The following is a 72,089-nucleotide window of genomic DNA, read 5'->3' as shown; positions in this document are numbered from 1 at the left end:
CGGACTAATTTTATTCCTATAATGTCTAATGTCCCGAACTTTGCGATATACTTTTTGCACATAGTATACTCATCACTGAATGCCGCTCGCATGTAAACTGTCAAACTGTAAAATGTCATATGTAATCTCATTTGCCAGCGCTTGCCGCTAATATTGTTGAGCATCACTATAAGCAGATGCATAAAAAAAAAGAGGAAAAATACCCAGCTTCCTTTTAGCATCCAACAACTTAAAGTTTGTATTTTTTTAGAACTATTGTGAGAAAAATAATGTCTACTATGTATTTGGCAAACCATTTTTTTGTTGTCTCTAAACTATTGATTCGCACTTTCACAGAGCTCGGTGCGAGCATAGAAAAAAACAACATATGCTAATTGTTGATTACTGGATCCAAAGCATTTTCAAAAACAAAAGCTGCAGTAAAGATACGTTACCAGCTCAGAGCATCATCATGATCATTGTCATCAGCCTGACTATACCTTCTGTGGGGCGAATGCCTCTCCCGTATTCTTCCAAATCCCGGTTTTGTGTAAGCTGCATCTAGTTGAACCCTCCGAAATACTTTCCCTCATCTGCCCACTTAACTTTCTGCCGCCACCTGCTACGCATTCATACCCTTGGGAGGCAGATTATTTCGCTGTGGAAAGGCGAGGTCGGGTGGAGTCTAGCAGGCTTTGGAACAGACGGGCGATACGCACCAAGAAGTTGACGATTGATGCCCACGTTGGGGGCCGAAGTTCCCACACCAGAAGGATGATGGGTGACGGTACTCTACACCTGCAAGTGAACACTGGAACACTGGCCATGAACAGCCAGTGAACACTGCAAACTAGAATATGATTGGCGGCGATATGATCAGTTCAACGCACGTCAGCAGGTCTAGCGCGAGCTCTCCTTCTTCCGCCACAGCCCGATCTTTCCTCGTTCGTAAGATATGTCGAATGGTAGCCTTCGCTATCGCATCATACCCTTAAACGTGGAGCTCAAGTGTCCCTGATATTTTTTCTTGCTAAATCTCTCCCCATATTTCAACCGATCCGCAGTTACCTGACCTTCCTATTTGGCGGTTATTTTTGCGTTGTTTCATTTGCTTTCATTACGGCGTACCTCGTTACAGGCGGAACTTTTGATTACTCTTTGCTACGGTTCTCATTGCCGCCCTGGTAACACAAGCTACTGTAAACATCAGTATAAAGCTCCTCGGCTACATCTTCTATCCTATTCATATTGGTGATGACATTGCCGGCTTTGTCGTTAGCGGTTACTTTTGATTTTTTCTAGTGCTTAGTTTCTATTTGACCTCTTTCAAGCTACCGCCGTTCCTTAGCGCATTCTCTATTCTCTCTGTATTGTACTGTCTTATGTTGGGAACTGTCAGCTCTATTAGTTCTATCCTGTCTGCTGGTTTGGAAGCTGTCATAATTTGGCGCTTCTTAATCACAATTTGTGACCGCACATATTTTACCGGTATCCTGCCAAACTATTCTATCGCCTACTTCAGCTGTGCACTTACCACTGTAACCTCTGAAATAACTTTATTCTTTCTACACTAAGCTAACGTTTCTCGGTTGAAGAATAATATCTATTCTGTAGTGAGATCCTGAATTTCTTTATTTTCCTCTTACCGCTAATTCGTTAATGGTCGTCTCTCTGACTAGTCCTTTTTTATTTGTTTCCTTTTTCATTCTTTCCTAATTTGACATTTTAGCATCCCGTGGTCGCTGCATCGCACCTTTCCAATGAACTCGACATCGTGCACAATGCCTCGGAAAGAGAACATTATGAAATCTGTTTCATTTTTTGTCTCCCCATTCGGAGTTTCCATGTCCACTTTTTGGTTTTCGCGTTTGTTGAAGAATGTTTCCAGGAATCTTAAATTATTGAGTTCAGCGAACTCTATTTATAATGATTCCCTGCTATTGTTGGAGCCTATACCGTAGACACGCACTGCCTGGCCCACAGACTGCTTCATGCTTACCTTGGCCTTGAAGTAGCCCATAAGTATTGTATACTGCGTTCTTATTTTGCAATCGCTGGTTTCAGGAACATCCAAATAGAAACTTTCGACTACATGGCCTTCATAACCAGATGTAGGTACGTACACCTTAACAGTCTGCTGTTTATACCGCTTAATAAGCTTAATTACCATACCCGCCACCCTCTCGTTAAAGCAATTGAATGGTTCAATGTTTCAAGTCGTAAGACTATTCACCAGGGATCCTGCACATGCAGATCTTGTCTCCCTGCTAAGCGACAATAGCATATTACGTAGTCGCATTTCAGTACAGTGTTTGTCTTATCTCTCCATCTAACATCCCTAAGCACTCTGACATGCCATTTGATATCTGCCAGTTCTTCGAAGAGCACAGCTAGATAGCCTCACTTGATAGGCTTCTAGCGCTAAGCGTTGCCAGGTTCAATTTTCAATGGCGACCATTCCTGAAGTCAGAGATTTTCAGCACCCTCCGCTGCACCACAGGTCTGGCCACCGCCGTGATGAGTTAATTCGCAGCTACTGCGGACTAAGGACTTAGGTAAGTTCGCACATTAATGTAAGAGATACAGGGAAATTGCTACACCAGGGTGGGTCAAAGCCTGTTCTGGTAAGAGCGTGCATTTCCAGCGCTGTTCTCCAGGATTAGGCCGCACGCCGGACCTGCTTTGTGCATGCAATTCCATCTACACGTGTAGGTTTTTGATCTGGTGGGGAATTGCGTGGCACCGGAATCCGAACGGTGGTACCCTTTTCTCGCAAAGCAGATATTCTATCCCTATACCATGGCTCTTCCGTTTGAGCAATCAAAATTTCAATAACATAGTTAGAACTGGAGCAGAGAGAAAGTCACTGCACAAGGGCGAATTTGCTATGTTAGACATATCGTCGGCCATGTGGGGTCAATCACTTTTGATAAAGAAAAACGAGGAATATGACAACAAACAAACAGCTACTCTTTGTGCTGTGTGGCCCAACTTCTAGAGGGCGCAAAGTCTTGTGAAGCACCCGACATGTCAAGCAGGACCTAAAATATAAGATTGAAGTTCCGCTCCTTCGCATCTGGGCCTCGATTCAACGACTATATGGCTGCTATCTATTCGAGAAGGCAAACGTGATGTGAGGTTTTGATCTATTACTGGTTTATATATATTACGCTGTTTGCAACATAAAAAAAAATGGTATACTATCAATGTATTTCCTTTTATAGCAACTTCTCATCATCTTGAGTGCTCCTAAATATCAAGCAGAAAACAACGGCTTTTCTATAGCCTTCCAAGAACCCATGTCCTGCCTTAGCTGCGACCACTTCATCCGTATACCGATACCTCAACTTCCTTCTTTCAACTGAGTTTTATCCACCTCCTGCTAACCTGGCTTCTCTTGAAACTCGCTCTGTAGCCGCAATACACTATAGGTTATCCGTGCACTTCATGTCTTGCCACATTCACATTTCCTATTCTGAATATCCTTCGTTTGTTAAGAATTCGAATATCCTAAACCCATTTTTAATCTTGGAACTTAACTTTACCTTTTTTGCCGAAAAATTATCGTTTACGTTTTATTGTGACAATTGATGTTTGTGCCTGGTGGACGACCACTCTCAATATATCTAATGTATGTTTACAAGCTGCATTCTTAACCGAACGCTCAGTCTCCTAATTACTTCCCTTCACGTGGTCTTCATATGCAACCGGTCACTACTTTTCTGGGTCCTTCCGCAGCTTGCGTTGCTATTAGAAACTGTAAATATATTGGTAGTCCTTCAGCATTACTTTACTTTCCTGCGAAAGTATGTTTGAGTCCCACTAACGCGGTTTTCATGTCTTTGTCATCAACCATGCAATGCAATAAATATCTTCCTTTAGTCACTGAGCCTCAATCAAGCCACCCGCAATAAGGCGATGTACATGCGTAGTTGTGTTGAACGTACAGCACGATTCTCGTCGCTAAGCCTTGCTTACATAAGAAAAATGCAGTCACTAGTGATCAATGCTGAGACCACTGCTACCCTCGACTAGTACACATTGTGTTGTATTATCAGCCCCGTTTTCCATGATGCTATGAAGTGAATTCCATTGCAGGGCATCTCTTTGGAACACATAACTATGAGGGCCATTGTATTGGAGGGCTTCACATTAAGAAACATGTGTGCGCCTCTCAAGGCTCTCTTCAGCACAGCCAAGGCCGTAGAGTCCCTTTTTGTGTTTGTGAATACACGATGGTCTCCAAACAAAATAGCTACCTCCTTGCCGGTCTACGAATTCTGCTCGTGACTCCAAAAAACATTTACTCGAATGTTTTGCTTATATTGCGCGACACAATCACGTCTCATCATCCCGGATTAACTCGTTCACTAAGCCATACGCAAGAAATGTTTTCCTGATAAAAAATGCGAACTACGACTTAGCGGAACGTGAGGAGCTGTATACGTTGTTGCACACCGTAAGGAGGGATTCAACGGGGTCTACTGCACTCTGAGAATTAGGAGCGGTGGATTGAGCGGTGGATTGGGCGCTTTAGTGGCGCGTTGTTGTTGTTTTGCAAAGAAAGCGCCACAACAAGCCGAGGGCTTATGCCGCCCGCGCGGCCATATCCAGCGTTCTTAGCTTAGTCTCTAGGATAGACGGTGCTACCAACAGCTAATTTGCAGGCTTAGGCAGCCCCACACACCATGATTTATCACTGCTGTCTGCTACAAGCAGGCGAAGCAGCTAAACAGTGCTGATTATTAAGAAAGAGCTGCGCTGTCGTATTCTGCGTGCCAGGTTGGTGTCACCCAAGACAACGCCTGCGGGTGACGACGGCATCGCGTATCACTATTGTGCCGGGTTGAAGGACACTTGAACATTTGATTTGGTTTGGTTTGCCTTGTGGGGTTTAACGTCCCAAAGCAACTCAGGCTATGAGAGACGCCGTAGTGGAGGACTCCGGACATTTTGACCACCTTGGGTGCTTTCACGTGCACTGACATCGCACAGGAAGGGGGGGGGGGGGGGGGGATAAATTGTATTTGGAAGTCCTGGAAAGAAGTTAGCAGCGTCTGGTTGGCTGCTCCATCGCAGGTATTCACCAGGCTCTTAAGGGAGTGTGATCGGCGCCGTTTTGTTCCCACTCTAGTAACGGTGTAGATAATCCTGGCTCGCTAGCTCGCCTGTTCGCAGCCTAGATGCCACTTATATTCCGCCATACAGCGAATTGTTACAATACTTCCGGAGTATGTTTTTGTAGACCGGCAGAACATCTTTTTATGCCGTGCGTGGCGCTGTGTCTGCTTTATGCGCCGATAAGGCACCTTAGATATTTGGTGCAATATGTGCATTGTAGCAACATTGTTCATGATTGGCGTCTTTTACTTGTATTGTAAATGACTACACAAGTAGTCGCCGCCCATTAACAATGCTGTTACTGAAGAGCTGACATATTGGCAGACTGTACCAAACCGATCCGGTGCTTCAGAACAAAAAATGAAAACGAAAAGCCGCGCACGGCATCAAACAGACATGTGCCTCTCTCCAAAGGTACATTTCGAAGTCACCGCCGCAAAACGTTACGGTGACTTCGTATCATTTTCCCTTATCATTTCCCCGAGATAAGAGAGGCATCAGGGCAACGAAAGGCCACACGATCTGCGGAACAAGGCTTCATTTCAACGGCCCCGTTTCGGGAGCCCGACCTCGGAGATTTTCATTTCATTTATTTTACCCTCAGGGTACGGGGCACATCAGAGAGGGGAGGGGTCAATATAATCAAAATATCAGAAATAACTCACAAGAATAAACAATCTAAAGAAAAAAAGAGTGCAATAGATGGAGCTACAACTGATGAATATAAGCAAGGGAAATCACGATACAGAGTGCACGATGGTATGCTTACATATGTGGTGAATAAGTAGTTCAACAGTTTTCTTTTTAACTTCTTGCTAACATGATAAGAATGCTAACAAAAGTGGGGAATAAAAACGGGAATAAAAACAAATACTTTAATACATCAATGCAAAGCATTTTCAAGCGCCCTTCTACACTTATCAGGATTAGCTATTACTATAGGCTCTATAAAGACCGTAATGATGTGCGATGACAGAGCAGCCAATACTAAAAAGTCTCTAAAATATTTAAATGTGATAATTTTAACCGCGCCTCCTTAAAAGAAGCATGCATGTCATACAAAGACGACGACATCTAAATATGACCATAAACTTGCATGGTATTGTCTACTGCATGCATAATTTGTCACGCTGTACCATCTGAAGAACCTTTACAAAGAAGCACGATGTTCATAGCCCCATAGGTCATTCCTTTGCTGCCTGAATAAACAAACTGTCGGGATCGCTTTCGTGTCCGGCGGTCTTAGCTGCAGGTTTTAGCGTCTACGTAGGGAGTCTGAGACTGGCATAAAAAAAAAAAAAAGAAAAAGCAGCGGTTGGACTCCGTGAGCAAAAACAAACCAACGCGATTTAGGATTGAGAGCCTGGCACAGAGTTTGGCAAAGTGTAAATGCCTTTATTGCACAAGTTAAGCTTTAAAATTACGGAGATGGTCTTATGCTAAGTGTTGTAGTTCAAACCTGCGCAGGTTTCGGCTGCACAGCATGCGTTCATCAACCATTGCAAGGTTAGGTTTAGCTCAGGCGTCACATTTGCTATGGCATACTTCGCGGCACAACTATTTCTTTCTTTTTTTTCTGAGGATCGTATGAATGCTTTGGCTCTATTTCTTTTTGTGTGTGTGATGCTTCTCTTTTCTGCATATAGCATGTTGCAGCAAATGAGCCCGAAGTTGAGCAAGACAATTCCCAGATGGCAACACGTTTTGACAGTCTGCACTCGCGTTGGCACCTCAATTGTAACCGTGCTTGAAAAAATCATGTATCCCTGCCGATCGCGATTACCCCTTTGGCGGTACGAGCCGCGCTACCCGATTCTTCTGCAACGCCGGGTTGCTTCTGAAGGCGTGCGCACCCGGAGGCGGCACGCAAGCCATTGATGCGTACAGAAGAGATGTTCGCTTTCTCAATCGCGTATCTGTAGTTCCCGAGCTCCACTTAACAAACGGGGATGCCTACGAGTCACGTGATGTCACCCTCAGAAAATGCGCAACGTGGGTAAGAAGTGAGCTCGAAATCATTTGTGCTAGCTCTCCTTAACTCTGAACTTGGTGGGCTGTGAAATGTTGCTAAGTTTACAGTGTGTAGTGTAGAAATTACAGAGTGCTTTGATTTTCTCTCGCTGGCGAGCTTGCCGCGCAAACGAAGGGAGCAGAGGTTTCCGTCCCTTTCCATAGGAAAGTAACTAACAGGATTCAATGAGAACCCTAGCTCCGCTCCCTTTTTTTTTGCTCTTCCCCAAACTAATCGCAAGTTCTCACATCTAGACGCCGCAAAAGCATTCGCTTATTGACCTGTAGGAACAACCGATAAATTTCTCGTTATAGGCGAAGATTGATTCTGATTGATTTATATGAAGGGAAAGGCATGGTAACTGTCTCACTTGTTTTGTGTGGACACCTCAACCGCGCCGTAAGGGAAGGGATGAAGGGGGGAGTGAAAGCAGAAAGAGAAAAAGAGGAGCCGTAGTGGAGGGCTGTGGAGTAATTTCGACCACCTGGGGATCTTTAACATGCGCTGACATCGCACAGCACACGGACGCCTCTTCGTTTCGCCTCCATCGAAACGCAGCCGCCGGAGGCGAAACGAACAGGCGTCCGTGTGCTGTGCGATGTCGCCTCTGCCTCTCCTCTTCTGTACCGCCATCTTGCCCCTGTCAACCACGTGACCAAGCGAAAAGGTTAAGACCGTCGATCATCTGAGTAGCCAGCAGCTTTCAGGAAAGCCCAAAAACATCTAGCAGTGGGAAAAGCGTTTTATTGTGTGTTGCGTTCTACTTCACACGACCGAGGCGCCGCATAAGAATTGCATCGCGTGGTAGGCGCTATACCGGTAACTCAGATCTCGTGGTGAAGATTTCTGAGAGGGTTGAATGCAAACTAAGCCTTTATAGTAATGGCTTATTTCTCCATAATTTTTTTTAAATCTGTTGCTGTCCCCTAAATATTTTGACTTTGTATGCAGACAATCTTAAGACAAACATCTGTAGTGCTCTCGTCAATATATATATATATATATATATATATATATATATATATATATATATATATATATATATATATATATATATATATATATATATATATATATATATATATATATACTCAGATGGATCCAGCTGCTCAGAAGGGACTCGCAGCGGAGTGTCAGGCGTGGCGAAAGAGCAAGGCAGCGAACAACTTCTTCGTCCTTGAGAGCGGCAGCACGCGATGCATGTCAGTGGCAATAACGATGAAGATTACCACACTACAGTTTCCCCCCGGGCAGAGAAGGAGCCATCCTGGCGACTCATGGAGCCGAAAGGACAGACGGATCGTAGTATGGCTTGATTCGGTCCACGTGAACTATTTCGCGTCCACGGCGACGCAAGTCCGCAGAGGTCGTAACGGGCTCAACTACGTAGTTGACAGGAGATGTTTTTTGAAGGACTCGGTATGCACTGTGATACCGAGCAAGAAGCTTCTTTGAAAGGCCGGGGGTTGTGGCAGGAACCCAGAGCCACACCAAGGAGTTGGGTGCATAAGAAGGAGCCTCGCCAGTGTCACGATAGTGTTTTTGTTGCCACTGGTTCTCCTTTGTAAGCGAGCGAACTAGCTGGCGGCCTTCTTCTGCGTACTGGGCGGCGTCCGAGAGTGGCGTTGATTCAGAAACATCAGGGCGGTAGGGCAAAAGCGTGTCCATTGTGCAGGTTGGCTCGCGCCTGTAAAGAAGAAAGAAGGGAGAGAATCCAGTGGTGGTCTGTATCGCAGTGTTATATGCGTAGGTTACGAAGGGAAGAACCTGGTCCCAGTTGGAATGAGCGTTGTTAACGTACATGGCCAGCATGTCACTCAGAGTACGGTTGAAACGTTCTGTTAGGCCATTCGTCTGAGGGTGGTAAGAAGTAGCGGTGCGATGAATGATGCGGCATTCTTTCAGTAGGGCCTCAAGAGCGTCGGATAAGAAAACGCGTCCGCGGTCACTGAGCAGCTCCTTCGGAGTCCCGTGGCGAAGAATCAAGTTGTGGAGAAGGAACAAAGCAACGTCTCTTGCTGAGGCAGAGGGTAACGGTGATGTTTCAGTGTAGCGAGTAAGATGGTCTACTGCCACGATAATCCACCGGTTTCCAGTTGCAGTAGTAGGAAGAGGGCCATAGAGATCTATGCCAACGCGGTAAAACGGACGAGCAGGACAGGGTAATGGCTGCAACGAAACAGGGGACTTTTGAGGAGTTTTTCGGCGTTGACAAGATTCGCAAGCGCGCACGAAATGTCGTATGAATTCGCAGCGGAGCGTCAGGCGTACCGAATCACGAACACAACGACCAACTTCTTCGTCCTCGAGAGCGCCAGCACGCGATGCATGTTAGTGGCAATAACGATGAAGATTACCACACTACAATATATATACAATTTCAGAATTACACACAATTGTTCACAGAATTTGTTTAACCAAATTTTGTAGGTAAAAGTATAAGAGTTTGGCCAAAAATCTATAGTCTGTGGTCTTATTCATACAAGTCTAGAGACAGTGTATGGGCTGTTTATATTTTTGCAACGGAAGGTCCCCACAATTTACGCCTGGTAATTTGCTAACACCTTATATAGGCGGTACGATGAACAGCTATAGCATTGGATAGTCCGACTGGCCATAATTATCCGGGCTCAGTAAGATCGCAACTCACTGCACGTAAACTGACAAGCCGTGGTCATATTCGGAAAACTATAACTTGCCACAAGTTACCACAAGTCGGCAAAGACATAAGTGGGGAAAAATTCTCAAACGACGAGCAAATAATGAATGGGGCTAATTTTAAAACGCTAAACCATCTTTGCCAGTAACGTTACAGGTCGAGAAGTCGTCAATGTGACAACGGGTTCTATGAACAAACCTTCAAACTTTTGCTGACTCGAATGGACATATGTTCCTGAAAAAAGAAATTATAGCCGGTTTGCAGAGTTAATCAAATACGAAGTAGGTGCATAGCACTGGTTATTTCTGCTATACGTTTCCATCGGTTGCAGTCGCGCAGCCCGTTGTCCTGGAATTTCTACCGCACGTTTGTTCCTCTTCGCTTCGGCATCCGTTTCACAACGCTCAGTGTCTTCAGCAGTTTCCTGAGCACGCTCTTTTTTTTTTCTTTTCGAAAAGTTTGCCACAAGGCGTAAGTTTAGAAAAGGGGAATGGGATGCAGGAGATAGAAAGTTAAAAGAAGGAGTGAAGTCCAGTTGCGCTTATGTATTCGAGAAGGTTGACAGTGTAGCGATTGTGCATTTCTCATAATCACAATCGCGATTCCACCGCAGGCCCACCTTCATGATTATCTTTTGCCTAATGTGAGTCGTCAACCTAGCACGCTCTTTGTGCTAGGTTCTTGCACCGTTCAGTTGCAGTATCAGAATCGGTAGATTCACGACCCCGCTGCCTTCGTAACCGGTGTACTTGAGCACGTCGAGCGCGGCGAATCTCATCCATTGCGACGCGAAGCAAACGTGCGGCGCAGCCACGTCCTCAGCATTCCTTATACCATCTTCAGAAATGAACGAAAACAGACACAATGCAGCACTTCACAATGCACTGCTCAGCAGCCGAAATGTCTAGGGTGGGATTATATGGGAAGAGAAAGAGAGCGGGAAACGCACTTGAAGGCGAGAGCCAGTTAAAGCGCTAAAGTGAGCAAAAACTGCTTCACGACGCGGCGAGCGACTCGGAGCAGAGATGCAGGGAGCACCGCGCGTGAATGTCTGCTGTCCGTGAAGGCTGAGGAGTGACTGATGCGAGGGGAGAGATGCCGAAGTTAAGGACGCGCGAACGACACACAACTGCTCACAGTAACACACGCTTGTGCAACGCTGCCCAGTGACGGCCGCCACGTCCGCAACAGACGTGCCCCTCTCTCAGTGTCTTACTCTCTCACTGGGTGCATCTATGCGGCCGCCGCTCCGCCCCCTCATTGTTAAGTCGCGTGATACGGGTGTCGCCACTTTCCCTTCCTCTTCATGTCCATAGAGAAGGATGGGCAGAGAGAGAGAGAGTGCACTTCTGCTGCAGCTGTGCGCCCGCTGCGCTTCAATGCTGAGCCGCGCAACGCGCGCGTCGCGACATTCTATTTTTCCACTTCAAGTTCACGAAAAGGGAGAGAGAGTGAGCGTCTTCGGACAGACAGCGGCGAAACTCGTTAATGCGGCTAGTAGTGCTACCCACAAAAAACAGGCCTTCAGAAACACTTGTAGCAGAAGTGGCAGTGAATTCGGTGGTAAGCTTTGTGTACGTGTTCTATATGTCTTGATAATTCTACAAACAAAAATTACGGAGCTTTAAAATTTGCTCTTTCATGAGAATTTACATGGCAATGTGCAGTCAGTCAAATATATTTGTGTCTATGAAATATTTGTGTCAAACTAAAGCTGATTTCTTTTTTTTTTTTTTTATTTATGTATACCTCGATCATGAATATTCGCTCCAGGCATGTGATGCCCTACAAGCCCCATTTCGTTTTTGACACCCCCGCAGAAGTTTCTTTTTTTTGTAATTTTTTAAATGTTGTTTGTCATTATTGAAACTATTACAAATGTGGCAGTTTCTGTTGCACATCGTCACCGCTGAAATTTTACAGCCCAGAAGCAAAAGCAAAAAAAGGAGGCAGGAGTAAAAGAGAGATGTACAAACCTAGCTCGCATGAAGGCCGCGGAAAAAAAAAAAAGATTTCGGTTCAAATAACGCAAACATATTTGAAATGAAAAGCAAATACTACCCGACAGGTTAAACATGGTAAAGAGTTTCATGAAACTCTTTTCCATGTTTAACCTGTCGGGTAGTATTTGCTTTTCTGAAGTCGTGCTGCAGCACGACTTCAGAAAATAGCAGTGATGGCTCTTAATTTCCTGAGCCACCTGCTACGCGGCTTCGTCACACCCACGGTGCGCGAGATAGAACTTTTTCCTTGCCATCTTTCTAAAATTCAACGTCCAGGCGAGATAAGCGCCGGAAAAGATCGCGGGCACCGCAGAAATAATTCAAAGCCAAAGAACCGAGCACAGCAAATGCAGGTAACGAAAGCCAAGGGAGTGGTTCACCGCGGAAGCGCTGTTAATTAAGAATTCCGTGGCGCTCCCGGATACGAAGATGCCAGCCAAGCGAAACGCAGGCGCCGGGGTGGTACTCGTATCAAGACTCGAAAAGACAAGAAGAAAGCTTGAATGAGGAGCAAGCGCATACAGGCGTCGGGTTTCGTCTTCACGTATCCGAGGCACACTGCAATGAGTACCGAAGAATAACATATATACAGTCTTCAGAGCGTCGAGATCCAAGCGCGTCCGCGCATACCGGGGCCCGTAATTTGCCCACTCAAGATCAGAGGGGAGAGGGGGGGGGGTGATCCCGCTTTCACTAATTGCACCCGGTGCTAGAACGTTTATGAAGGAAGAGTGCCCAGGCACCAGAAGTCCGCTCCCTCAGGGTATCCTCCCTCTACGGACGCCGCAATCCTGAGCGCTGGGGACTTAAGGCCCTGTGATGGAACGGCCATGTGAGTGTCTCTGCTGCTGATGTTCAGGAAGCTCTTAGCATCAAAATTAGCATTCGAGGATGGACATCCACCAAGCTGCTGGCACCAGAAGAAAGCGGACGTAACGAAAAGACGTCCAAAAGAATAAATGGCCGCAATTATGAGGTCGCATAAAGGGCAAAAAACGCCGTTAAAGGTGTGTTGGAAGTACGATTCGCCAGCATTACTTGGCATCACTCCTGTTTTTCTCATTTCCGACGCTTTGACGAGACTCACGCCAGCCGTTCGATCCCATTCCACACGTGCGACTCGGCTGGAAGAAGGAATTCAAGGAGACATGTAGGGAAGGCAAACAAATGAGAGGTGTAAGGGACAAATCGGCGAAATGGGGCGCCCTGTGGAGAAAAGAGCTTTAATACGCCGTCGCGCTCTGAAAAGAAGCCTGGCCTCTGACAAAGAGTAGGTGCTGATGCGGGCTGTTTTAATTCAGAAATAAATGGAGGTAAAGCAGGGAAAAGTAAGTACCTGATTCCTTTCTAGCTGTAGGGTCGGCTGACAAAAATATTTCCATTTCTATTTCTAAAATGTTTCTTTCTATCAAATTACTGCTGATTACGTAGTTTTTCTGTTATGTTTACAGCGAATGGTGCAGTAAGAATGGTTGTTTTAGGTATACTCTTGATACTTACCTTGTTTGGCCGGCCGTCGCCGTCGCCGGCGAACTTGGAAAAGTGATGCGGCTAGGTACAAAAAATGAAGGCGTGTGACTGATGGTGCCCTAAGTTCTAAGGATTTTCGAATCCATTTATCTTGTCGAGGCAAGGAACCAGTCACTGAATTAGCTATATTGCGCATGGCTGAAGTGACATCGGCTTAAGAGATGAAAACAGTCTGTTTTAATGTAACTGACACACTTCAGAGACGTCCCTCGTCATTCGGCCAGTCAATATATGTTTTCTGAATCATTACATGTGACACGGTCAGTATTATCAGATGCGTGGTTTGGTAATGCAAGTACTATCTACTGGCCAATTTACTCATGTAAAACTCATTACACAGGGGCATTTGAAGAATAAATAAATAAACATTCAAAGGGCGTAAAATAATGCAGACACTTATATAATGCTTGATATTTATTAGCTGCGGGTATCACATGTAATAGGACGCCCGCAGTGCCAACGAAAAGCGAAACGAGATCGTGTCAAACCGCCAAGAATTAACTGCGCGCACGATTCGCCGCGCGTTCAATCGATATACGGCTGCCAGTGTCGATTTCTCGGCATGAGACTATCACTAGTTACACAGCTCTTTTTACTGCCTTTCTGCACAGCGAATGGAGGTCAGTGACCGATCGGTATGTTTAACGCCCGTCTCTGCGCTTCCCTAAAGCGCATTTCCCCATTTATTACCTTCTATTGGGGTGTGCGCTTATTACAGGGTCTGGAGTATTCCCATAATCGTCTGCACATGCTTTCTGACAGGATAAAGTTTTTACATCCATCCATCCATCCATCAATAAATAAATAAATAAATTATTTACTTTGATAATTATTAATTAATATTAATTTGATTAATTGATTGTATAGTTCTACCCATCCATCACACCAATCAATCAATATATCAGTCCCATTCCATTCCATTCCATCCATCCATCCATATATATAAGCCAAAATCGGGCGAAATTGCCCCGATAGTTTCTTCAAAATCGCGATTAATAAATCTGTTTCTCAACGTGTGCAAACTTGTTAGTTCAGTTGGCAAAATGGCTTTCGGAACTAAGGCGAGTGAAGTCATTGTATAACTGACCCAAGCTCTGTTGCAGATTAAGTGCATCTTCATTCCCTCGTGCATGATGAAAAAACACTGTGCTCTAGAATGGCAGTACGGTGCCGCGCACGCATCACTGTACTAGTTCAGTGGTGAGTAGAAATGCTTACACAGCCCTTGCATTTAGTTTCAACACATGCGACAAGACATAAAAGAAGGCTTTGAATAAAAAATCATTGCGTGTTTGCAGGCGTCAGCGCCAAATCCATATGAGAATCAAAACTTCGATCCGTCTCTTAATAACATTACTTTTCCTACAAGACTCGCGATATTTGTTTGCATGTTCATGACATTGCTTAAAATTACATACTTTTACAATAACCCTGAGTGAAGAAACTTCTGCACAGCTTGATGCAAGAGCAAGTTGCACGGCATCATAAACAATATCATTGATACATGAAAACTGCCAACAGTACATCACGAACAAGACTTTACATTGGAAGTACCGGCGCACGAGCGTGTCCACAGCGTGCGCAGCAAGAGATAGCGTGAGCAGGCACCGCTACGCACAACGTTCTCTTCTTGTCGCCAGCACACGCCCTTTAATCTACGGGCGAGGCCGGATGTTCGCTGAGCACGGGAGCGCTAATGCACGACCGCGGCCTGTACAGTTTCGCGCTGCGGCCAACGCGCCTTCTTTTCCTTTTTTTCACTGGATGGCTGCGCTCATTATTCCTTTTTCTCCCCATCGCGTGCTCCGAGTGTGCCACTGCCATCGCCGCAGCCATCACGAATCCTTTATTTATAAATGTCCACCTGCCACGGAAAGGCATCTCGCGCGGTCCGCTCTTTCCTAGACCCCGGCAGAGACCACACCCAATGGCTATGGCAGACTGTGGCGGAACACGAAATGGGGTCACCTTGAACTGTCATCGAGGCTTTGTCTGTCGGTCCGGAACAACATTTCGTAGAATTGAGGAAAAGCTCAGGGTATGAGCCAGGCCCATGGCACCTTAGAGAACGGAAAAGGCAGGCCTCAGCTCCAGCGCCAACTTTGCACTGGGTGGTGGTGGTGGTGAAACACTTTCTATAGTATGAAAGCCAAAAGTAAAGGAAGTTACATAGCAGCGAGCGCTCGTCTATATGTACATAAGTATATTCTTCAACAGACTATCTGGACTAAAATCATTCCTCTAGATGAGTGATGTAAACAAAGACAGCAATGATACAATCAGAAGTATATATGAGTAATTTATTTATACACAGCTCGAAGCTCACCCTGGCATATTAGAAGAGTTAAATATGATGCTTAGACTGATGATTATAATAAATAGATAGTAATTGAGGTTACTATCAATTTAAGTTACTATCATTTTAGTTTTAAATATTACTACGATGAAGCTCACGCCTGACTTTCTTGACAGGAATCGTACCGAGTACATGACTTGGTGTTCACGAGTGCAGAGTCAAAACTAAATGACGTCAAGTTAAGTCATTGATTGTTTAACATATTTAAACGTTGAAAACTATAGTAATGGCTGCACGTAAAAATTAGAAATAATTAAGGGATGAAAAACTACGCCCCACTTAGCTCGGGTACTAGCCCATAAACCACGTTGCTAAGGGTTACCGACTCAAACCGTCTTGTCAATGTGCCTTTCATTAAGCTCATGATGGAGCACTTGACTAAAATTTACCTTTGCCGCTGAACAATATTTTGTGTGTCCTACTGAGCTGAAAGCTTTCTGAACTTCTAGAAATAAACTAAAACTCCCATTCTCAAGGATACCTGGGGACGGAATTGTGGCCGGCGTTGCGAGCAAAAAATCACTGGTGTGCCTCTGGCAGGCTTTAGTTGGCAGCTGACACTGGCGAACATTGATTGGCCGGCGGGTAGTGTCCCGTCAACAGACCGTGATGAGATGACCGCGTTTTCTGCCTGTACCAACTCGAGTTTCTTCTTTTTGACGGGAGGAAGAGCGGTCAATTATCTCAGGATCTTTTTATTCAGATTCGGAAACGCCACCCCTTAGTCACACAGGAACGTTCCACTACCTGGTTAAGCGGTGCTTTGTTTAGGGTGGTTTTGCGCATAATGTAACAGCTTACCACTGAAGGCTGGTATTTATGTGCGAGATAACAGAGGCACAAATTAAGGCACAGAAGTTAAGAGGATAATAATGTTATTGTATGCAAAGGAGGGTTCGCAAATGAAGCAGAAAGATGGGTATGACGCTGCCGCGTCAAAAATAGGTGTCCCCCCAATGTGTTGTTTTTTTTTTACCAATAGACATTTTGATGGTATCGATAAATATGTAAAAGTAGCTATATGCCTGTCTAATGTTCCAATAGAAACATGCATTCACTAGGTCACAAAATTTGCTCCCATGAGGTAAAGCTGCAGGGAATATTAAAGGTCAACAAGTGAAGCATATAATTTTTTGTTGTTGTTACGTTGATAAATGTTAGGTAATAATGTAATGCACAAGATCGTTCCTCGGCAAGAATAAGAAGGATCAACCAATATCGCCGGTGAGATCAGAGCCTAACAAGCCCTTCATTTTTCTGTGTTAACGCGACAGCGTTAAGGAGCTCGTGTCGTAGAAAAGCCGGTGTCGTCGGCGTCGGCGGCGTTGGCCGTGAGCGATAAATCCCGGCATGCACTTCATAAATAAAAGGCAACTTCCAAGAGGGGCTGGGTGGGAATCGAACCAGGGTATCCGGAGTGTGAGACGGAGACGCTACCACTCAGTCACGAGTTTTTTTTTTTTTTTGCTTTATTGCGGACATTCAATACAAAACAATGAACATCAGCCACGAGTTCGATGCTTGAAAGCGGTACAAAAGCGCTTCTAGTGAATGCGGTGTTGCCTTAGAAACGTGCCGTAGAACGTTATACTGCGGTGTATATCGGTAATTATGAGCATGTTACTTACAGAAGTCGCAGTTACACGAGTAGCGAAGTACGTTTCCGCTACATTTCTTCTGCGCTCTGCGCACATGCAGAGCCATCTTGCGGCAAACACAGAAGAACCCCTCCTCGCAATGTGCGGCGCTGCCCCGACACGTGGCGCGCCACTCGCCCCTGACGTCCAATCTGGTGTCCACCCGTTACAAAGGGACTAGCTAATACTATCATCTATCATCATAACGTTTCGCCGTGAACCCTCGCGGGTTGTAGAATCAAGCGTCTTTCCTTTCTTTAGATCACTATCTTAGTTGTTGGTTCCACTATCTTCGTTCACCCGCTTCTCCCCTTCGGGCCGTGCGGGTACCGCTGCGAGGATGCCCCAATACCCTTGCGTTTAATAAGTTTTCTCGCTCTCTCCCTTTCCAACATCCAGCGTGCGTCACTCGAACAGTGGTGTTTAGGCGACGCGGCTCCTCTTTCCGCTCACAGCGCGATTGCTAGGTGCACCGTCTGATGCCGGACGCCTCTGACGTGATCGCTGCGCCGTAGCGCTTCTGCTGGGAAAGCGTCCCCTGCGATGTGTGCCGAGCTGCTTCCGAGGAATCATGCTTCTGCGTGGTGCTCCCAAGCGAGATAAAGGACGATCTCATCAAGGCGTAAGCCCCATGATCGCGTCCGCCTTCATGGCGCGTCGCTGCCCGGCTTTCTCCCTCCAAGACAGCGAGTTCTTTGGTTCGTTCCGCTTACTCAGATGCACGTTTCGTTGCCGCGCCGAATGCTGCGTTGCTCGGCGCTCACCGCGTGATTCGTGAGTGCAAAGTCCGACGCGGGGCGCCTCATCAGTGATTGCTGCGCCGTAGCGCATTGTCTTACACTCCTTGGCAGGTCGACGGGTGTTGTATTGCAGGGCCTTGAGCGCTCGCTCTTGAGACGCGTGTGATGGAAGCGGCGCCGTCTACCAGTGCCGATAGCGCTGGGCGGTGCGAACGAGGTGCAATAACGCTATCGCGTTCCACTCTTGAAGGCGAAGCTTAAGCGTCCTCCAAAATTTTGTTAGCTGTTTATCTTCACGAGGGCTTCGATTCTGGCATCTTTAGGGATGCAGGTTTCGTAAGAGGGTTATTTCGCAGCTCCAACCTTTCCCATTACGTCGCGTGCCACTTGACGATCGCTTTAATACAAGACGTACTGCGTCCACCGCGGTGTACGAGTGTGTTGCTGGTCGGCACTCCCAAGCAGAGATAACGCGCAAAATAAATACCTAAGAATGTAGGAGATTGAACCGCTGCTGCCATAATTCAGGACGAAAAATTCAGAAGTCATGAGTTCGTATGCCACCAGTGACATTGTTTTTTCTTTCGGGATCTTCATGAACATATACTTTTGCGTTTTTTCTACACTAGTAAAAAGCTCCCATGCTTTCTTTGATGTCGAGGACCGTTGGTTCCCACAGCACAGATAAAAGGCATTCAGAGCTTATTGTTTAAAGTTAGCATGCGCCTTCACCTCATTACGGCATCTCGAACGTCTGAATGCTTTTGCTACCGTGTTTCTATGTGTTAATCCTATGATGCCTTCGTTAAAGATCATACCGTACGTTTTTATGCCGGGAATGGTTGATGCTCAAGTATAATTATTTTCAAAAGTGGTTATGAGCATAAAATATTTTTTCTAGATCGAAACGCTCCGTTTTCATTTTTGGCTAACTAACAATTTTATTACTCTACTCTATTTTATTACGCCTTTGAAGAGTGGTGCTGCCGATATGGGCGCTGAAAAGGCGGATTCGTTGTGATCAACAGACGTCATAAAATATATAGCAAGAGTATTGCTGTACACATCGTTTATGTGCAAATCTAAAAGAAATTGTACCAGACACGCTATAGGGACTGCAACAGAAATGGGAAGAAAACATGTGCGTGCTTTCTTTAATCGTCGCACACTAGCGGTGATGTGGTTGGGGTTCGGGAGTCTAGGCTCTCCGCAGTCGAACTATGAGGAGCCGAGACGACGGAGCAGGAGCAGTCAGGGATTAGAGGCAAAGAAAAGCGTTTTATACAACGTTTGACATGATGGGATATTTACAGGCAGGAAGAAGAGAACAAAGCTCTCAGTGGAGACAATTTCCAAAATTTCCACCACTTAAATAAGGTCGGTTATCTCCACTTCCCTAGCTGGGGAAAGAAAGTTCAATCAGTGCAGTCCAATCACAGGTTCACAACAGGTCACTGGAGGTCACTGGCCGAGGGTGGTGCTCGAACCTCCTCTCACATTTTTCGGTAGCGAGGACAAACTCCTCCAGTGTCGAAGAATCGGAGTTTTACCCAAATTCCATCATCGGGTTTCGGAACAAACTCGGGACGCAAGACGCCATGATCTTACTGAAGAACGAGATCATCGACGATACGACGGGCACCAAGGACAACAGAGCCGTACTCGGGCTGGACTTGCAGAGCGCCTTTGATAAAGTGAGGCACTCGGCTATCCTGGCCCAAGTATCCAGGCTAAATATGGGCAGGAGGACATACCAGTACATCAAAAACTTCCTGACGGAACGGACCACCAAAATCTGTGCGGGAGACCTGCAGCTCGAAGAGAAGAAGCTGGGCAGCGTCGGAACTCCGCAGGGGTCGGTAATCTCCCCGCTACTCTTCAACCTCGTGATGATCGGGGTGGCCACCTGGCTAGAAAGAGTAGCGGGAGTCCGGCACACCATCTACGCCGACGACGTTACGCTGTGGGTACCGGGAGGAAGCGACGGACACATCGAGACAACGCTGCAAGAAGCGGTCAACGCCATCGAGGAGCAGCTGGACGGGTCTGGACTCGTTTGCTCTCCGGCCAAGTCAGAACTGCTGGTGATTCCCCCGAAAGGATCGGGCAGGAAAAGAAAGAATATGGAAGTCAAGTACGAGCGTCCCAAGATCACGGTCAAAACGGCGGGAGGACAAGTAATACCGGAGGTCGAGAAGATTCGAGTACTCGGGCTGCTCATCCAGCGAAACCGAGCCAACGGTGAAACGGTCAACAAGCTCGCGGGCAAAGCGGCTGCGGCAATGAGACTCATCAAGAGGGTGTCCAACAGAAAAGCGGGGATGAAGGAGGAGAGCCTGACTAGGCTCGTTCAATCCTTCGCAGTTAGCCACATAACGTACGTGGCCGCCTTCCACAACTGGAGGCCGAGTGAACGTAACAAGATAGACGCCACCATACGCAAGGCGTATCAGGCGGCACTCGGTCTCCTCGGGGGCACGAGCACCGAAAAATTCATGGCGCTGGGAGTCCACAACACGCTGGACGAAATAGCCGAAGCACAGAGAACGGCGCAACTCGAGCGTCTCTCTGAAACGAGAACCGGAAGACAGATACTGCGGGACCTTGGCCTCGAACCGAGAGAATTGACAAGCAGCAGAAAGACGTACCTATACCAGATAGCATCAACAGAAAGCTCAGGGTCTTGCCGATCCCGAAGAACGTGAACCCCGAGCACAACGGGGAGCGGAGGTTGGCGAGGGCCAGGGCTCTCGTAGACCTCCACGCCAGAGAAGAAGGCGCCGCCTACGTGGACGCGGCGGAGTATCGAGGGAACACCGACGCATACGCGGCGGTGGTTGTCGAGGCATCGACGGGTGCAACGAAGACCGCGGTGAGCGTCCGGACTCGAGAAGCGCACCGGGCGGAGGAGGTGGCCATCGCCTTGGCCGTTTCCGACCCCGGATGCACTACAGTGTTGTGTGACTCTAGAACGGCAGTGAAGAACTACGCCAAGGGTAGGGTATGTAGTGAGGCCGCACGCATACTGCGCAAGGCCGAAGACATCGGACACAAAAGTCCTGTGGTGATCAAGTGGTTTCCGGCCCACATGGGCAGTCACGTGTCGGAACGCGGAAACGTGAACCACAACGAGACGGCCAACTCGGCCGCGCGAGGACTAACCAACCGCGCGGCTGCAAGCACGGCCGACTCGGAGTCTTGGTCGCGGCGCAGTGCCAAGGACACGATGACCACCTTCAACGAAATAGTGAAATGGTACAGACTGAACAGACAGACTATGCCGCCACCTCACCCGGGGCTTACCCGGAAGGAGGCAGTGTTATACAGACAGTTACAGACGGGGTCCCTGCTCACCCCGGTGCTAGCTAAGCACATGTGTCCGAGTGTGCACGCGAGCGACATGTGTAGACTGTGTGCGAAGGAGAGAGCCACCGCGGCTCACATCCTTTGGGACTGTAGCGTAAATCCGCGCGAAGCCAGCGAGAAGACGACGATCCCGCCGCAGCTAGAGGCTGCAACGAGGAGCTATGATCAAGAGACACAACTCAAGGCCGTCCAGCAGGTCTCGGCAGCTCTAGAGAGGCAGCGACCGAGCGAAACCGAGGAGAGGGGGGGCAGCACCCCCAAGAAGGGGGCGGCGGCCCTCTCGAACCCGCGGAAGTAGCGAGGGACGTAACAAGACCTCAAGGAGCACAACGCACGAGACTGACGTAGTGGCCGCGTCGCGGTAAAAGCTTGTCCTCCCTGCTTGCAGGGAGCCTAACCTATTCTGCAGGCATTTTAAATAAAAGTTGTTCTCTCTCTCTCTCTCTCTCTCTCAGTGTCGATGACGATCTTGTGCGGGTGGTGGAGATTCTTCACCAGGGCGAAGCATCCCGCGAAGTAGCCCGCTGGCGGCGGTCATTTTCCTCGCGTAATTTTAAAGGTCCACTGAAAGGGGTCACAAAGAAGGGTAAACAACGCCATAACACTGATAGTTATTGAACCACCCATCATTCTCCCGCAAAAATTTTCGATCGAGCTTCTGCAACACCGGAGATATCGGCGATTAAAAATGACCCTTCCAATTTTCCCTCTCAACTCGTACGCCGAAGGGAGACATAAAAAAACAAAGAATACAAGCAAGTTCAAAGCTCCGCCCAAACATACGTCACTTCGACGAACTTCCGGTTGCCGCGCGCTCGCTCGCTGGCGTACTCGCGCCAACCCGTCGTCGCTTGCACACGCCTGAGGAGTTCGCCAGTTCGCGCAGCGACGGTTAGTGTAACCGCGAACCCGTGGTTTTCCTATGTTACACGGCGGACCAAACCATGGTTGCACCACTAACCGCGGTTACACAGCAAACCGAGCTTGACGACCTCGGTTTGCGTCGTTAACCGAGGTTATGACGGCGTCTGTTGACGGAAGCTACTCGTCGGCGCCCGAGTGCGCGAAACGTACGAGCGGGTCTGCTTCACAAAGTTATTCATTTGCCCACTGTATCACGTTTAAAGATCGATGTATAGATTATGGTGCCGCCCGACGTCTTCGATTACGGCCGACAGTGTGCGTACTGAAGCCTTGTCGTGCCTACAGTATCGTTTGAACGGCTTGTTGCTGAGTAGAACGCCAAACAATACGCGGCCTTAGCTATGAAAGTACATCAGTTTGCAACGCTTGCAGCACGGGATGCCGCGAGCAGGCTGAGGTACGTTACACAATTACCGCGGGGGTGGAACGCGCGAGCGCGGCGAACGCCGGCGCCGTGCGTGACCGTCCCTAGTCGTCGCTAGGCCTATTGTTTCGCCTCGAAGCCGCGGCGGTCGACGCTTTGGAACATGATCAACGCTGTCGTAAATCGTCTACTTATGAAGCTGTCTTATAGTGATTCCTATCCTGCCATAGTAAAATAATTATAGGATTAACTCTGCCGACGCATTAATTGCAGAGCTAGTACGAGCAGATCGGATCAGCCGAAATGCACCAGCGGCAGCTGGCTTGAGCAGAAACTAGCTTGTATCACGGTTATCGTTCTTACCAGCAATTTGCTGCTGGTCAGCGATCCTCACGAGGGCTTCGTACTTGATATTCGGCTCAATATTCCAGACGCCAACAAATTTTAGCAGGCTTTATTTCGGACATCGGTGCTAACGATCCGCCGTGTCGGTCGCGAACGGTATGCGGGAGGAGGGGCCACAGCGGCGGCGTTTACGGCGGTCAAGGAGGTGCTGCCATCGTGCGGTGCTTGACCGTGCTGTTGACGCCTCGTCGGACGACACTCCGATACTCCTGAAACCACGTTATATAAATAAGATATTTGTAAATGAAGCTTCGTTTTGCCGATTCCCTGCGTCGCTTCGGTTGCACTTAATGGGCAATGGCCACCTAACCGATAAGGGCGGCGAGCTGTAACAGCCCGCACAGAGTTCGAGCAGCGCACGAGCAGACGACTTTCGCAGCTACCGGAAGTGTGTTCGTGACGTCATGGTTGCAGTGACCGCAGCGAATGGCAGCTTCTAGCAAGCCTTGCCAGTCAACCGACCCGTGACGTCACGGGATTAGGAAATAGTTCCATGCGACACCGCCAAGCGACATTCCCCCTGCCCGCGAATTTCAAAAAACACTGTTTTTAAAAATTAATAATAAATCGCTGGTTTTGTTCCAAGGAGTTATACTTTGCGTTAATGCTCAAAAGGATGTGTTCTACACACTGAACACGTTTATCAGTGGTTTCTTGGGGGCCGTTTCCGTGGACCTTTCAGAAGGTCACCCGCCTTCCACAAGGACACGTTCCCTGCAGTCGCCGCCGTGAACGCCAACGGGGATTACGGCCCGACAGGCAGCCCGTCTCCTTCCCGAAGAGGGGGGGGGGGGGGGGGGGGGGGGAGGAGGCGGGGAAGGTTGGCCGCCGCCGCAGTAGACAGAAGGTCACTCCCCCGCCGGCGCCGGCGCTTCGATGCCTTTGGCAGCGGTCGCTCGCCAGCGTCCCCTAGACCCGTTTCTGTCTTTAGCTGCTGGAGACTGCGCAAACCTCGGCTTGAGCCCCATTCACAACAGCGGTGCGATCTTTGGCAGCTTCTATATATTTCCCCCGCCGGGGTGGCGGAGTGGTTACGGCGCTCGACTACTATTCCCAAGGACGCGGGATCGAATCCCGGCCTCAGCGGCCGCTTTTCGGTGGAGGAGAAAAGCAAGGCGCCCGTGTGCTGTGTGCTGTCAGTGCACGTTAAAGAACCCCAAATGGTCGAAATTTCCGGAGTCTTCTACTACGGCGTCTCTCATATCCTGATTCGCTTTGGGACGTTAAACCCCGCAAACCAACCTAATTATTTCAGGGAAGTTCTATTTTTAAAAGGCACTTCGTTCCACATTTTTAACGCTAATTCACGAATTACCCACTTTAATTAAGGTATGTCCGCCTTCTTTCCTTTTTATTTATTATTGCCTACTTTCATCAGAGCAGAACATCAGTAGAGGACCTTTGAGATTGAAGCCATTATATAGAAAAATTCACTACTTTGCACAAAAAGCTATATTTAAATTTTGTAAGCCTCTGGAGAGCACTGGCAGTACTGACGGTGGCCTGAAATTAAAAAAAAAAAAGTCGTTATAGTAACAACCGTTAAATATTGTTGATGCATTTTCTTTCTGAGGCTTTCTCAGGAACTGTCCCGAACTAAAAAAAAATACAAATATGTATTCGTGCAAGAGCATATCTATCAAATTTCCAAATGGGGGCTACTTTTGGCTGTCTCTAAACGCACTTACTCGGACTCACGAATATAAAAGGGCACGTGAACGGCTGCGGCAGCGGCGAGGAGCGACCACCTGAGCGTGTGTGACGTCATTCGGTTTCGCGCAGGCGCATAACTCACCAGTTCGGCTCACGCGAAGCTCGGCTCTGACCCGCGTAAAGAAGCCTTTCGCTTCAAAATCACCACGCTTAGCTCCACTAAGCCCATCCATGCAAGCGATTGATTTTTATGCTTGGTTATCCTGCATTTCTGAGCCAGGTTAGACTCACATAGACCTGAACCTAGTTTACAGAGTGGAATACACGATTAAGCGTGGTTAGACATGGTTTTCTCTGGTTTAATTCCTCAATGGCTGTCGGCGAACGTCAAGGAAACGCAACCGAAGCACTGATTACAGCGCACGACTACTCTATGTCTAGTTTCGAACCTCTAGGGCAACAGAGTATACTGTGGGGCCAATTGGTCAGACATAATTCAGCGAAAAACGCTGACTTAACGCTACGTTTATCGCTGAACTGCAGGGCAACCACAGGCTGGTCTAGACGAAGCGAAGATGTCGAGGTAAATTTATGGGAGAGATCCCAGGAAGTGAACCTGATGAGCAATGGTGGAGGGGGCGGGAAAGGGTATACAAGGGACTGGCAGGCTGAGGGGCCCTGTGTAAGGCAATGTAGCACATTTGTGGAGATATTTACCTGTAGGAAAGAAGTTGGCCAGGATGTAAGAACAGGCATTAGGCGAGCGAACTAGAAAAAGAAAGGAGCACCGTCGGCTCGGCGCACCGCATGTGTATGTGGGTGTGCAAGGCTGGTTTCTCGGAGCCGAATTTGCTCGCTCCCGCTAAACCAATAAACCTTTGTCTTTAAAACAGGTTTAACAGTTTGCCAAACTCTGTGCCATCGTCCCATTTAAACCTCGGCTATTTTTTTATTTCTTTGAAGCTCCCTTGAAGCCGACGAGTGCTTCCCCTTGAAGCTTGTTGGGAAAAAGGAGCCGGAATTGCTTCTTATTTACTTTGATAGACGTAGTGCCACGTATACGTTCGTTAGCACCCCTTATGAAAATCGAATTTTCCTTTTTACTTCCTTTGTTTTTCCTTTTTGCTTCCTGAACAGCCTTCCTATAGACTTTTCCTTTCTTTTGACTAAAGGAAGTTTCCTTTGAGCTCACTTTGTTGAGACTTTCCTTTCTTTTGACAGAAGGAAGCTCATTTTTAAACTGGCTCTCTTTGGCAATATCAATAATGACCTTCCTTTGTTTTTCCTCAAGTAAAGAGAAAGTTCTCTTTACTCTTTATTCATCATACCTTCTTTTTTTTGTTCTTAAGCGAAAAAATACGAAGCTCATTTTTCTTTTCAGCTATACTTCTAATTTTTTTTCTTTCATTAGTATCCCTTGCACTTTTTTAACTTCTGAACTTTTTTGAATAAACCAATTATACATTTATCAAAATATACAAAATCGCATTTGTTTCTTTGTTGTGCAAGTAAACATCATTTTAATTTTTTTTTTCATTTTATATTAAATCCATGCTTTTTTTTTTTTTTTTTCACGCGCTAGATCTTACTTTTAGCGCAAGTTTCTTCTTGGTCACTACACAAGGACCAATAATATTCACCACCTTCCTTCCTTTGTCCTTAAGTGTAAAGATAACTTTCTTTTCATTCATTTCTTGTGCTTATTTTTGTGTGTGTGGCATTGCTTGGTCTATTTTTTGCCCCTCTGAATTTTTTAAGATAAAATATAATACATTCAAGAATTTTCATACATGTTAAAGAATGCCAGGTGGTTCTAATTCATCGCTTTCGCAGCCCGCTGGTTCGATGGCGATGCATGCGCGAGACGGCATGTACATACATCCGTGACCGCTGCTTCAGCACTCTGACACGGTACGCAACAAAGCTCGGCGCAGGGCTGGCAGGGTTCGTCAGTATTTGCGTCGGCATTGCATCCTGGCTATGGTGGCTAGCCTGGCAACTCTTGGCTCGCAGCGACGCCAAGGGCGACGCTGTTAGCAAGCGCGGCCTGCTTCCATCGTGATTTAGTGCACTTCGGTACGGCGCGACGTTGACGTCGCGCAAGTACGCTTTTACCGTGGTGGCATTTTACGAATACTGCCAGTAAAACCAACGTTCTCACGGCGAGTAAAACCAATGAAGATTGACATGCAGCACAAGAATTCCGCAGCAAAAAAAAAGGGCGCTGCAGCTGCTTGTGGCAATAATTTGCTTAAATTATTTTGTGTTTTGTTACGCATCACATATTACTACTAAAAAAACAAACATTTTAGGTTGTTTATAAATTATAAGTTTTATTTTGAAAGTTTGTGAAGTTTGCAAAAATGCATTTAAAAGTTTGCAATGGCGCTTGAGACTCTAGCGCTATCGTTTTCGTGAAAACAGCCGGCGGCATGCTTCACTATGTGTTTCATGACCGTAGGAAGTTGATTGTTCGCGTTCGTTGTGCTCGTCGTGTTTTCTTGGCGTGAGTAGTGCAAATGGCCGATCATGTCTTGGTTAAATGAGCGACCGCTCAGAAGTGGGACGTATACCCTGTAAGAAACCTACAATCAAAAGAACTGCAGGCGAAACTGATGGATAATCCAAAATACTGGAAGATTATTCCAAACCAAGGAGTACTACATGCCCAGTGGAAGGAGGGGTCGTACTCTCCTACGTTCATTCTCGGAGTGGGTAAGTAGTCAAACGTCTCTTGTCTCTTTTCGTATTCGTGTCTTAATAATGTTTACCTGTGAAACACCTTCCTTTGCTACTCGCGGTGAGTCGTCTCGCGAAGTCGTTTACATGCCCGCATTACGACCGCATTGTGTTAACCGGCAGGTGACAGTAGGACAGTAGTGCACATGGTGAAAGAGGTAGACAGTTGATTCCGGGAATTGCGTGAAATTAAAACAAAAATGCATAATGAACTGAATTTGCGGAAATAAGTAGAATAAACGCGGCTGCTGTCGTTACGTGGACCTGATTCTCCCTGTTTACACAGCAAATGGCAATTCTCGGTGTTTCGTGATAACAGGAGTAGGCTTCCCAATTTGGGCTCTATAAAAAAAAAGAAAAAAAAAAAAACACCCTGCCCGCATCGTCGTCTCGGAACGGTGCGGCATGGAGAATGGCAGCTCCTTGATTATTGAAGCTGATTTAGAACAAGTTTTAAAGATGCCCAGGGTGCTCTTTCCGAGACAATTGGTAGTGTAGCAGCGAAACGGACGCTTTCACAGCTGCAGGCGACTGAAGTTTAAGCAGATAAAAGCGCCTAACGTGTTGCCGCATTCATTTACTTTCATATTCATTTGTTTGTTTCTTTTTATTGAAGCGTCAAACATGCTTCCTTTCTTCGCTACCAGCCATTCCTCAGATTTCGCGCAGAGAGAGAAAACTTTATTAAAAAAAGGGGAAAAAAAAGTGTGTGTGGTGGGGAGGCAGTGTGTGGAGTCTCCATTCTAAGACTCCAGTGGCCTGGGCTGCCGCTTTTGCCTGAGTTACCAGCCTACGCTGGGTTGCTAGGTCAGAGCATAGCAAAGCAAGCAGTGATATCAGTTACCAACAGCATAATGCTGCAATGATTTTTAGCTGCCGATATAAAAGTTGCTCCCAGTGCGTGGGGTATGGCCAACAGGTGGAAGGGCACCGCTCTCTCCACTTCATTTTCAATGCTGCCGTTGCACTTTGCCACTACTTCTGGATGAGGCTATCTGCCACGGGATCGCATGCTCCCTTTCATAAAGCTCACGACTGTGCATGGGTACAATCCCAGCATTCATGGACGCATTTCAGTGGAGGTGAAATGCAAGTTGACTGTGTACTGTATGATGTCATTTGCACATTAAAAAACCCCAGGTGAGCCCACCACTACGGCATCCCTCATCGCTATAGCTTAAGTCGCTTTGGGACATAAAACACCATGAACCTACCATAAAGCAGAGTGGCTATGTTTTACGGTATGCGTGGGAGCTCAAACTGTTTTTCTGGAAATGCATCCTTTGTTTTGTCCACTACTGCTCAAGTGGGCATTCTGCCCACTTGAGCAGTAGTGATGCTGGATGGTGTCAGCTCGCAGTTAAACATTACCATGTCCTTTTATGTGCCAAGGTTTGCTCAAGGGCTAATGTTCCTCCTTAAGAAGTGTTGCTTTGAACCCTAAACAGTGTCCATGCTACGTTTCTCTTGTCAGTGGTCATCATTTGGTCACTATTTTGCTAATCTCATGTGTGGAACCAGATATCTGCACAATGCGTTATACTGAATAATTTTTGTATGATGCATTTGAGTGCAAATACAATTTAGTGAATAGACCTTGCCACATGTCGTTTTGCAGGAAAGCTGCAGCTGTGACAAAATGTCTAAGCCAACAGATGCAAAAAAGAGAGTCCTGGAGCTTGAGGATGAAGTGGGGTCTGCAAAAAAAAAAAGAATGAAGAAATATAAGGCCGCAAGAGATGAAGCACGTCAGATGCTTGGTATGTGATCGCTTTTTTCTGAAGCCATTGGAATGCTGATCTCCATTGTCATGAAACTGAAATTATTTGCTGTGTCACCAGATGCTACGTAAAGCATAACAAATTCAAGTGCTAACTCTTAAATGAATAAGACATCTTGGTCTGTAGCACGTCCTAGTAAAAGCACCAGTAAGATTATGTTGCTGCAATAAGGTTCCCCCTACACTGAGGATTAGGATTGGTGTTCCTCCTGCAGTTGTCTTTGCGACACATTACAGGTGGTGTACAGTAGTGCTCAGCTACACCGTGGCGCTGCTGCATGACGCCACCAACCACCATGCTTGCAGTGCACGTAGCAGATGAACTGCTGCCACTCCTGCTCTGCAAGCATGCTTTGTTTGTGTTACAGTGACTTGCGTGTCACATGTCATTGCTTGGGATCGGCATGCATCTGAGATTGAGCCTGTTGTCGTATGTGATAGCTGCATGAAAATGCATGGTAAACAAATGCCACTCAAGGTGAGCATCTGTGCTGATTTGTGCTGCTCAAGCCGAGGCCGAAAAACGGGCGCGGGTTTGGGTTCCTTTCTGTTCTGGAGTGGTCGGTGACAACAACGCTCCAGTGAACCTGGAGAGCTGCATTAGGTTCAAACACATTCACGGGGTATAAGTTGTAGCCAGATGGCTGCGGCAGGTCTGTGGTGCTCTTGCATTACTGTGGATGGCGTATCTGAATGGAACCCTTGATTCCCTCAGATTTTAACCTCAGAGTCTCCTGCAAATGATGAGGTGCATCTAGAATGAGCGCAGGAGGGACAGCAAAAAATCTAAATTTGTATGAAATTATCATATGTGGCCTCGTCCTGTCTTGGACCTTGGAATCCTTATGGCATGCGCTTCATTTTCCTGTGCCATTTTGGTCACTTAGGTGGTGTTCTTTTTTTTTTTTCACAACCGGAAATTTATGCTTGTCCAAGCTCGGCACCTGGCTCAGTAATCTGCCTAACTTAACTCGGTCACTACACCATGTTAGCAAATGTCGACACGAAAGACACACGAGATAGGTGAAGCATGGGCCATCGAGTATCAGCTACACACTCGAGTGTCAGCCTTTGTCCAAATGTATGGCGTATTGCTGCCGCCATACATGTATATTGCATGCTGACCTCTTCAAGGCCCTTGCTACCGACAAACTGTTTCAGGGATGTGATCTGGCTAACTTCTGTTAAAGCGCTCACAGCTATCTCGGCATCATCATTCGCACCCATGGATTCATTCTAAGCAATAGCAGCACCCGTCAGTTGCACTGTAGTTACAACGTCCTCCACAGTTAATTCAATCCAGGTATTTCCACAGCGAACAAAGAGATCAGAAGTGGGATGTCAGCATTGGCTTCATCAATTGCTATCAGCATCCCCTAGATTATGTACCGCTGATAGGGCGCCTTGAGTGTGTGAGTGATGCCAGTGTCTAGCAGCTAAATTTTGAATGGCTCATTTGGTGACAGAAAATGGTTGGTCATGCAGTCAAGGGCAAAGAAAAGGCTTTTCTCCTGTGGTGAATGTTACATGGGCTGCTGCTGCTAGTGATGAAATAGTATGTTTTGTTCCAGCTTTCCTTTTTTGTTTTTTCAGATGTTGCTGAGCTGGTCAATCAGCTGACGGAATCCGTTAATAATGCTGCGTGTACAACACAAGCAGTTGTGCTGCCAACCGAGGCTCAGGTTAGTTGCTTTAGTCTAGTGTCTGCATGGTTGTGCTCATTACTGCCTTTCTCGATGAAACTTTTTTAAGGGTCACACAAGAACTTGGTTCTAGCTTTATGATAGCACTGCCACAAGTCATGCACTTCCATTGAGAAGTGTGCAGGGATAGGGAAACGAGGAGCTCATTATCCATGTGAATGAAGTCAGCAGTCACTGAATTCAGAGATAGGCAAGAAGCAATGCTCTTTATGATTGGTTGGCTCTTAGGGTTTAATGTCCAAAGCGACTCAGGCTATGGGAGATACTGTAGTGCAAGGCTCTGGAAATTTCGACCACCTGGGGTGCTTTAACGTGCACCGACAACACAGAGCACACGGGCACCTTGCGTTTCGGCTCCACTGAAAAGTGGCTGCCCTGGCTGGGATGCTGTTTATGAGGCTGGGCTCACAGGCTGCATAATTAGTAGCATAATGATATTTTTAAATGAATGTCAATTTGATAGAAACGACGAAAGACAGACAGTGCTATTTTCTTAAATTCGTCAAAACAACCATGAAAAAAAATCCCAACTGCTTCCTTTCATTTTAGTGACTGTTACTTCATTCGTGTGTATATTGATTTGGAAGAGTTTTTGTGAAAGCTGTAGTGATCGGAAGTGCAAGGTTACTTTTGTTTACGCTTCCTGTTGAGCATACTTCGCTTGGGCTATAGCAAAGCCCTTTTCATCAGAAAAGAGATTTCCATTAGCTTGTTTAATATTCAGCAATTTCTTAGGTTATCGATCTCGGAAGGCCATCTTTTTGCACTACAACTCGAATGACGCAGCTGGTGCTCCTCTAATCAGTCATTTGAGCGACTTGGGCCAGTCATCATGGTATTCAAGCTAATGTGCATATAATCCACTTGCACCTGACAGCCACCTGCAATGTCACTCCGGCAAGTCGAAGGCAATTAACCACCATGGTATTGCCAGGAGGGTCTCCTTTGAGAAGGAGTTGTGGCTTCTTAAGCTGATCCAACAATAGTTCAATTTCACTTTAACCCCTTGAGCACTATTATTTCGAGATTTCTAGCTAAAATTGCTTATAATTACGATATCGTTAAAGGCCCCATTACATGAAAATTTGTCTGTGTTGTGAGTGAAACATCAAGAGCATGGCGCTGGCAAGTGGCATGGCCGAACACACATTCTTCGATGATTTGTGTGGCTTAACGAGACCACATGATATCCAAAAGTTAGGAGGAGCTGCTAACTCCGGTCGTTCATTTGAGGTGGGAAGGTGAAATACGAATCAACATTCCAGTGCTCTTCAATGCTGAGTCAGGCTTGCTACACCTAGGCTACGCAGACATGTTGATACAGCTTGGTTAAAGCAGGGCTTTATATGCTGGGTGGTAGCCTACACTGGTCGCATCGTACCCTTAAAGGCGGCGCTTAAGTGTCCCTTTAGTTTTTATTTTTACTGCTGGTTTCTATTGGTAGTGTAATAAAAAAGGAGGTATCCGAGACAAAAATATTTGAACCAGAAACTAAGTCAAATGAGCGCAGTGAAGTTTATTGCTCATTACTTGAAAAATCAACTGCCCGCCAATAAGCAGCAATCTAGTCGAGTAACATATAGCGAGGTAACTGGAAATGTTTTACAAGGGATGACCAAGAATGGAAGCCCAGGGGGTTTCATCGGAATGTTGTCAATTTTCATCCACTGACACAGAACTCGCAATAGTATCGTCTGAGCTGTCATCATCTTCGTCGGAAGAACTACTCATGTCATCACTGTCGTCTTCACTTCCCATAACACTGCAAAAATTGGTGTCTGAGCCATCTTCGGATGGCTAGGATGGCAACGAAGAAAAGCTTCTTTCCCGCGATGACGGGCCAACAGTGCATGCGTTGCCTCTACCAGGCACCATTTTTCTCATTAAGGCTGCTTAAAAGGCTTTCAAGCGGTAGAACAAAAAGCACTTAACGGGTCAGTGGTGCCATCTGTCAAATGGCGCATGACCTAAGCCACAGAGGAGCGCTGTACTCGCCTAAAACTCTCAGGGTGAGGATCTATCCTGCAAGGACAAGCACTCGTCCAAAATGGCTTGAGGGCATCTTTGCAAGGACGAGCTGCTTGTCCAAAGCGCTTGAGGGGTTAAATTATGAAAGCTACCTGTGTAAGCTGGAAACTAAATGTTACCTCAAAGTAGCACATACAGAGCAGGGAGTGCATGCTTTTGCTAAACCTTCATTGGCAGTTTTTTTAATTGGTTGAGCTTCTGATGTACGAAAAGGATGTTAGTATTTTTAAACAGGAGGTGACAATGTGGGCACTGTGCTCTGTCTAAACTGGCTTTTAATGGCCTTTGCAATGTTAATGATGAGTAAATCCCTTTATTTTCTGACTTAAAATCTGTTTTTTTTTTTTATTGTTGAAATGCAAGCATAAATTAGGTCGTTAAAAAATCTCTTATTTCTTGTTTTTTCTTCTGCTATAGCAATGCACTATTAGCGCTCAATCCTTTGCGGGGCATTATGTGCCCTCTTTTTGGCTAGTTACTTTAAATACATATTACACAATTGTCAGGTTACACTAATAAAAATGTTAAAAGATGTTTGGCCTGATTCAAAATTAGATCAAAACACCGCTCGGGAAGGTGTCAAAAACATCCAATAGTTTTCGTATGCCTTCATTGTTGTACATGTTAAAGTACGGCTTCTTGAATGTGTATTTTTACTTGCAAACAAATGACCTTAATTATGCATTTTGGGGTTTCTTTGAATGTTCTTAAGCTGGTCTAAGTTTTTCGTTGTTTGTAAAGCCCCTTCATTTTCTTATTGCATATCAAGGGATATTGTTGCATGTTACAATACTGGTCATAGTACTAATATTTGCTTTTTGTTCTTGCAGGTGCACATTGGCAGCAATATTATGGTAAATCAGCAGTTGATTGACCGCATGAAACTCAGTGCGGGCAATCAAGCAACAAAGTTTGCGTGTAACTTGGTGCGGGTTGTGTTCTCACCCGAAGAACTGGAAGAAAGCTCACTCTATGGCCGTGTCTGCAATGCCCGCAAGGAACAAGCTCCAAAAAAGGCACTGGGCTGCCCAAAATTGGATGCTGTTATCTGTAAGTCCTCGAGCTCATAGCCTGTGCATGTGATGCAAGAGCATTCTGAAATATTGTCCAAACAGCTGACTTTTCAGTGATGGTCAGGGCCATAATGCTTGCCTTAATGCATAATGCTGTGGTGCCTGCATGGCGCTCACACTGTCCGTGCTCTGTATATTTAATTTACAAAAGCTGAGGAAGGCTGGATGGACTCTAGCTTGTTCATTGCAGTCATGCTTCTAATGTTTTTTTTTTTCTTTTTGCAGCCTACACCTGCTTGCTCAATGGAGTACTAGCCAAGGTGGTCACCGGCAGTTGCGCAAGTTTGCACTGGGATTGTGGACAGTGATCCAATTTTTTGTCGCAGGGTCTTCGAAAGCAGGCCTAATTGCAAGGCCTAAACAGAGGAAGTACATCTATTCAAATAAATATAAGCTCATACAAACAAATGTTTCAGTCTGAACCTACTTCCTTCGAACATCCACCAAATATCCCATAGTCATCATTCCTTCGAACTTCCTTTGAACCAATAATTGGCCACTGCCTGTGAACTCAACTCAAACTGACAACGGTCTGTTCCCTGGGAGCTCAAAGGAAATTCACAGGAAATTCACAGGATGGTCAGAGAAAGTTAATTCACTGTGAATTCAAAATCAGTAGCCAATTCTCAGTTCAGAGGAAGTTGCTTCCTTCTGACTTTTTTGAGTTCACATTGAACTCAAAGGATGTTCCCATTTTTATAAGGGACGTGTCCCCACTGTTTTGGTTTTTCATGTTTAGCTATGTTTACTTTCACTTAGTTTGGTTAACCTTGTTATCTATGTTTACCTTAGGTTATTTTGGTTTGTTTGGCTTGTGGATCTTTGCTTAGTTTTCGGCGTACTGACTTGAACAAACATGATGTGTCTTTTATTTTGGTGAGTGATTTCTACTTGCACTTTATAGGAACTGCAGCCACACACAGTGAAAGTACTGGTAAGACAATATTTATTTTACACAGTGTCTTCGCTGGGTGAACTGCACGTGGCATCGAGCTCGTAACTTGACTAGAATAATTCGCTTGCCGCGGCCAACTTTGATTGAAGATTAAATATAAGCATGTTTACGCTGGATCATTTCCAATAGTGGTAGCAACTGTCGCATACTGTCCTTCCATCTCTGGTACAGCTTGCGGCCACGCAGTTCTTAGTGCGGCGCACTAAGTGGCGTAGATGTACGAATGAGACCATTATTTTCGTAATCGAGCCATTCGTTCCACTAGTGCGGCAACAAGATATATTGCCGGCCACCAGCTCCAAAAGAGCAGGTAATGCTGTGTACGCTGCCAGCTGACCAGCCTAAAACCATCTTCTTGTGCGAGAGGTGTGCCATTCAAGTAGATTTGAAAGATGGAGCGGCTATTGCTCGGCCGACACATATTTTGACACACCGCGGCTTTTGAATTTCGATAGCCCATGCTGTGCTCAAGCACTAAAATTAAATTTAGCGGTAGGCGACACAGTTTATTTGAAAGCCTTCCGATGAGGGCAAACAGAAACTATCGTCTGAAAAAAAAAAAAAAAAAAACTCAGAAAGAGCAGCTGAAACTGACACTGAGAAGAAAGCTTATCACCCGTTTCGGCTCAGCGTCGACAAACAGCTTCCATCAATACCACGGAGAGTTTAGTGCTCTAAGCCTTTTTGAAATTTGCGAACAGGCAGCTTATCAAACACTACGAATGGAATCTCTTTTTCATTTCGCTGATACCAGTCATTTTAAACTTCGCCCCTCCTTCTACCAGTATCTGCATTTCCCAGCTGTGTTTAATGGCGACGATTCCTTACAATTAAACACCTTTTTCATCCAGTCGGCAGCCATAAGCAGATTATAAAGCAGCATAAAACGCGTATTGCTTATAGGGACACAGTTTCCTTGTTATAGGCGCATCCGCTGCATAGTTGGATAACATGTAAAACATACTCTCCGCATGTTGAATAAACCGACCAATAAACAATACACGGACGATGCGATTAGCATGGGCGCAGCGTCGACTTCCACCACGCGAATTATTCTGGGTGCCACGCGCTTGAGTAAATCAACATGCAAAAATGTTAGACATTTTGTTCAGAAGGGAACAGAGTGATTGCTTTAAAGTCCTGGTTTCATAAACACGTTAACCAATGTACACGTGTTAGGCTCGGCTAGCCGCTTTATTTAAGCATCGTGTTTCATTTATATACTTACTTATTTTCTTCATTTCTGTGTGAGATCATTCTAATTCCTTCATATACAACCTTTTTATTCTAGAAAGTGGCGAGCTTTGAATAAAACAGGTAGTAAATCAAGTGATGCGGGTCCGTTAGCTTTTTCATGATTACGTGTCATTTCCTGCGTTCTTGATTTCCTACGGACCAGGGACCTGCCCAAGCGGCATCCTATTGCGTAATGCTCGATGTGGTTCGGAGACTTTATTTTTACTTGAAATCGTGTGCGTTTCACAGACGCAGCTATATGAAATATTTTTTCCAACGCTCACACTACTTTGTTGCCTGCATGCATAGCACCCCACCCATATTATTTGATTTGCAGAATGACGAAAATATGGAAATGAATGTGAGCCGTGTTAGATGGGGATGTTGCAAGAGACAGGAGGGTGAGCCGTGTTAAATTTATCGGAAGTTGCTCCACCATAGCCGTAGCTAGATGTTAAAAGAAGTTCCCCAAATCAGGAATATATCTCATATCTGGGTGATGTGCATAGATAAAATGAGCAGCGCTAAAGCGCGCATCATTTGTAAAATGGCCAACTATAAGACATGGAGATAGAGAGTCCACCGATCGGTTGTGTGCAACAATATTTATTTACACGCGCCAAATATTGGTTCAACTACGCAATTCAACAGGAGGCTAGTGACAACAGCTTCGCGCGGTGTATCCCTACGCTATCGCGTCAGCGCCGTCTTCCTAGGACGAATTTCCTCGAAGGCGACAGTTCGAAGAGCTGAAGGTGTGCATCGTCGCTGTTATCGCTCAATTCCATCGCTATAACGCCTTCGAACGTCGTTTTGCTTACCATCGTTCGAAAGCCGAACGCTGGTAAGCAAAACGTGATCTCGTCTACGCCGACGTCGAGACCGGCGGGCATAACCTACACCACCTAGACTACTACATGGCCAGTGTAAGCTTATGTGACGTCATCGTACTGAGATCATACTGAAAGTCGGCTTCACCCTACGATGTGCGTTTTTTTTTTTTATTCAACTCTGCTAACTCTCGAAATTTTTAGTGCTAGCGATGAAAAGGATTATACTTGTGTTACCTGTGTTATCTAATATTGCCAGTCTTTTAAAGTATATGAGAAACTTGACAGTACCCACCTGGCATTTATTTCAATGGCAGAAATGAAGTTGCGAGGACATTTCCACCTTCATTCAGAGTTACTTGAATAAACATTAAGACAGGCACAACATTCGTCTGAGAGCACATTTATTGTTAGATGGATAGATAAAGCTAAGAATGGTAGGCAGAGATACTACTCAGAACGGCGAACTTAACGACAATCGGTGTAGCTTGTCGTGAATACGAGGTCGCTTTCACGGAAGTGCTGGTCACAAAGCTGTAACGTAAATATAAAAAAAAAAACTGCTTAAACTGGGGGCAGCGATTGCCATGAGTTTAAACCAGTCATTTACTACGGCAACCACGATCACGTGGACACTAACGAGATAAAATGTTTTCTATAAGAAAATAATTTAGGTTGCAAAATAATTTTGTTCCGCATTTAAAACAGGGCGAATGCTGCTCGATTATTAATAGCTGTGCTGTCCAAATTGTGTGCTCGATATGGGCACGCCTACGCTTTAATACACTGTGCTAAATCAAATAGTCTTAAATAGCAGCACGAGTATTAGGAAGCAAACAGGAACGCTTTCTTACCACAGTGCACTTCACCGGTAACAAGTTTTTCCACGACAAAGCCTTTGTCCACGCTGCATTTTGAGGAGCCGAGTCCGACGGAAACTTGTACACTTACGGTTTGGATCCATTGGCATAGTTAGAGCGACAGTTTAGCGCACAACAACACTCAGACATTGTAAATATCTTGCTCGAAAGCGCCTATGCAGCAAGGATTAGGAACACAGCAAACACAGGTTAAAAACACGCACACTCAGGCCGAGTCGTTCCAGATCGCCTTGCTTGCGTACGCTTGCGCTCGGCGCCGTCGATCTATCCCCAGATCTCACTGTCGTGACGTAGGACTAGGGAAAAGGGAAACGCGCTGGCCTTCTCTTAGTCAAAGGGGCGTTGGCATAACTGGCATCAACCCCATGACCCATAATAGGACTGCAGAGCAGCTACGCCGTACGGGGCGCCGGTATTTCGTTTTCTGCTTTCTTGTTTACCCGGGCGCCCACACAGCGGATCTCAGATGACGTCCGTTCTGCAAGCGGTTGCGGATGTGATAAAGCGATTAAGATATAAAGCTAGCATAGCAGCGAAATAGTGAGGAGCGAAGGTAAAAAGTATCAGGTGGAACTCGTATCACCACTCGTTAGGTAGCGAGGAGTGAAAGCGATGCAAAGTCCGTATCTTTTCCCCCTGCCCATTCCTTAACCTTATCGCCACTGATTTTCGTTCTTTCTTTCCCAGCTGCTTTGATTGCAGAATCTGGACGAACATTGTTCACAGGAGGAACCAGGCGTGCTCAATATTGTTACCGGGAAACGCGGGACCAAAGTGCGCTCACTGACAAAGACGACGATCGAGGAACGCGGGCACGACGAAGCGTTGAAAAAGAGAACGACGCTGAGGGAGTAGATTCTGCACGGCTACCGAAGTGTTAGCGTCCAGTTCAGCCCATCGCAGTGCTGTCACATTAAGTACATCCCCGTAACATCTTGGTGGAGGTCGCGGGTTCGACACAATCTGACACTGGATCTACGCAGCGGCCGTCACCTCGGAACCGTCACGATGACAACCGACGCGGCTCCATCAACCTCCGCAACTCCAACTGTCGTCGTAGCCCACCCCCGTGACCCTGGCACATTCTGCGGTACAGATGAGGTCGACGTCGAGGACTGGCTTTCGCTTTATGAGCGTGTTAGCCAGCACAACAGGTGGGACGCCACGCTGATGCTGGCCAATGTCATTTTCTACCTTACTGGCACGGCACGCGTGTGGTTCGAAACACACGAAGCAGATATACCCTCTTGGGATGTTTGCAAACAAAAACTCCGTGACCTGTTCGGAAAACCGGTTGGCCGTCAACTCGCCGCCAAGAGGGACCTCGCCACACGTGCCCAGACATCTACCGAGCCTTATATTACGTATATACAAGACGTTCTGGCCCTCTGCAGAAAAGTCGACAAAGACATGACAGAACCTGATAAGGTGGGGCACATCCTCAAAGGCATAGCCGACGATGCCTTCAATCTTCTACTCTGTCGAGACTGCTCTACGGTTGACTCCGTTCTGCAAGTTTGTCGACATTTCGAGCAGGCCAAACACAAACGCATTGCACATCGCTTCAATCGGCTCCCCAACACTGCCCCTAGCTCCACGTGCGAGGATCTGCCGACCCTAAGGCAGCCTTCCAACACTGACAATGTGACCCGCATCGTGCGTCGGGAACTGGAAGCGCTCGCTCCTGCTGCACCCAACCCACCCTCCCCGGACAGTAACCTAGCGACGATATCTCTCATTCAAGCCGTCGTTCGTCAAGAGGTTGCTAACTTGGGCGTCCCCTGTAGCCACAACGTGGAACACCACAGTTCGAGCCCCATCCCTCCCATGGTCGCCCATGCTGCACCCTGCAACACCTACACGCCACGCTACCGATACCGCAATCCTGAGGAGTGGCGCACCCCTGACGACAGGCCGATCTGTTTCACGTGCTCACGTGTTGGCCACATCTCTCGCCACTGCCGCAGCCGCTGGACATCACCACCTCGACGTTTCCCTTACGTTGACCGCTACTCCGATTACGGTCAGCGCCGTTTCACGCCTCGTAATGAGCCGCCCCGCACCGATACCACTCCGCCTCCTCCTGTGTCCAGTCGCTCTCCTTCGCCGCCAGCCCGCCGTTCCCGTTCACCTCTTCCTAGCCGCAGTTCCTCGCCGTCCTCTGCCGGCCGCTTCACGGGAAACTAGCCGATGCAGCTCCCGGAGGTGACGCTGCATTGGTACCCCGACCTGGAAATCCTCTGCCCATTTCTTTGCCCTGTAACCTCCTCTCCCTGCTCGTGGATGGTGTTCCCGTCTCTGCCCTCATTGACACTGGTGCCCAAGTCTCGATCATGAGCTCATCATTTTGCCGCCGCCTCAAGAAAGTACAGACCCCCGCCGCTTCGCCCACTGTTCGTGTTGCCGATGGCAGTACTGCTGCCGTCACTGGGCTGTGCACTGCCCGAGTCACCCTTGCCGGTCATCACATCCCTGTTTTGTTCACCGTCCTCAACCAGTGCCCTCACAATGTGATCCTCGGCCTTGACTTTTTAACGGCCCACTCTGCCCTTATCGACTGTTCCAGCGGCCTTCTTCGTTTGGACCTACCTGTCTGCTCAGAATATCCTCCATCTACACCCCGCCTTCGCTCCACCGAGTTCGCTCGCCTGCCCCCTGACTCTGCTGTTTACCTACCTCTGTCACCTTTCCCGCCTGTGCCTGACGGTGACTATGTTGCCTGCCCTATCACCGAGGTCTTTCTTGACCGTAACGTCGTTCTTCCTCATCTCATCGTACGCGTTACACAGAACAACACCTACCTCCCTATCCTGAACTTCAGTCTGTCACCCCAAGTTCTCCCCGAAGGAATATCCCTTGCTACCTTGTCTCCTCTCACAGACTGCACCATTTGTGCACTCAACTCTGGCCCACATTCAAGCGTCCTTCCAACATCCGTACTCCCCACCACAATTACCGACCCTATTTCCGCAATGATTGCCTCTGACCTCAGCCCCGAACACGCTCAGGACCTGCACAACCTTTTGTTATCCTTCTCCGACATTTTTGACTTTGCTGCCGGTTCTCTGGGCCAAACAACAGTTGTGACTCACCGCATTGACACCGGCAATGCAAAACCTGTACATCGGAGGCCTTATCGTGTGTCCATTTCTGAGCGCCAAGTCATCCAGCAGGAGGTCGACAAGATGTTGGCCAACGATATCATCGAACCTTCGAACAGCCCCTGGGCTTCTCCTGTCGTGCTCGTTAGAAAAAAAGACAACAGTTGGCGCTTTTGCGTCGACTATCGACATCTGAACAAGATTACAAGGAAAGATGTTTACCCGCTGCCGCGAATAGACGATGCCTTGGACTGTTTACATGGAGCCCGCTACTTTTCCTCTATCGACCTTCGTAGCGGCTACTGGCAGATTTCTGTTGACGAACAAGACCGCGAGAAGACGGCTTTTGTCACACCCGATGGTCTTTACCAATTTAAGGTTATGCCTTTTGGACTTTGCAACGCCCCTGCTACGTTTGAACGAATGATGGACTCCTTACTCCGCGGCTTCAAATGGACGACTTGTCTATGTTACTTGGATGACGTGATTGTCTTCTCGCCCTCGTTCGAAAGCCATCTTCGTCGCCTTTCTTCCATCTTCGCACTTTTTCGCCGTGCCGGACTTCAACTGAACTCAAAGAAGTGCAGTTTTGGTCGCCGCGAACTTAAAGTGCTTGGCCATTTGGTGAATTCCACCGGCGTGCAACCCGATCCTGACAAAGTTCGTGCTGTCAGTGCTTTTCCATCTCCCCGTTCACCCCGTGATGTCCGCAGCTTTATAGGACTGTGCTCTTATTTTCGCCGGTTCGTCCCAAACTTTGCCGCTGTTGCTCGTCCTCTCACCAATCTCCTGAAGAAAGGCGTTCCTTTCTCATGGGGACCAGAGCAGGCTAACGCATTCTCCACCCTCATCGCTGTTCTCACCAATCCTCCTGTGTTGGCCCATTTCAACCCGTCTGCCCCGACGGAACTTCGCACCGACGCCAGTGGCCACGGGATTGGTGCTATTCTTGCACAGCGACAACGCGGCCAATACTGCGTGATTGCCTACGCCAGTCGTCTCCTGTCATCAGCAGAACAGAACTACTCTATTACGGAACGGGAGTGCCTGGCTCTCGTCTGGGCCGTTGGAAAATTCAGACCCTACTTGTTTGGCCGACCATTCACTGTAATTACCGATCACCACGCCCTATGTTGGCTCTCTTCCCTCAAGGATCCTGCTGGCCGCCTCGGCCGCTGGGCACTGCGCTTGCAGGAGTATACCTTTTCCGTTGTATACAAATCAGGTCGGCTCCACCAGGATGCAGACTGTCTGTCCCGTTATCCCGTCGATCCCCCTTCCTCTACTGACCACGAGTCGGACCCCTGTGTGTTCTCTATATCGGACTTTTCTCACATAGCCGACGAACAGCGCTTGGACCCAACCCTCAGTTCTCTTATCGACCGCCTCCGCACACACAGCAGTGACTCTTCCCTCGCCCTATTCTTCCTTCATGGAAATACGCTATACCGCCGCAACATGCGACCTGATGGCGCTGAGAACTTGCTCGTCGTTCCCCAACACCTACGCTCTGCCGTTCTAGAACAAATGCACGACGCCCCTACAGCTGGTCATCTTGGCCTCTCACGCACATACGACCGCGTGCGCCGGCGTTTCTTCTGGCCTGGACTCTACCGCTCTGTCCAACGTTATGTAGCCGCTTGCGACCTCTGTCAACGCCGGAAGAAACCCCCTGTGCTGCCACCTGGACACCTGCAGCCGATTGCTATCCCGACTGAGCCATTTTCTCGTGTTGGCCTTGACCTCCTAGGGCCCTTCCCCGAGTCCTTGTCAGGAAACAAATGGATCGCTGTGGCCACCGATTATGCCACGCGGTACGTGATCACTCGCGCCATTCCAACCAGCTGCGCCACAGACGTTGCTGACTTCCTTTTGTACGACGTCATACTACATCATGGTGCTCCCCGTCAACTACTTACCGACCGTGGCCGCTGTTTCCTTTCCCGAGTTGTTGAGGAAATACTTCGTTCTTGCTCGGTTCGGCACAAGTTCACCACTGCGTACCACCCTCAGACGAACGGCCTTACGGAGCGTATTAACCGCACAGTCACCGACATGCTCGCAATGTACGTATCCGACAGTCATCGCGACTGGGATATTAGTCTGCCATTTGTCACCTTTGCATATAACTCTTCGCGTCATGACACTGCTGGGTACTCTCCATTCTATCTTCTCTTTGGACGAGACCCCTTACTGCCCTTCGACACTTTGCTTCCCGCCGCTGGCCCCGTCACAACCTATGCCCGCGATACCATCGCCCGAGCCGACGCTGCTCGCCAGATTGCTCGTCACAATCTCACCGTCTCTCAAGAAGCTCAAAAACGCCGCTACGACGCTCACCACCGCGATGTGCACTATCCTCCCGGATCTCTGGTGCTGCTCTGGCTTCCGTGCCGTCGTGTGGGATTTTGTCAGAAACTTTTGCCCCACTACACGGGTCCTTACCGTGTACTACGCCCAGTGACCGACGTGACCTATGAGATTGCACCGCTCCACCCGAAGTCACCGACTGCTACACCTACTTCCGAAATTGTACATGTCGCCCGCCTCAAGCCATATTACTCCCCCTCCACACCGCACGCCTAATACGCACCGGGACGGTGCCTTTTGCCGAGGGGGGTAGTGTTACCGGGAAACGCGGGACCAAAGTGCGCTCACTGACAAAGACGACGATCGAGGAACGCGGGCACGACGAAGCGTTGAAAAAGAGAACGACGCTGAGGGAGTAGATTCTGCACGGCTACCGAAGTGTTAGCGTCCAGTTCAGCCCATCGCAGTGCTGTCACATTAAGTACATCCCCGTAACAATATAACGGACCAAGTCGTAAATAACAAACAAGGAAGAGATGAACGTGATTCAATGGCAATATGAGGGCAGGGTGAAAGATATGGAAATGAGTGCGTGAATCGAGGATTGTCTTGTCTGTGTGTGGCAGCCCCTTATTAAGGGGATACTGGAGGGTGATGCTATTAGAGGCTAAACTCCTACTGAAGGTTAACCTGCTAGAACTGATAGGTAGAGGCTTCTTCAACATTACAATCTCAGAGGACAGATGGGGGGGGGGGGGGGCGGGGGGGATGCTGCAGCACTGTTTCCGCAGTAAATACTGCTTCGTTGGAGCTGATGTTTTCTCAAATTTCTCGATATCCTCACCTTCCACAATAAGAGTGAAGGACGGGGGATTGTGGCATGACAACACGACTTAACCTGACTCCACTATCAGGCAGTCTTCGACCTCATAAGTGTGCCAGCCACGTCCTGGGCAGCGCCCGTTCCTCAACTCGCGTGTCTCTTTAACTAAAGCGCATCCATCCAACACTTCCACGCCAGAAAAAGAAAGTGGGCGCCTTTTTCTATATCATACTGCGATGCCGAATCAAATAAGCGGTCCAAAATTGGTTGTACTAGCTAAGCGCTCTGCAATTTAGTTTGCTATGACCTCGGGTTTCTATATAATTTATTATGTAAACCCATAATGTCATATATACGCATAGATTTACGAGGAACTCTGTTGCAAAAATCTAAATCGATTCAAAGTTGAGCTGGTGTCGGAAACGTCATGTGGAAATCGTGCAAACTGCGGAAAAGAAATGGATATTGTTGGTACACCGATTTATTACGAAATGGATTCTGTACAGCCTCTGCTGCCAAAATATTTACAAATTTGTCTCACGTGGCCTTGAGTGACTAAGACATACCTTATCCTTCAATTAAGATTGCGTTCACTGGACCACCAAAAAGAGCGACAAGCCAGAGTGATTAGCACTGGACCACCAAAAAGAGCGACAAGCCAGAGTGATTAGGCTTCTGGCGGGACTATTTTCCTCCGGCAGGCGTTCGCCCAGCGATCAGGTAGCAGATGTTAATTTCCTGCGAGGGTACAGACAGGAACCAAACAAGCTCTAGACTTTCACAACCTAACGGAAAGACCCAATCACTCTCTCGCGGGGTGCGCTTACCCAATGTTTGCCAGATTGGTGGCTGCAGCAATGACAGAACTGAGCGAGTAAGAGGTAAAATGGAAGAAAACAAAACAACTCTACACTAGCCCTCCACGCCTTTTATCTATAGCCTGTTTGCGCACTAGTCTTTATTGCAGAACGCAATTAGTGACCCATGATTGCGTTTCTTTCCTATTGCGGCCCCAAGCTGGACGTCAAAACACGGCGCCGGCAGCATGGCTCGCGGCTGTAGCCATGCATGCTGTGTCTCACCGAGCTCTTCAAGTCGACTCGCGCTCCAACCTTGTGGTGAGTGAAGAGAAAATGAGAATTCGTGAACCACGGTCAGTTATATTGAATAAAAATACCTCGATTAGTACAAATTTTGCAGAGTAACGGCGAGAACCAGTGGTAAGTTGAGCTATTTTTAGAAAGTACATCTTTCCAGTTAGGACGGTAGTGCTCATTCAATTGGAGGGTAGTACGTTGCAGAGCATTACCCTCGTGCAAGATCACCATGATTAGAATTTTTCCCAACTTCTCACGAACGTTAGGTGCGACGAAGAACCTTCACGATTGTCATCCAAGAGTGTTACCGCGGCATCACTTGGTACTTGAGACAGCAAAGACATTAAGGAAACCTGGGACGTCGACCAGACACACGGTGCAAGATTCTTGAGGTGGGAATAACCAAGAAATTGTAGAAAAAAGAAACTGCTGAAGCGGAGGGGAAGCCCCTGAGCTGAAGCTGCGCGCCTCCATCTTGCCGCAGAAAAAAAAAAAAAAATACGCGCTGTCCGCAGATGTGCGTAGTCAGCGCTGTGGATTCTGGATGTTGCGGTGAAAAATGGTTTCTTGGAGCGTTGCGTACGGCTGTACAAATCGAGTGAAAATGGGCTCCGGGATTACGCTTTACTTGAAAGTACCAATTTTTGGGCATATTAAAAACGTATTGGTCTGTCGTGTCGTGTGCTGACAGCTCGTAGTATGTCTGAGCTTTCACCTCTGACGGTCACAACGTTTTTCAGAACAGGTTTCCCAAGGACCCAAATGTGCGATGTATGTGGTAGCGGGCTGTCCGATGGAAAGGTTGGCAGTCAAAAAGACGGGGACCATTTATGTTCGACGAACTTCATCGCGGATCTTCGACCGGTCATTTTAGTCGATCATCGTAGTCATTATCACTCATGGCTAAGCACTTTTACTCGCTTAAAATCTGTCACGGTCATTACAAGTCGTCGTTTGACATATTTGTCGTTTCCTCATTATTAGCAGTCATGATGAGTGATAATTGTTACTATTTGGATTCATTACCTCTACAATATCTATTATAACCTTTATTAATCATTAGCTACCACCAACGAATGCCATAACAATTAAAAACCCCGGTGAGGCAATGCATCAAGCTTGGCAGGCGAGATGCGGCTTCCGTTTCGTGCCCATGGCAACATGGCCGCGCAGCTTCACCTACGCCCATTGGTAGGTATAGGCGACTTCCTTTCTCTATCAGTTTTTTTTAATCCCCCTTGGGAACAACGCACGGGCGCCGCACTGGACGCAAGTGGCCAGATTAAATATGTAGCAGCCACGTTCCTCCGAACCTGGTCGGATCGCAGCTTCAGCCTCAATATCAACTTAAAATTTAAAAAAAAAAAACATGCATGTATGCATGCACTTACCTTCTAAGTGACCAGGCTATTTCGAAGGCTGCGGAAGCAGGCGCACGGCCGTGCGGTAGCGTTGCATTCGGTGGCGCTTGCCGGCGCTCTTGAGCTCCCAGGGCGCAGAAGCTGATGTAACTTCGCATTCTCACTCGCTCTCTTTGGATGATAAAAACTAGGCACGTATGATGTGCAGGCTTTGTTTTCACGTGTACAGAGCGCGTTTGTGCCGAGCGAAGGCTATAACTATAGCCGCAGTGCTGTTTGCTTTTTCCGTCATCCGCCCTGAAGCTAGTGTTTTAAAGCGTTAGCTTCACTACGTTAGGTAAGGCAGAGTTTCGCCATGTGTTTCGTGTGATGCCCAGATCACCGTGTGTATCTCAGGTCCTGAACGACAGTCAAGTTAAAACTCAAAAGAACAAAGGGTAAAAACCTTTGTTGAGGGCCTTGAGTGATTTGAGGCATGAGTTTTACCTGGTGTAGCCGCGTGACGCTATCGTGACATACTTTTAACCAAAGCTGAACCGCAGACATATTTTATGCTTGCGCTCTGCTGAAACACGCGTATACACTAGTAAAATATCGTCACAGCGTTTCTCAGCGTGCGTGATGTACCTGTATAGGTAAAGGAGGGTAACGGACCTCAAAACTTTAGGGCGCTTTTGCCGCGGTGGCTTGCATACTTTATGCGGCTCGAATAGAGATATTAGGTAGCTTGTTAGCCGTTTCAAGCCCATGGATTCTTATTTTGTATTTGCAAAGCGTGTGATTTCGCCCCTTGGTTGCACTTTGTATTGATCAGAGTAATGCTGAAATGCAGTGATGTTTTGCATTTGCACGTCAGTAAATTTTTGTTTAAGAACAAAATTGTAATAAAGCCTTATTCAAGCTTTGTCATTGCATACATGATTATTACTCATTACGCACAACCCTTTGTTATGGCTAACACTGTCTTTCAAACTAACATCACTCACTCACGGTGTTAACTACCATCTGTTTTTTACAGCCGCAGCAAACGCACAGAAAAGCCCTTTTTTGCTGCTGTGTTTCAGGGTCTGTGTAAAGAACGTAAGCACGCATAAATATGTAGCGGAAAACGCGACATAAAATAAACTCTTCGGAACAGTTCCCGAAGAGAAGAGAAAACTCAGACTGCATATAATACGAGCCCAGTTTTCAACGACAAAAGGGCGAGAGCGAAGGCACGAAGTTACTCCATCTGCTGTACCCTCGAAGCTGACGAACACCGGCAAGGAGATCATTACCGGTACGCTGATGAAGTTCTTGTAATATTCGACGAATTGTTCCTTTTGTGTTTCTGTATCCAGCAGCGAAGGCCTTGGTAGCACCCGCTCAAATCATACGTGAAGATGTTCAAACCATATCTTCGAAGTTTGTTCGAACCCTCGTTTTGCTCTTGCACAGACAAACAAGAATATGTATATATATCTTGAGCAGCGCGTGGCAAAAGAAATTTGTGCTCCCTGAAAAGCGAAGAATGGGGCAGCTTTAGAAGTTAGAACGTATGGCAATGTGACAATGGTTGTAACTTCTTTCTCTGCAAGACGCAAACAGTCGCTGCGGGTCCAGGTTAGAGAAAGATAAAGAAGATGGTTGCACAGAATGAAAGAGCACCGAACAAGGGTTGAGGGGAGGAGAAGGTAGGGGGGGCTCTGTTCGCAAGCCGAGCCAACGTTTCGACACGGGGACTTGTCTTCGGCTGCCCAGACGAAGACAAGTCCCCTTGTCGAAACGGTGCAACGGCTTGCGAAATAAGGCTCCCCCTCAACCCTTGTTCAGGGCTCTTTCAAACAATCACAGAGTTTTTCTCACCTGCAAGGCTGAGTGCGAATCATCGCGCTGCCAGTTCTGTCAATAGAAACTATGTGTCCAGTCTCGTTATATAGATCCTAAATTTTCACCACGTGTATACCATTGGCCCGCGTTCAAATTACTCCTCTTCCCACGCCAGAAAGCGATTTCTTTATTCTCTCTTGTTAAGTACTTTTCCATCGTCGCTCAGGAGAATACCGACTCACACCAGATCACTACAGTCGACAATGAAATGCAAGATTATCAGGGAATGTTTCAAACAAGCCCGACTCTTTTTAGGTGGCACCCAGAAGCGGTCTTTTTTAGCACCGCCGTTTATAACACCTGAGGCGCCTCCTCATGGTAGAAAATATTACCTATAAAGCAGTTTGAATAGCCATATGTGCTGAATAATACCGAGTACGTGGCCAGGTTCAAAACATTTAGCGTCGCTTGCTTGCAGGGTTGGGCCCTAATGGTGATGCATGGACGTAATACAAAGTTCCTTCTCTTTTCAATTTTAATTTGCTGCTCAGGTCGCGTGCAATTTTTCCACTTCAGCAGCGACCATCTGAGCCTTATTTTTTCGTGCCAGTCACTACAGGTTTCAATCGCGAATGTAACGTACTGAAGTTAAGAAAAATGGTAGAAAGTTTAAAAGCAAGGGACCAGTCTATGGGAACTCGTGGACGCCATGCTTTCATCGAGCGGGCATAAAGGATCTCCTTTCTGAAAAGGCTTCGCCGCGAATTCAATCTTTTGCAGCCGGTGCGCCCTGAGGACATAACATTTTTTTTTTTTTTATGTTCTTGGTGCGTCGTTTCGGGAAGAAGGCTGAAATCACGTTGTTGCAAGCTTCAGTATAGCTGGATCGATAACCGCATCCTGGTGACCGGCCTCCCCGGTTTTCGGAGATAGATATGCTGTGCTGTTGACCTAAAACGCTCCTGAGCGCTGTGCCTATAATAAGAACGCGAGTGTCACTTCAAGCACCCGGTCGCTCAATTTTCATGAAAAATAAGTTTGAAAGTGAATATATGATATATTGTGCTTCAGCAGCTCTATACTAATCGCTTGTAACATTTACAGCATAAGACCAACCCACCGACTGACTGCCTGACTGACTGATTGACGAGTAACTGATTGGTTTGCTGATGATTAATTGATTGCCTGATGAAATGCCTTGCTAAGCAACTCGGGGGATGAACTGCAAATAATGATTGATGACCTAGACAGAAAAAGTAGAAAGGTAGGCTTGAAAATCAATATGCAGAAGACTAAGGTAATGTTCAACAGCCTCGGGAAGGAACAGCAGTTTACATTAGGTAGCGAAATACTGGAAGTAGTAGGCGAATATGTCTACTTAGGACAGGTATTAACCGCAGATCCGGACCATGAAAAGGAAATAACAAGAAGAATAAGATTGGGATGGAGCGCATTTGGCAAGCACTCGCAGATTACGACTAGCAGCTTACCGGTATCGCTCAAGAGGAAAGTATACAACAGTTGCATCTTGCCTGTACTCACCTATGGGGCTGAAACGTGGAGGCTAACTAAGAGAGTTCTACTTAAGTTGAGGACAACCCAGAGGGCTATGGAACGAAAAATGGTAGGAGTAACATTAAGAGATAGAAAGCGTGCAGAGTGGGTCAGAGAAATAACTCAAGTTACCGACATTCTAGTGGAAATTAGGAAGAAGAAATGGACATGGGCAGGACATGTAGTGCGAAGAGAGGATAACCGATGGTCGCTGAGGGTAACAAACTGGATTCCAAGGGAAGGAAAGCGTAGCAGGGGGCGGCAGAAAGTTAGGTGGGCGGATGAGATTAAGAAGTTCGCAGGGGTCAAGTGGATGCAGCTAGCACAGAACCGGGTTAAGTGGAGAAATATGAGAGAGGCCTTCGCCCTGCAGTGGGTATAATCAGGCTGATGATGATGATGATGATGAATTGATTGAATTATAATCTGACATTAGTCCACTTCCCTATCGTTTGATCTACAACACAGTTACTCAGTCGAAGCTGTACTCAGTTAGTTGATCCACTAGTGCATTATTCCTGGTGGATTTACCTATCTAACTCTTTTTATTATCGAATTTGTAAGTCAAATTATAGTACAGCTCAGGCGGGGGTGTAGTCTGGCCAGTTCAATGTCTGAAATATTATAAGGTAGGACAAATTTGACGACACAGCCCTTCCCCATAAAAAGGTTCGATTGCCTGATGTAAGCCGTACTAAGTTGCGAAAAAATGACACCATAAAAGCACCTTGATGAGGTTCTCCGCATCCAGTAATCTTTCTCTACTCATGCAGGTTCCAACCCTTTCAAAACATAACAAAGAAAAGCGCTTCCTCGGCTCTTTTCATGATATCGCTCTGCCGTTCCCTCCGAACGCCTCCTCATATCTGGATGACGTCTCTGAATCCAGCATCTGCCGGCTGCTGTCAAAAAAAGCGTCTAGAAAAGGAAGTCACAGCGATGCTGTATTGGGCGGCGGCACTTTGAGATCACCATCGAGTGCGAGAAATCCAGATCGCTTATTTACTCATTTCTTTCAGGCTGCTGCTTCGCGCGAACACGCCACACACGTCTACGAAATCACGCACTCTTGCGTCGGTCCGTGTTCGCGGCTCCACTGGCCTCTTTCTTCGACCCATGACGTCGATAAATCGATGACCACAACAGTGGCTCGGCTGCCGGAGGGGCCCACCGGAACCAGCCAGGTGCGACAGGCCAGACTTGGCTCCACTGGGAAGCACAGAGCTGCCGCGCAAGTTTTTTGTCGCTTCATTGTTGGCAGCTTCGCCCCCTCTCTCCAACTCACCTAAGTTCGAAGTTTCCATGCGTGCACTTAAACAGGGTTATTTTGTTTCAACCTCAGTAGTTGAAGTGTCTCGACAGAAAACTGGAATCCGACTTTTTTTACATATTTTTTGTTTACCAGTCGGCCAAAATGAAACATGAAACTTAAGGTAGTAAATAGAACTGTGAAATGGATTGTCTTCGAAGAACTGCTGCTTCAAAATGGAAGTACTGTATATTTCGTCGCATTGTGGGGAAAAGGGAGAGAATATATGGCTGCACCTAAAAAATAAAACAATCTTGGGCTTTTGTTTTAGTAGAACGTTGAAGAGCACACCGGAAAGAATTTTGAACTTTTTTTTTTACATTGTAGAGACTGCATATAACATTGCCTGAAGCAAATTATCATCGGGGATGAATAAAAAATGTTCTATGTTGTACTTTTCTTTTAATTTTTTTCCTTTTCGCTGCTCACCTTGCAATCTCCTTCAACCTCACCTGTTATAACAAGAGCAGAAAGTAAAGTAGTTGTCTATCACTTTACTCTTGTAGCCATAAGTTCATATTAATTAACATTCCATTATTTCGCGCTTATTTGGTGAAAATAGGCTGCTAGAATTTTTCGCCACTTTTGGCAGAGGCGGGCAAATAGTGCTGGATAGAACTCGCAGAAAAAAATGTGGTGTTGGTTTCAGCATGACTACAACTTTGTTATATGAGCGAAATCTTTTAAGCGTGGTTTGGCGTTGTATATACGTGGTTTAGCGGCTTAAATTGGCAGAAGGCTCAAGTTTCGCCTTAAGAGTAGACGCGATAGTGCCTTTAATACCGCCTTTTCATTTCACATTTTTTTTTTGTATTTTTGTTTAAGTTGGTTTTTGTGGTATGGAAGTCACAGTATCTATCACTTTCTTCGGTGGCCATGTACAGGGTGGCGCCATCTTGTGCGATTTTGAACAACCTTCCGTTGCCTCGAGTTTTGCTGTTATAGAGTTGCTGGAAACAGCACAAGATGGCGCCTTCAGTGTTAGCACTGGGGAAGCGGCTTCTTTTGTTTCGCCGTCACCGCATATGATAGGAACACCCGACTTCTTTCATTTGAATCAAGAGTATCACAAACAAGTTTGGTATTAAAAATACTGCAGACCAAATGCGATTTGTGTGCGAAATTAACACGCTTCTTTTAAACAGACTTCTTGCTTAGCAAAAAAAAAAAAAAAGAAAAAAACGCTTTTCTCATTGCAAAACTTCAAGTAAAAATTCCATGGCTGCATTGCTAACATCAGAGGTGCTGATAAAGCTAATAATTTCTGTTGTTGCAATAAATGTACTTTCATTCGACTGCCAAGAGCAATTCCTCGGCACAACGTCCACCTCTACACTATAGCAGTGCCCTTGACAAGTGTATACTGATATTGGGGTCTATATTGCAGTTTAGGATGATCACAAACTAAGTTCGTGGACTGGTATTCTCGACTCGCCATAAATGCAGGGCGTTCAAAGTTACTTTCAGGATCTTTCTTTTGGTTTAGTTCGGCTTATGGAGTTAAACGTCCCAAAGCGACTCAGGCTATGAGAGACGCTGTAGTAGAGTGCTCCGGAAATATCGACTACCAAGGGTTCTTTAACGTGCACTGACTTCGCGCCCAGCCGCACTGGCGCAGTGGTTAAGGTGTCCGAGTACTGTACCGGAGTACCGGAATACGCGGGTTCGAAGCTGACCGCCGGCGGTTGTGTTTCGATAGCTTCGAAAAAGAGGTGGTCGTGTGCTGTGCTATGTCAGTGCTTGCTGAAGATCCCCATGTTGTAGCATACCCAAGGAATCCAATTTACTCCATGCCCTCTGTTACTTCCCCTCTTTCCCTCTTTACGCTTTCATTCCAACCTTCTTCTCTTCCCTTACGGCGATGTTCAGGTGTCCACAGAAAAACATGTGACAGATACCGCGTCTTTACTTTGCTGTAAACCAATTATTATCACTCACATCCTACAGCACTCAGGCGCCTTGCTTTATGTCTCCATTGAAAAGCGTTGGTCAAGAACCCTTCAGTTGATTACCTTAAACGCCCCCAATATTGGGGCATTACATAAGGGGTGGGTAACACATAAACAACAACAATTTTACCTAAGCAGAAAACTCTAGAGGTTATCGCCGTTAATGCTGGCAGCTATCATAGTCATTAGTCTTTACATTCTTCTCTAACTAAAGCGTTATAAGCAGCAGCTTTTTTTTATCAGGCAGGAGCTTCGCGCCGAGCGCAATGGTCTGACCGGCGTAAGAAGGCGTCTTGGGCTGGTGTCGCGTATCTAAGGACACATACACTTATTAAAATTCTATAAACCCTTATTAAAATTCTATAAAATGGAGCAGTTATCCGGTTCCACTATCTCCAAGTTTTCAGTATAAGCATGAAGCCTAAATGCAGTAATAAAATGCAAATTATTGCATTTAATACGATGACACGGTGACAATTATCCTCACAACTCGCTTCCGAGTCACTGGATACCCCACGTACAAACACAACTTTCGTTTAGCTATCTTTGTATAGCTTCAAATTCTCAGAGTGACAGAACACCCTGGGTCCCCGAAACACATGGCCGGTTTTACGCTGAAGCAAATGAGAGATTTTGTTGTGAAAATTAAATCTGCACTCTTCCCTGTGTTGTTTTTTCAACTATTATTCAAGTCTCTGCAAGTTATTATTTTGCTGCCTAATAATATTTGGTTTTATTTTCGATAAACATTATTTGTGCTTCTCTCTCTTGTGGACCACTGACTACTTGAGTGCTATTCATGATTTCAAATGTTTTGTTCATTCGCACTGCCTCTTTCCAGTGTACATTTTCGTAAGCCTTCGTAAATCTGCACAGCATCTAGTCTGGTGCTCTATCCAATTCTTGGAAAAAAACGTTAGTGTTCATTTGCACTTTATTGCTGTTGAGAAGTTGCCTTACCTGTTAGAGAAGGTTAGAGTGCTTAATGTCTACGGATTGCAAAAAAAAAAAAAAAAGTGCTTTAGAGCAGAGGGTGTGTTGTGCAGTTAGGGCAGGTATACGAGGAATTGTTTCCATTGAGCTAGGGAGTAATGCCGGAACAGGGCGTTTGTATTTGAACTGCAGAGTCACAGAGGAGGTGCACAAGCTCGAAAAGTATTGGTACTCGTATTTTTGTGTCTTACATCCTATAAACGATGTGCGCGAACCACGTGTACTTGTCTCCAGTATAAATGACAAATGTATTTTGCAGGCTTTTTGGGCCAAACCTCATATTGGACGAAAAATAGAAATAAATTACATCTAGAGCACGAGGAGAATTCTGACATCGCAAAAACTTCTACGATTTCAAGCATTTCGTTCGTAGGCAAATAAGTTAAAGCAGAGAAATGACGAGCTCGAGTTCACCAAATTTCGCATAACACTGACATGCGAGCTATTTGCGCTAGACTGCATGAACTCAGAAAGGCGGATTCGGGTAAAGTTAGTTATGCAGTTTTCCTGTTACGCCAATTTGCACTCTTTTAGCGTTCTTTCACAATACTCAGACTAGCACACGATTTGAAAACAGCCAGCTAATCTTGATACGAACCCTAAGCGACAGGAGCATGACAACAGGTTCAAAGGCCTCGCTTGCAGCAGGCCGCCCCATTTACCTTCTTCGACGCTAACGTGTCTCGGTACTGCGGGAGTTGCGTAAAATCGCACCGCGCTGATTCGTCAGCATGTGGTGATTTTATAGATGACGTCATGGCAACAGGTAACAGGGTGCGGTTCTTAAAATAATGACGCTCCGTGCTATACCAACTGGATTAACATTCAACGACTCTGTAAGACAAGCAAAAATAAATTAAAAACATAAAAATGTTCATCATAGCTACCGTTTCTAGCTGAATTTCTTATTACACGATGATAACCGCCCTTTAACGTTTTTGTCCAAACGTGTATAACTTAATTCTATTTCTCGAAGTTGTTTTTTTTTTCTTTGCTGAAGAAGATTAAGCGCTGCCGATGTCACGCTTCATCCTCTCCTGATAAGTCGGTGTAAGTAAATAAAGAAATAAAGTAAATCGGTGAGGGGCCAACTCAGTCGTGTGGTTGTTTCCTGAAATAAGAGTTACCTCTATGGGAGGCCAGCTCCCCCTGTGCTGCACGTAACCAGTCAGGCGCAGTCACAACGTGTCGCCCCGCACGGAAAGCAGCGTCGATCAAAGGGAGATTACCAACGGTGGTGGTGTTGCCAGCTTAGCTGTCACGCACTGCTGACGAGGACGCCAAAGTCAAAGCCCCGATGCCATCGCGGCGATGACAGGTTTGGCTGCGCGCTTACTTTATTCCCACCTACAGCATGTGTTCGTAATGACTTCCCACAAGTACAGGCTTTTGCTTGACGCTTTTGCGAAAAGAAAGGTAAGTGAGGTTGGCGGCTTTCGCCTGTTCTTCCTTCTGTCCCAGGAGAGCGGCAGTGTCATCTTATCAAGACTGCAAATAGGGATAAGCAGAAAAGAACTTGCATCGCTCGGTATTACACAATCAGGTTATGACGCAATAACTGTGGGCAGAAAACAAAAATGCGAATTAAGGGATGCCGCGTAGTGTTTTGGTTGTCAGAAACAAGCCATTGAACAGGGAGGCGAAGTGCAGTCGACGTAGAATGAAGAAAATATTAAAACGACCAATATTGCATAAGTACGAGGCACTTTTATCGGAAACCCGTGCATATACATACTGCCATTAATTAAATATGAAATAGGCAAGGATTTGAAAGTGTCTGTAATAAAAGAATTTAGATATCTTGCGGCTTCTAGTGTTACTTTTTTTTTTGCTGAAGCTGTTCGGATTGTTGTATGTCACTATTTGCTTGCACGAAGTGCAGGAAAAATGAGTTAGCTCTTTCTTAAGGCATTCTCCACTCTTGAGAGTAGCACCTATTTTTTTGACCCATCAAAGCTCTCTAATGAACTTCAGCTGCGGCAACTCTCCGTTTTTTGTGCGGTGAGCTTGCGCAGCATTTCAGCATCCCCCCCCCCTTTCCAAATTTTATCGGTTGTCGATGGAACTTTTGTCGAGCGCAGTTTCTCAAACGATGTCAAGTTTACTAGGAAGACATAGCAAGCATAGCATCGACGCTGCTTGTAAACCAAATAGAAGCTGAGAGAAAAATGTGACGGAAAGGAAGAAAAATAATTTAATGATTGAAATGCGCAGATATAAAAAGAACTGAGAAAAAAACTTGTAAGCAAACAACACCGGACAGATGGTACGCTTTCATACCGTTCCAACTTCGGAACTGTCCGGAAGGATATTTCATCATCTCCTTTGCTCCTTCAATATCTCGCAACCTACACTGTTTTCTCGGAGTTCCTTTTAAAGACTGATTCTGTCGGCATCTGCCTTTACAGTGCTATCATAGCAAAGAACTGGCCGTCAGTGGTTAAGATTATTCTTCCCAATTACTGTTCACCCCAGAGAAAAAGAGAACTTGTGTAAAGCAGATCTGATAGTAAAATAGTGGAATGAGCGTTATTTTCCATGCAAATACATCTATTGTCTGAAGCCTCTTATAGGACTCCTTAGATTATGGGGCATTCAAAGAGACCTTCTCGTGTTTTCTGGATAAATCTGGGCAGAAATCGAAAAGCTTTTATTTTTGGTTGGTCCCTTTTCGTGGAGTATCCTTTTAGAACTTGACATTGTTTTTTGTATTCCCCCTCTCTTCTGCGTTTTCTTCTTTTTACTAAAAATAGGCTGCTCCCTTAAAGAAAGAAGTAATATTTAGATTTCAATGACGTAAACTGTAAATCAAGAAGCTTAGGCTAGCCGATAAGTCGTTTTGCCTAATTAAACCTCCATATCTTACATAAAGACTCGCCGTGAATCCTGGAAGCTGTCACCCTTAAAGAACGTCTCTCCGAACATGCTAAGTCCAGTGACACAGCGGACCCAAATGAAAATACTTCCCTAAGCCATCTGTGATTCTTTTTTCCATCGGCTGCATTTCGCCAAGTTATCCTTTTAAATTGTTATCCTTTTTTACCGCCTTTTGCAGCGTCAGTGTTCATCCACTCAACTTCATTATGTAATTGTTAAGGTAATTGAATGCTTGGCCTAACTCTCTTAATTTTGATTACCTCACAGCAATTATCTTGTTTTCTATCCTTTCGTCTAACCTATTTAACCCTTTTGCACACAAATAAAACAGGCTTGTAACCAGATATCGTGGTTCCGATGATCAATGTTTGTATTTCTCAAGCTGTTGCGTCCGTTATGCGGTACCGACAACCCGACACCAAACTATTGTGACTGCTAGAAACCATTCAAATTATCGTTAAACAGACTCGCGATAGAATCATCACACATCCCCTGTGCAAGCCGTTCTGCTTCGAAAATTAATGCTTCTACTGACAAACATGGGAAAATAACTAGCGTACTTCTGGCATCTCCACCTGTCTTTTGGCATGCAACATGTTTCAGCTCGGATAATTGGTCAAAATTACTGCGATACGCCACCATCAGAGGCCGACTACCGTTGCTATAAGACCGGAAAAATTATGCGGATGGCAGCAGCCTGGGTGGTATCATGCCACAAGCGAGCCTAAGCAGTTCATCAGTGTAATGGATCTGCGTTGTGCCGTTTCCATAGTAACAACTGAGAAACGAACACGCACTGTGCGCTGTTTTCGATTCACGCGCGTGGCGAAGGGGAGCGGAGGAAACAACGCAGTTGGGCTGTGCTGCTGAGTAGAGACGACCGAGCGTGAACTTCAGGTGGATTTGTTATTGCTGCGCTGCCAGGATTTTCGCTCGTTTTCTTTTCGCTTCCTGCGTTTTGTGAACTTGTTGATAGTACTTCGTTTGTCGTTTAGCGTGCGCCTCTGTGTTTCTCCCGGCGCAGTGGTTTCGCTATGGCAACAGCTTTCAGTATTATGAGAGAGACCTGCTCTTCGCACTGATTTATTACGTCTAGGGTACGCCTCTAAGCCCGGCTTGTGGAGATTCGCGTGGATAACTACTTTAGCTCTAGGAACAACAACGAAGACTAGAGAGAAATAACTATCACCTAACTTTATTTTCAGTACCCGTGAGCTTAATGGAAGAAGAAGTGTGAATAAATTGGCTACTTTCATGCAAGCTGTGTGCAAGTCGCGAATTCAACCAGAGACAGCGTAGCTTCTATGGCATTTAAATGGTTACCCGTTGCACCTCTTCCCTAGTCCCTTAACTCAGGTCGCGGTTAGGGAACGTACTCAGAGTGATGTATCTACGGTTGCTACCAAAAATAACCTAGGTTCGTTATTGTTATCACGCCTGTAATGACTAGACACTGCCCACCAAGAAGCAGTGGTGACGCGTGGCAGAATAAAACTCGATAGTATGAACACCTGGTTTAAAATGTGGCGCTTATTGCAGCTTGTGAATGGCCAAGGAATAAAAGTTATCAGTTCTACTAGAACGTAAGAGAATTTGTAGGTGTCATCGGAGAGAAGAATTGACTGGGTTGTTACCTTCTTATTGCATAAACATGAACCAGCTGGTCCGAACCAGCTCGCGTCAGCCCTCTTGTAATAATTTACGTGTTCACATGCTCCCTAAGAATGCCTCCTGCAGAGTAAAGTGAAAACTGCTCAATCGTTATAATTGCTACTTTAATTTGCTTTCTTTAAAAACGACATGTCTCTATATGGCACTTATTCCAAAGGGCGCTTTGCCAGCAGCCCCATCTTTGGGATTTCATTGTTGTCGCTTTAAACTTAAATTTTAAATGCTTTTGGAGTATAACAAAAATGAGAGGAAATCTGCTACATTCAAGGTTAACCTGCTCATCTTGCTTTGATCGCAGGGGAGGGGCGGGGTGTATCAAACATTGATCGAACGTAAGTAAAGAAATTCTCCGAACGATGCAGCGTCGAGAACGCGTTCGTTCCTAGGAAGAAAAACGGATACATTCGATATGCAAGATCGGGATCCTCGAGCCTTAAACTGATCGGATATGCGCATCTCGTAAACAAGGAAAAGGTAGAGGATCCGGTCTGCGTCTCTTCTCATATATAGGTTTTAGCTGTTCCGCGACGGTACCTGCCCCCGAAGGCGCGCCATCAGCTTGGATACCCGTTGAGCCTCTCAAATTATGCCAGAAGAGCACGGCTTTTATGCAAAAGGTCTTCATCGTGCGTTCTTCGGCCTACCCTCCGGCTTCAAACTCATTTTCGGCGCACTTCAGAATGTTTGCCGCATGCTTGGAGATTTCTTTTATGCAAATAGCGACTGGCTGCCATTCCATCTTCCCTAAGAGGGCGCTCTGAACGTCAAGCACAAGCTTCTCCGGATGCGAGCTTCATCAAAATGCACGAAATAAGAGCACATGACGTGGAACACGCGCATCCTACGCACTGCACTGGCCTGTAATTTATGGGTGAACAATATGGCCAATACGGCTCAATGCACAGGCACTGCAGCGTGGAGCATATGCCCTTGCTCCATGCGGGAAATGAGATTCGTACGCACGCCGGCTGCAAGCCAGTTTGCATTCGTACGCTCTGGGCAAAGAAATTTTATGTCAAGAGGGAAGGAGGTTGGTTTTAAGTGCCGTGCTCTGGAAGTCGTATTAGCACGAAAGAATCTAAATCCTTGTTTCCCAGGATACTCAAATTCGCCGTATAAATGGAAAGTCACAAGCATGCCTCTAGCAAGTGGTAGTCGGCTGGAGACTTGGTTCTGGTCGTTAGACGCGGTGTAACGTGCCGAGACGCCATGACATCCTATAGTTGGTAGAAGCTTATAGCTCGGAGCAGGAGAAGAAAATCGCACATGGTCATCTTTGGATCCCGCATGAGGTACTCTACTCCTATGCCACGAAGGCACACTGCACGGCTTCGTTTAAGTGGAGCTTCGCGTCAATGTCGAGCGGTCTTTACAATTATGTGGTGGCTGCGAATGTATGCAAACAAACAAGCGTGGAATAATAAATACACATATTGATGGACGAGCAAATAAGCCAGCACCAAAGATCATTGCCGCGAACAAGGATCCGCAAGGAGAACTGCAGGTGGGAGCCATTACCGCTGCCGCGTCATACCCTTTAGGCCGATGCCTAAGCGTACCTTAAACATTTTTTTTTATACTACCAACATCCACCAAACTATACTTCCGCGTCAATATTGCTGCGAGGAAGAAGATCGGCAGTGGCCTAAGAGAAGCCCTCGCGCTAGGCCAGTCATTAAATCATCCTTCACCCTGTCGCCATGTTGTGCGTCTTCTTGCTTGTCGCCAAGTAACATTTTGGTTTAAGGTGTGGTGTACCCATCCTCACTTTGGAGCATCGACGCCATCCGTACGCCGGGACCATCGGCCGAGAGCCCATGGATATTGAATGCAACTTCGCCCCAGCCCTTCCTGATCAGGCCCGACCAGCCGCAACAGCGTCGCCACGCCCCCAGCCTGAATCAGAAGACAAGGCGCACAGACGAACTTACCAGCGACGAGAGCAGAGCAAAGACCCGAACGACCAGAATGAACCGATGGACATGAACATACAACCCCCCGCCCAGCCGCCCTACGCGACCTCGAGCTGATCGGTCCCATGAATGCTTTGGTGGTGGATGGTTGAAGAGCTCTAGGGGAGGTGGGTCAACCATGCATCATCGTCCTGATTGTTATCGTGGCGGCAAACAAAGTAATCTCTACTATCTTTTCTTCAACATCCTCAACGCCACGTCACCACCGTCTTGAACGAACCGATCGGGACGATCGCTCGGTGGCCCCGGGACGTGCTGCGAGAAAGAATATCGGCAGTGGCGCAGAGGAGCCCTCGCGCTAGGCCAGCGATTAAATCATCCTTCACCCTGTCGCCATGATATGCCGTCTTATTCCTTGTCACCACGTAACAATATTTTGTGCCTACAGCTTTAAGTAAGTTGATTTAGTTTATACCCAGAGAGGCACATACCTGTCTTGATTGTGGACCCATTGTTTATAGTGGCCTTATTCACAATTTTACTATTCCGATTTCCGCATCTTTGGCGTAACACTGAGCCATGATAAGCGGTAAGCGCGCAGTTGCGTCATACTGGACCTCACCGCAACGCACAATGCTGAATGGTTCGAATACATCAACGTTCGACATTGTGATGAGGTCACGGTCACACTTCCTGAAAAGAATGCAATTAGTGATAATGTGAACCGCGCAAATTACGAAGGACAAGAAAAGAAGAAGGAACACAGGACAGCGCTCGTCCTGCGTCCCTTCTACTTTTCTCGTCCCTTTTAGTTTGCGCTGTTTGCACTGTGAATAACTACTAGCTCGCCCAATGTTTAACCTTTTTCTAAATGCATTTAGTAACCAATAAATAAAATATTATACTCGCCAATACTACAGCCTTCGCCTAATAAATTGTTACATAGCATTAATCGTTTTATGAGTTCATTCCGTGACTTTCGCGGCAATTAAAATTGTTCGGATTCATGTGTACTCCCCGCCGGGGTGGCACAGTGGTTACGGCGCTCGACTACTGTTCCCAAGGACGCGGGATCGAATAATGGCCGCTTTTCGTTGGAGGCGAAAATCAAGGCGCCCGTGTGCTGTGCGATGTCAGTGCACGTTAAAGAACCCCAGGTGGTCGAAATTTCTGGGGCCCTCCACTACGGCGTCTTTCATAGCCTGGGGCGCTTTGGGACGTTAAACGCTGCAAACCAAACCTATCATGTGTGCTACCCACAGGGAGCCTTATTCACACTTCATTATAGTCTGGGCCTTTACAAAACAAAAATGCAGCAAAAACTAAATCTTTTTACCGACTGAAGGACACGGTAACGAGGTGCGCCCACAACCGCTGAACTAGTGCATAATGAATGAGACCGCACTTCGCTAAGTTTCGATTTTTACCTCGGCGAAGTTAGGCATAGCCTGAGCTCTACAGTCACATTACAAATGCTGTCACGTTTAAGCCCGTTTATTAAGCACCCAACAAAGCGGCAAATTATTCGGCGGAATATGCGCTTTTTTATCAAATTAGACATTACTACAGCCATGGTTGTATGCGGCGAGAAAAGCATTTATATGCATACAAATAAAAAATGATATAGAACTCCATTTTCTTTTGAGTAGAAAATTGATAACACTCGATAACCGCCTGCATTTGGGAACAGTCTACACGGAGAATTGTCTGCAGAGATCTGACCACGCACACAGCCCACAGTGTGCGTGCAGCCATGAAGAAGACTATTTATCTCCCCTATTATTGGGTTAGCAAGACCTCCTGAATTAGAGGACCAGATTAAAGAGGGCCTCAGTGCTCTTAATAAAAGATAGGTGAGTCTTCAAAACCTGTTGCCTCTTGTCTGACTTGCGTGGTGTTAAAACGAGCTCTCACAGCGCTGAATCAATGCTCGGGACAACGGTTCTCATTTCCATACGTTTGTGACTATTTTATATTTCTCCTTCCTTGCTAATTACAACTGTCAGGCTGTCATTCTTAGTAATTTATCATGCATGGTGCATTGTTCCCTAAGGAGTTAACTGATTATTCAGTTCTATATATATATATTTCTTTTTCTGACAGGTGTACCGCGTTTTCTACGTTTTGCACAATGATTTAGTTGTACTCTGCTTTCTAGAGATGTATAATGTAGGTTCACGTGGCTTATTTGTAATCTACACAGGAATATTTGTCGCCGATAGTAGGCTCGACCTCTCCTATTGTGCCTACAAAGTTGTAGAAGGAAAAGAAAAGTGCATGCTTTCAGCAGCAGTTTCCGTTAAGGTCACTTTACTTCCCAGAAATAAATTATTTACACTTTTTATATTGTTTATCCAGATTTCCCTGCTGAGTTGTGAGGCTCTCTTGTTTCGTATATGTGCTGCGAATTTAACTGTAAACGTACGGGTAGAAGATTTTCAAGGCCTTGAATAATGTTGTAACTTAGCGCGTGTGTTCACGAACGAGCGAAAACTGCTACCGTAGAAAATCTAGTAGTCTGGGAAAGTGAGAAAAAAGATAAAAAAATTGGAAACATACTTTGCGGAGTGTAATTAATTTTTTAATGAAAGATACTTATCAGTTGCCACTGGTACTAGGAAAGGCTGCTTGGAGGCTTAGTGGATTCTATAGCATGTTGAAAAGCGTAGTGAAGCATCAGTTAGTAACGAGCCTGTTTCTCGGACATGACGGAGCTTGTCCTCCTGAAAAGGAATACTGGAAAGATTTAAGCACCCAAGAAAATTTTACTTGGGAACCTTGTGAGGTGACGCGGCGAGCTACGGCATCGGTCGCTAATGCCTACAAGCCACGGGGAAACTTCTCATCATTAGCATCACCTCTTCCCATATATACATTTTGTGGTCGTATTGATACACGCGAAGAAGTATTTACACGTATCATGAATGACTCTAAAAACTAGGGCAGCGAAAGAAAAATGTCCATAACTAGGTAAAAGGTTGAAATTGGCTCCTGATTTTGTTGTAGCAACGATGGTGCAAGACTCTCTCCTGCCTTTGCTCTTTACTGCTTACAAGCACGTAATCCAGGCGAAAACCAGATAGCTTGAATTAAAGCTCCAGTAAGCATCGTACCATGCATAGACTAGGAGTGGGCTCTCGCTAGATGCACTGCTCCACGCGCTCTAGCAAAATTAAACACTGTGTCTTCATAATATAGGTTAAACGACCTGATGCGAATATGTGCAAATGTGGTAATACGCTGAAGGCGGGGTGTAATTCGGGCATGATCTTATATCTATTGGCAATGATTAAAATTATTATTTTCAGTTTTTTTTTTCCTTCTTCGTAACTATTCGTTGTTGTAGCGAAATATTTCTCGCAATATGTATGAATATATAATATCTATATGCCTTGCAAGCAAAAATATTGAAGGGACAGTGCTGCGAAATAAATAAATAAATAAATAGATAAATAAATAAATAAATAAATAAATAAATAAATAAATAAATAAATAAATAAATAAATAAATAAATAAATAAATAAATAAATAAATAAATAAATAAATAAATAAATAAATAAATAAGGCACAAGAATCATGTCAGGAGCGTTAGTCGCAGTGAGCTCCTCTGTACTTCTAGTTTGTATTTGCATTTATTTTTGTGCCGTATTTAATTGTTGGCATTACGGCCATGTTTTAAAATTTTCATTCATCGTATTTTCGCAATTACATTTGTTATTGCACTGATCCCACCGCTTGCAGGATGCGAATATTGTATCATATATTTTTTTCCAGGACCTTTCATATTCGAGTAATGCGACGCATAAAAATAATTTGCTTTTTTTACCTCAAATTGAATATAAAAAGAAAAACAATTTATTGAACAGACAACAAAGACTAACACCGAAAACAGCCTGCAGGAGTGCTAGGTTTGCCAAACAATGCTGTATGATGCAGTATCCATGTCCCGCCACACCATCCTAAAAGCCAATAACTGACCGAACAGACGGTGCTCGCGTTCTTCACTCACCATGTTTATACCTTTTGAAATATACTTAACGTGTCAAAACCATTACCGCAGCGCATGCTATTTTTAAAGTTTTATTGATACACAAGAAACCAGTGGCTTGTAAACCAACAGTTCCTGTGATATAGAAACTAGACGATCGCGGCACCATCGCACTCAGCTCATAGTCTGTCTGCACTTAACACCACTGAAAAATTTACCGCTTTCCCTGCATCCCTCGAGCAGCGTTTAGGAATCCTCTTTCCGCAGCCCCTCGAGTGCACACTCTGAGCATATTGAGAAACTAACGACGCGTATAACGCTTTGAGTGCCGTCACTTTACAGGCTCATTTCCGTTTTCCAGAAAAGCTTCTGTTTTCTTTTTAGATTATTTGCAACCTCGGTATCCGTGTTCGCAATCTCAATCATTATCTTTTAGCCAGGCGTTCTCGAACTAGCGCCAAACCTGAGCTAAACGGGCCATGAGTGAACAATACGAATGCGCACGTCCCGTGTCCCGAATGAACGCTCGATAATTTAGTATCGTTTTTACGGCTTAGCAAATACGCGGGTGATATTTATGTACTGTGCCAGAAAATGGCTTAGTGCGGCAGAATTTGATTTATGGAGACCGGATTTCAGCTGCGTCTAAGGTATCGTCGCCTATCACAGGCTGGACATTAATTTAGATGAGGACTCAGCGTGGGTTTCTCGAGCCCGAATTTCGACAACTAATAGCCCGGCACTTCTGACGCCCGCATTTTCTCAACTGTTTTTTTTTTTTTTTTCCACATCCTCTATCGAGCTTGTGACGTGAAACGGTCTGTCAGCAGACAGTTTGCGAAGCGAAAGCCTCGCGCAATTTATTACGACTCGTGATAAATCATCCCTTGGAAATTTTCAATCGCACTTTTAAAGTTTTGCGCAGTAAGTGTACAAATGAGGCCGTTTACACATTTAACTACAGGACGATTCTTGCTAAGCTTTTTTCATTCATTCTTTAAATCTGCGTAATTAATGAAGCCAGACAGGAACGTTTGTGACATCTTTCTTTTTAGAGGTAATTAAAAGTTTCCTATATACGACGTGCTTTTATGGCAGGTTAATTAAGCCATAAAGTTATATTAAATTTTTTTATTTCATAGCTAGAAGCTTAGCGGCTGTCAGGAAACACCTACAACAGAGCAGCGAACAGTTACATAGACTTAAAAGATTCTGGGCCAATATTCGCGCCCTGAGTGTTAAGTAAAATATGATTCCCCGAAGGCTGCCTTTGAGCATTTGGGAAAGAAAAACAAAACTGCCGCGATTACCATCTTTAATTGAAGGAGCTTCACTGAAACCCTCGGCATTCATAGGTATTGAGTAAATGTTTAAATTGAAAGAAACTGTCAAGGAGCGAAATTTCGCTCAATGCAACAAAATTTATTTACACTTTCTTGTGTGTTCGGCATGCTTAAAATTATCTCCACAACAGCAGGAATCTGTTTTTCAATTTTTATAGCGGCTTGTTGGTCAGTGACAAAAAGCCAGTTCTTTCCTCTCCACTCCACCCCCCCCCCCCCCCCTTTTTTTTTCTTTTACAGCAATACACTGTTCTAACACTTCTTTGTAGTCGGCGTGCGTCAGCTGATATGAGCATCACTGAAATGATAAAACAAGTGCTCGGAATATTTGGCGAACTCGACAGGGTGCATCGGAGGCCACACTGATTAAACAGCCGTCTCCCTCTAACTCTTCAAGAATGCTGTGTGCAAAAGTACAGCGGCTACTGTCCGAAATACCTGCAATAAATTTTGATTCAAATAGCGGTCTGTGCTCTCATACGTACCTACATTATAGCTGAGAATAAACCTAGGGAGATACAGTCGCATCACAATCATAGGCAACCGAAAGAAATCTTTGCCAGGGAAAAGCGAGAAAACCTTTTAAGAGAAACAACGGCTGAGATCACACTTGCGCATCTCCGTTGCGCGCATAAACTAACAAGAGTATAAATATTTACAGTTCTGTTCTAATAACCCAGAACCATGCTGTTCGTATTCAGCAATATATAAATGTTTTTTACTGCCTTCCGATACACACAAAAAATAGACTGAAGTAATGACGAGTAATGATGTAGAGAGAACAACGGCAATATTCTTTTACGTGCGAACAACTGTGATTCGCTGATATATGTTGTAGCAAATGTAAGGGAGAGAGTTATAATAACGCATTTGATTTGGGTTATGAGGCTTATGTTCCAAAGCGACTCAGGCCAGTCGGAAAAAACTACAGAAAATTTTCTGTTGGTACGACAGAATTTCTGTGCGGTTTTTGATGGGAAACCTGTTGTGACAAGAGAACATTCTGTAGTAACACCAGAAATTTGCTACAGAACTACAGACAACAGAAATATACTACAGAAAAACTATACAGAACTACAGAAAAGTACTACAGAACTACGGAAAACTCTGATGCTTACGACAGAACTCCAGGATTTTTTGTAGTATTTTTGACACAGTTCTGTAGTATTTTCCGACTGGGAGACGCCGTAATGGAAGGCTCCGGAAATTTTGACTGTCTGAGGTTCTTTAACGTGCACTGATATTGCACAGTACAGGGGTGCCTTACTTTTTGCCCCCATAGAGAGGAGGCTGCCGCTGCCGGGATTCGATCCCGCATCCTTGTGTGCAGCATTGAAGCGCTTTAACCACTGCGCCACCACGGCAGCCTAAGTCAACATATTCTGACAGTGTGTTTTACAATGCACGCTTATTGTCTGCGTACGTATCGCGTATCGTTGGACGATAGAAAATATAAGGAGACTAATTTAACCATTTTGCGCCTTTGAAGAAGCCGTGCTAGTGGAGATGCGTGTTCAGATACACGGTGCTGCCCGTGATGATCCGTGCAGTAAAACGCGAAGGAAGCGAAGTAATTATTCATGTTTACGAGACTACATTACTCTCCCTTGCTCGAGTAAAATTTGAAACTCGACAAAGCACAACTTCTAGAATAGAAGTTCGTTAAATAAGCTATTTCGATGTATGCTACTATTAATGACAGACAAAAACTTTTCGAGTGATACAAGCGGAAAATGGCAAATACAAAATCGCCTCATTCCTGTCTGCGTCGTGCCGACTGATACATAAATTGATAGAGCCATGACATTCTCGTTGCTGCACTTAATTGTTAAGCTTTCCAAGGTGTAAACTGGGTAAAAAATGATTTTTCTAGTTTCGAGACTTAACATTAGAAGCTTGGAGCTTGAAACAAAGTTCATTTTGTAGTGAGCAACTGTTTCACTGCAAGAAAGCTTTGCCTTAATTTCAAAAGATAGGAGGAGCACCTTTTGGTTTCAATTTATGTCGTCATGTTCTGAAGCCCCACGGCACCAGACAAAACCGGTCAACACTACCGTTTAAACCGACTCCCAAGAGGGAGTCGGGCCACGAGGCTTTACATAATAAGTTTTTCTGCGTATCAAAAGATGATAAAGCATCGAACTTAGAATCCCCGTTGACAACTATACCGAAGTGTGTTATTATGCATGAAGTGATGCATGCTGGATGACCCGACATGTTTTTGTTGGCATCCGACGACATGCAGCACAGCCAGGTTTCACTTAATTGACCGAGTGCTTTGTCGTTTTCCACGGTCCACCAAGCGAACACACTACTAGTCGTGCGCTGGCCTTACGTGCGCGTGAGATGTCGGCAGATTTCTAATTCTTGACCAACACATGCGTCGATGCTGTGCCCGAAAAATCGGGGGCGTTATGAAGAAAAACGCAAATCGGTGCGGCGGAGTCTTGTTCGCGCTACACGTGGACAACTGCACTATGGGTCTGGTATTTGCTGCTGCCCGCTAACATCACCGAAATTAATGATTTCTAGTTCCGGCGAACAGTTTGCTGCTTGTTCGGATTGGCGTCGATCTCGCATCTGTTGGCCGGCGCGAGCCATGCGCGTAGACGTCACTCAGAACGCTCCTTTGCCTTCTAGCATTTGCGGAGGCGTATTTCTGGAATCGTGAAGAACTCGCACTCGGTCTGTCCGATCGCGCCAGCATCGTCTAAGCGCACTTTACGCGGTGACATAAACGCGGCTGCGCTGCGTCATCTGCTGACAATGACGACAACATGCCGTATTATCCAGCATGCGTCGCTTCATGCAAGCTCCCTGTATTCGCAATCGCGAGTGTTAAACGAGATTTGGGATGCTTGAGAAGGTTTCTTGAGAATGAACGACTATGTCCAAGTGATCTTCGATAGCATTTTGCAAGCTGCAAAAATGTTAGAATGGCAGAGAAAACAATTAATTTAAAACGTTCTTTGAATATGAGATTACATGAAAAAAGAAAGAAAAAGGAAACACAGACGCCAATATTTTTGCTCAGTTATTTTATATTTTACTCAATCGAGAAAATGAGATACACAAACACAGCTCCCTCAAAGCAGGTTATTATCACACATTTCTAACACAGATCCAAGTAACAGTTCGCAGGTGAAAATAAGCAAACACTGAAATTTGTTATTTATTTCGCTGGAGAGTATTATGAAAGCAATGATCTAAAAAAAAACAGAGTTCACTTTCTGTTCTGGAGGGTCATACACACAAAAATAATATGCATGCGTCGATTATTGAACAGTTCCTATAGCAGCCGCTTTTAAATATTTTTGTGAAATTCTGCCGTGTACGAATGTCGGAGGGGAATAATTTGGCAATATAAGTTTTCCACGCAAATACAGCACGAAAGCTTTAGAGCCAGTTTCTGGGTAAATGAAGCCTAGTGATTCACAAGTAAGGAGACATATACTTTGGAAATATTGTCGGAAACTAAAGAGCGCACTTCCACCAACATTATGAATAGCTTTACGGCACTGTCAGTAGAATTTCGTATACCATGCGTGTGTCCAAAACGAAGTTGTCCAAAAAATTCGGATGCTTCATGATATGCGTTTCTTCTCACTCGGTGCCAAGGTTAATCAAATCCCATAACTCTCTTTTAGGGATGGTTACCCTGGCGCGATAAGCTATCGGGCTTCTACAACAGCTTTGACGATATAGCCATGAAGGCTGTACACATTTAGAGCACTACTGCACTCAGTCTAGTTAAATCTGAGCGCCACTTCTGACAAGGCATTTGCAACCTCCTTCCTAGAGAAAGCCCACACTTTTGCTATATTCACAGGTGCTAATGAGGGTAAGGCGGGGCCTCCAGCTTTTACCTACAAAACGAATACTTCACCCCGGTGTTAGCGACCCTAAGTTTCTGACGTAGTTACCTTAATTTCTCACTGAGTGCGCAGAATTGCGAGCGTGGACCTGTGGGCATGCGCTATCACCAGAGTGACTTCTATCAAAAGACACGTCACAGTAGCTATCATGTCAAAAAGCCGACAGCGCCTTAGTATTCGTACGCGCCAGTGGCTAATGGGAACGTGCTGACATACCATGGTCGCAGCGTCGCCGATGCCAGAAGAAAATTTGCGCCTCGTATGGCAAGGCAACATCGCTCGCGGTTAAGGCCACAGAGATCGAGATCACTTTCACGATTTTCCGTCGCCATTTCGAGAGCAGTCTAATGTCCACCGGCAAAGTTCATTTTTTCTAGCGTCGATCCACGGCATCGTAACGCTACAGATTCAGGTGCCCATCCCCTTCAGTTGCACGAAATATTGTTAAAGTCTAAAGTGACAGGGGCATTTTATGCACGGCAAACAATGGCGCCTGAAATCAGTCATAGGTGTACGTTGCCAGAGGCAGTACAGTCGAACAGAAAAACTTTTGTATTTCACGAGTATAGCCAGAGCATATCTCAACATTTATTTCGCAAAATTAACCCACCAGGATTTACTTTCTCCGAAAAAAAATGTCAGGACCTAAGAACGATATTACCTTCAGCGGGGCCAATCTCATGGGAACAGTATCCTTTACCTGTCTTCAAGCTTGCCTACCGCAAGTGTTAAGTGCAGGCACAAGCGCATTTCAAGCAGCGTCTCTCGGTGGCTACAAAATGTTCACACTGCGTCCGGCGTTGGCTCCCAGGTCAGCAAGGCCAGGTCGGTAGATCCGGACAGGTCTGACGCACCGTAGCCTTTGCGGCTGCTTCCAGAACGGAGTGACCTGCTATACAGGCGGAACACACGCGAGTTGCACGAATAGGCTAGGGCGACGAAGAAGCCTTGCACCGACGCAAGCATGCAGAAAGCGAACCAGACGGCCTTGAGACGCGCCAGTTGAGCTGCTAGCCCACAGACCCAGGTCAGGGTCAAGACGAGCAGCAGCTTGGCGTAGAGGAACAGCTGAAGATAGCGTCTTCGCTTCATGCGGTCTCTTGTCTTGCGGTTCATCTGCAGGCTAGCGGTGTACCGGGTAAGAATGGCTGCCTTGACGAAGTACCGAACGTCTGATACGGCTAATACAAAGGCTGGGAGGCAGAACGTCCAAAGATACGAGCCACGCCCCAAGATCCAGCAGGTCACTCGGTCTTCGGACGTTTGGTCCAGGACTGTTCCAAAATGAACGACCGCGGAAAGACCTGTCAAAACCAACGGGAGTCCCCAAGCAAACGCTGCCGCCTTGAGGAACGACTTACGGTCTTCACTTGCGGGAGAAGGTTGCAGATTGATGTTGTCTCTGAAGGTCTTGTACATGTCCCTTGCCATTGCGGCAAGCCAGCAGTGAACTGCGAGCCACAGAAAGTGCAGAAGAAATCCCAAAGTCACGCAGAGTCTTTTGTCGCTGGGTCTTTCTACTCCAATCACGCTAAGAAGGTGCGATAGGAAAAATGCTGCCAGCAGGTTCAGCAGGGATGTTCCACTAAGTGTGCGCAAGTCCGAGAAGAGGCTGTAGGTGATGAACGTGAGGACGACTCCGACGATGGACAGGCTTGTTCCAATCACAGATAGTAGCGATAACAGGCCTGTAGAGCCTGTTCCAATCTCGAATCCGTTGCCGGCTACCCATGTGCCGTTGACTTTATGTAGGTGCGGTGCATACCCGCCATCGCCGAAAGTGTGAAGTCCCACGGCAAAGACATCGGCCATTATGACTTCTGTTAATAAACAGTATTGAAATCAGGAAAATATATGCAGCATTGATCCGTGGTGTGGAAAGCTGACCGCTGCGGCCAGACTTCAAAACTGCTGTTTCGCGTAGTCAACACTCCCGGGGAGGCGTCTGACAAATCATTCGTGAGAAAGGCGGCAAAGCTTCTCTGGAGGCCAACGTTTAAAAGCTTTGGTCTACGAGGTCTGCTTTTCCTTTCACCAAAATGGCAGCTTCTCACTTTCACAACAAGATCATGTGCGGCCGATTTATTTTGGTGTTTTAGTATAGTGCGGTAGCCTTTTAAACAGGGCAAAATGACCTCCTGTC

The 72,089-nt window shown here is 46.1% G+C and overlaps 2 protein-coding genes across 2 annotated transcripts; one reads left to right on the top strand and one right to left on the bottom strand.

The window, feature by feature from the left end:
* Window positions 1-27,280: 27,280 nt before the first annotated feature.
* On the top strand, window positions 27,281-34,479 carry LOC146197385 (uncharacterized). Its single transcript, XM_084599195.1, has 5 exons — window positions 27,281-27,463; window positions 29,106-29,247; window positions 30,861-30,949; window positions 33,829-34,048; window positions 34,297-34,479. The coding sequence occupies exons 1-5, from the start codon at window positions 27,413-27,415 to the stop codon at window positions 34,377-34,379; spliced, it is 585 nt and encodes a 194-aa protein (XP_084455321.1). The 5' UTR covers window positions 27,281-27,412; the 3' UTR covers window positions 34,380-34,479.
* Window positions 34,480-70,729: 36,250 nt separating this feature from the next.
* LOC146197384 (adhesion G protein-coupled receptor E3-like) lies at window positions 70,730-71,758 on the bottom strand. The gene has a single exon (XM_084596478.1). It carries the CDS (start codon window positions 71,756-71,758, stop codon window positions 70,730-70,732), a length of 1,029 nt encoding a protein of 342 aa, XP_084452604.1.
* Window positions 71,759-72,089: the final 331 nt, after the last annotated feature.

This window comes from Amblyomma maculatum, chromosome 3 (genome assembly GCF_055883805.1).
Source record: "Amblyomma maculatum isolate TAMU_Amacu chromosome 3, ASM5588380v1, whole genome shotgun sequence".
NCBI lineage: Eukaryota > Metazoa > Arthropoda > Arachnida > Ixodida > Ixodidae > Amblyomma > Amblyomma maculatum.
This window is presented reverse-complemented; position numbering and strand designations above follow the sequence as displayed.

Bases quoted from the DNA above. Each gene is read 5' to 3' on its own strand.
- LOC146197384 (XM_084596478.1), bottom strand. From the start codon at position 71,758: ATGGCCGATGTCTTTGCCGTGGGACTTCACACTTTCGGCGATGGCGGG.
- LOC146197385 (XM_084599195.1), top strand. From the start codon at position 27,413: ATGCCCAGTGGAAGGAGGGGTCGTACTCTCCTACGTTCATTCTCGGAG. The intron at 29,248-30,860 runs GTATGTGATCGC...TTGTTTTTTCAG, and splicing joins TGAAGCACGTCAGATGCTTG to ATGTTGCTGAGCTGGTCAAT. The intron at 30,950-33,828 runs GTTAGTTGCTTT...TTGTTCTTGCAG, and splicing joins TGCTGCCAACCGAGGCTCAG to GTGCACATTGGCAGCAATAT.